Genomic DNA, 68,318 nt, shown 5'->3' with positions numbered 1-68,318 from the left:
CTCCCCCTCTCTGCCTCTTTCTTCAAGAGTCCATGAATATAACAATGTATTTATATATTATATTAGATTGTATACATATCTATACATGTATATACACGTAGAGATAAACGTAGTGATATTATATGTTCGATGAAGTTTATTTTCTCGAAGTAACTTCGCATTCTAAGGCGCGAAGGAATTCAATAATTAATTACTGTAATTAATTACTATCGGCGTAGAACCTCCTCCTTCGCTGAAATTAAACGTATATCGCCCACGCCACGTGGCCTGATCCTTCCGCCCATCAGGGTACCACTTTCCGTGCGTTCCCAGCGCGCGGCGAGGAAAAACGCTCGGTTCCGCAATGATAATATCGTGGCCCCGCACGCGCGCACGCGGTCTATCGCGCGGAATATCAGCCGATAGCATCGGGACAAGTGCTCGCACACCCCCATGAACGTGAAGGCGCACACCTTGCGCGTCTGCCCGGACGATACACGAGGAGGATTTACCCTCAGTCCCCCCTTTCCCCTTCCGTCGTCGCACGAATATTCGCACGAACACGTACGTGTGTGCATGTGCATGCGAACCACCGCGACCGGTGCATCTCGAGCGCTTCTTATGGGCCGTGCTGGCATTGCACCATAATATTATTAGATAAACGGCGCGCCGCTAGATAGTGCGCGCTTCTATATGGTTTACATAAGCGACTGTGACCCCTCGCCTCGCGAGGGCCACTTCTTCTTCCTCTTCTTCTTCTTCTTCGTCTTCGTCTTCTCCTTCTCTTCTTTTTCTTCTTCATGCTTTTCCACCTTCTCCTACTCCGCCTCCCTTCTGTTTCACGGTGAAACATCGTGCCGCGCCGCGTTGCATAGAGGAGACCCGATATTCTCGCAACGTGCAACACTGGCGTGGCAAGCGACAAGTGCGATCCACCGCGTTCTCCTCCCGCACGATTCTCCTTATCCTCCTCTGAAATCCTCGCGCCGCCTCCTTCCACTTCCCCGTCGTTCATCTACAAAGGGTTAATGGGGTTTCACGGAAATTGCTTCGCGCCTAGCGACGGATAGAAACCGCACGCGAAATTCGCCGCGAAACGAGGTTCTCATCAGGAACAATGTGATGAGTTGCGGGAAGAGAGTTTAAGGAGAGGAGAGAGGAGCCGTTATAATACTGAAACGTGAAGTTCGTCAATCTAAATTTTTCCTTTCATATATTAATAGCATCGATTAGGAGTACAGTAAGCTATACTTGTGAGTATCTATCTTACAATTCTTTTCTTATTTTTAATTCCCATCAACAACCTTTACACATATATAGAATTGCATTTGATTCTTTTTTTATGGGAAAGTTTTCCATATTGTATGTACACGAGTTTGCGACCATTCCATATACGTGTAGGTATGAAGACACGTAACAGACCTAGTCGAGAAAGGAACGCACGGAGTATGTACACGAGCGGAATTGGATAATAGCAAACGTTTGAACTGGAACCACGCGCGTGCACTTCATACAATCCTGGGAATCGTTGAAATTCTACTTTTCATGACCCTGCTTGTACTTATGTCCCTGAGATGAATTGCCCAATGACAATTAGTCATTATTACATCATACAAATGCTTCTATTTGAGTAACTCGCACGTTAGGATATCAATCTAATTTTTAAAATTATTTAACAATATAAATACTTTCGTGACTTTTTATTCTTTTTATGTAATATATTTTCATGATCTCCTAACTTTCTTTTGATGAATAAGAAAATGATACTATAACAGTACACTTTTAGAAAAGAATCCTGTTTTTAAGAGTAATATATCGTAATTTTTATAATTGAAAAATAAATTAAAAGATTGTTTTTTTTAAATATTTACATAGTTAATTACTGTATTAAAGAATTAATATAGTTTATGAAAAGATCTGTTCTTAAGATCTTGGAGGCATAGAAAGTTACTGTCGACTTCGATCGAAGTGCGAGACCGGCGAGGAAGAAAGCTATCGACGGCGCTGTACAGATTTCCGCCAGATCGAACGTGATCGAAAAGCTAATATCGATACACTTGTTCGGCCACGAGGGAGAAACGAGTTCGATCCGCTTAATGAACCGATCACTGCATCGATTAACGCTGGTTAAGACCGATTGGTTGCGTCGTCTCAAATTTGTCAACGGGTGCGAACCGACCACCGACATAACGATGTTACACTCAAGTAGTTATTTTACGAAACTCTGTACTTGCAGTATCGAGAATATGAAGATAGGAAAGAAAGATTGAAAAAAAAAAGATACACCGGGGGAAGCTAAAAAAGATTGTAAAGTGGTGATTACTGTTATAAATTATTATGTTAGTAATATAAGCGAAAGGTTGATATGAATAAAAAATGCTTGATAAAAAGTGTGATTGAATGGTAACGCAGCTTTAATGATTATGTTGTGTCTGCAGTCAAACAATTTTCGCGCTGAAAAAAGACATAATAAGTGGCGCTTTGTTATCGGAATCAGCTAATTTGCTCACACACTTTGATCATGTCTTTTTTATTTTCATATCATATATTCTGATAAACAATGATTCTGAATCATTGTTTATCAGAATCTAACAACTAGTTCATAATCTTCTTTTTTTTATTTATGAAACGTTTGTTGTGAGATTTAGTATAATAACGTTTTCATGTAATTAATTAAATAAATTATGATTCAAGATTAGATAAACTCACCGCGAATGATAAAATTAATATAATAAACTATTAAACAAATCAGGAGCACGCAGGTACGGGAAATAGAATTCAGGGAGTTTTACGTTTTCCTTATCATGCTCTACTTGTCTACTCCTACGTACGTACATATGTATGTTCATCAATTCCGGCCGCAGGATTTCAGTACCGCTTTGACGTGCATGCTGGCCGATCAGCAATTTACGATCATCGAAGGGCGCTAAAAGCATCCAGGTTGAGTCTCTTAAATGCGAACCGCTACAGCGTTGCTCCTCGGGACGTCTCTCTTGCTCTTTCACCTTCTCTCTCTCTCCCCCTCTCCCTGCCTTTCACGTTCCTTCTCTTGTACTTGTCGTTCGTACGTGCATTGCACATACACACCTATAAATCGCGCAAGTGCACGCGTACATGTGCGTACACGAGGCGTCTTAATACATACGAAAGACTCACGAGGATCGAGCGCTCGACGCGGCCCAATTACTTTAAATTGAGTTATAACCGGATCAAATTGCCGATAATTGGCGATTGCATAGCTTAATCGGGTGCCAGCCCTCCTCTCGTCTTTCCCTTCCTCGATTTCACCGAGCCAGCACCGTCAACGAATGAGCCGTGCAGCCCTTACCTCTCATCCCCTCGTCCCGACGTCGCTCGCCTTGTGTGTATGAAGTTATTTTACAAAGTGGCTTTAAAAGAAAGGGTGGGCGTGCAGAAGAGAACAATGAACGAGAAAGACAGAACAAGTGTGCGGGGACAGGGCAGGATAGAGAGAGTCTTCTTTTCGCGAGCGAACAAGCGCGCGCGCGCCCTTATCCTTCGACAATACAAATTGCTGATTATGCGCCCGGCTTTTATGTGCCTTCTAATTGGGCCGCCTCGGCTCTTGGGAAAGATCGACCGATCGCACGATCGGCCCTCGTTAACCCCTAACGCTCTCCGTGCACGCCAGGGATCCATATAAGCCGTATACTTCACGGCGAGGTTTATCGGTACTGACGATAGCCCTCGCGCGTTGCGCTCAACAACGCGATCTTTCCTCGATTTGTCTACGACTGATTCATCGTGAATTAAATCACGCCAGTAATTTGCGATCTTAAATCAATAATTACTTTTTCATCACTTTCTTATTACATTTGTACTTTTTGGTTTGATTATTGTATTTAGATATTACTGTTTAATAACGACGATAGAAATATGAAACACGAAAAAAGATGATAAAAAATTTGTTTATTTTAATTAAATTCTTTCTGGATTTATCAGAAAAAAAATGTTGAAAAATTATTAAATTCGAAGGTTTTATGAAACATTGCATATGAAATATATTTATGCATTCATATGATCGATGCATGCTGCCGCGTTTGTTTTAAAAGTAATCGAGTACAGTTTATTATTATATATAGTTGCGAATAATTTAGCTATTATTTTTTTGTAGCCATGATAAAACATATCTCGATGATTTCGTAGTTAAATCAAAACGTATGTAAAATAAATATATTATTGTTACGCTAAGCATTATATATTATTACTATAATAAAAATATCGTGAAAAAAGGTTGATGAAATGCATTGACGTTAGCGGCAGGATTATGTAATTTGATGATTCTACATGAGATCTATTTTTTACCACGCGCACGATGCAATGTCAGCGCGACCGACCCGTCCGTCGATTGTAACACGGTTTTTACAAACAAAATAAATAGTCTTACTTTGTAAAACCGTCAACGGCTCTAGGAATTAATAATTACGCGGATACACGGCTCATTACTCACGGTTGCGCCGCCAGCAGTGGTTTTACGCGAACACCGCATTTCACGCAATTAATTAGGCGTCATTACGATTGGGTCTTTGAATTATCAATTTGCTTGATCAGGAGGAAAATAGACAAGCGAAGGAAAAATGAGAAAACGAATAGCGCTCAGAATAGCGCAGCTAAACCGCACATAGATTGTAAAAAAAAAACACTCACAATGGTTTTTTATCTGCGCGGTTTGAAACGTAAAGGAGTAGCCAGCGCTTGAGCCGACTCTCGCATTTATTGTCGATAACTTGTCAATCGTATCCCAAGAGAACCGTTGACATGCTGCGCATTATGCTCTGATAGTCTGCACATTGTACGTTCCTCTCTTGTTGTCGCCGCTTCGGCTGAACGCATCTTCTGCAAGTAACTTCGAAGAGAAAGCGACTAACGTTTCCACTAAAGTCCAAATGAACCACTGCGGTTCGTTTCCAGGTCCGATATAAATCTTTTTATTGATAGTTATACGATCTGTTTGTTCACGAGAATGATTGATCCCATATTAATGAATATATTTTTAAAGATAGTTGGCACCAGGTGTATGTTAACTGTTGTATGATTGAGCGTGATGCAATTATTAATGATTAGTTGCATGGCTGTTGAAATTTGAATTTTATAGAATCGGGACAGAATCTTGATAAATAGCTTAGGGACGTTTTTTGTATAACATTTCATTTATTACAATATGATAAGTCTGATGACAGAGAAATTCGTAGTTTCAAACTAATTTTGACACGATTTTCTTTTCGATGAATCTTTCGATGAAACGTCGTGATAATTTTTCTCGATTACGTTTTAAGCTGTATTTTAAAAGGATATGAAGATAAAAATGATGGATGAAGATAGATTAAGATTGATATTACATTAAAGAGCTAATTTAGAAATTAACTTGAATTCTATATAATATCACATCCAAAATGATTAAATATAATGAATTATATTTACATTGAACTAAATAAATATTTTCTATTCATTGTATAAATAACAATCACGTTGAACGAATTTCCGTGTTACAAACAGAACAAAAGCAGTGGCAATAGTCAATCACTTTTTAACGTTTATATATTCCATTTCTAGAGACGCTTGTATATAAAGTCCATCCGGGACCGATCATTGCTGTTCTCGTGGAAATTCGCTTTTGCGCGTTGTAACGCCAGACGAGCGATCGTGTCGCAGACTCGTAAACCGGCTCGTCTATCGATATTTCACTCGTGCCGAACGGGAGTCGCGTTCACGGTTAAAATCGTCCTGTTGCCGCAGCAGTGTTGCCCAACTCTCATGCATAGAGTCATGATGGGTTTAAGCGATTGCTTATTGCTTGGCTGGTATAACCAGTCGTCATGGACTGACGCACTGCTTCTCGCTCGTTTGTTATCTGCATTAATACGTGCGTACATACACGCACGGCTGTATACGCATGTATACACGCTATTATAGGAACTGTGTGTCTTGAATCGTGTACTGGAGTATCATGGACTCTGATACCGTAGTATACATCGGTCTCGATCATCGTTATTGAATTTTAACTATCTGTCCCATGACAGATATACCAAACTCGGCTTGGTTAATTTTTTTCGAGCTTATATCTGACAGATTATTTGAGATTTTTTGCTGTAAGATTGATCGCGAACCGTCTGATTTTTTCGGAAAACCTAGCTTTTTTACGTTCTCTTATGAATAAATCAAGATAGCATGTTTCTTTTTCCAAAATACTACATTATATTAGAAGGCTAATGCAGTTGTAAAGCGAACATACGTGATCATTCAATGCTCTATTTATATACTAAGAAAAAAATTTTCTTAATTCCAAAAAATATTTAGTTCGATTACGAGCAACTAAATATTTTAAGTAGTTTAACTAAACATTAGTTAAATTAATTAATTCTTGATTAAAAAATTTTAAAGGTCGACATGAATGCATTATACCTTTTTTAGTGCAACTTAATAATTGTTGAAACAACTAAGGTTTAGTTAACTAACTAACATGTTTAGTTGCTCGTATCGGACTAAATATTTTTTGGGATTAACAAATTTTTTTTCTCCGTATATCATTTACGAAAGGGTCAAAAACATTTTGAGAGTCATACATTCAATGCAATTCTTTTAAAATATCTGCACTTATAATAACGTAACGTCATAATCAATAAAGAAATTATTAATATATTAAGAACTACATTGATGTATAGTACTATAAATTTTTGAATGGCTAGGGTAATATCAAAGAAGATATTAAATATCAATCCGGATATAAAAACAATGATTGATCTGTCAAGGTTATTTGCGTGAGCTGGTATTCATAATTTGATGATTTTGCAACGCTCATATTTTTTTGCAATTGATTAATGTAAATTGAATAATGCAATGCACTTGTAGAGTCGACATGTTGTATTATATAATATACAAAATAAAAAAATATATAATTTAGCTATAATTATAAACCGGTTGTTGATTATTCAAGCTTACACATCCGTAACATCGAATATATATCGAATAACATCGAAAATACTCGCAATTCGTAACACGAGCATTTAGGCAAGTCGAATGGGCATAGGCCTGAGGCACACAAATTTGAAGAGTACATTTTCGAAGTGAATGTCGATATGCTCGCTTTCGCGTTAAGAAATAAGATTGATCCATTATGTTATTAAATACTACTTAAATTTTCCCTGTCGTAATCCGTCTTAGTTGACAAAATATTTGGTTTATTGTAATAAAAGTCCATACTGATTTTCCCTTGGTTCGGTTTTTTTTAAATAAAAATTTATTTATACAACTTGTTTTTTTCTAAATTTAGATACAAATTTACATATTTGCAATATCTTTAACAAAGAATTATACAACTAATATACTATCATCATTGTGCTAATTAATGTCGTAGACATTAAAAATGATAAATAGTAATCACAACATTGAAATATTCCAGACTAGTAAAAAAGAGAAACAAAATAATTAAGTATAGTTAGAGTTGTGAAAACTGCAGAATCGGCCTTTACGTATTTACACGAGATTTTAAGTATATCTAAAAAAATAAAAATGTTAATGCTCATGCTACTTTCTTGTTTTCTCTTGATTGTGTGAGTTCTTAAAGACTTTTTCTAAAAAATCTTTCTGAAAAAGATAAATCCAGAAAAAAATTCAATTTTGCAATATGTAAATCTATATATGTGATATTTATTTTACAAAATATAAATCAGTAAATCAAAGAAACTTAACGTTTTTCTTTTGTTAAGACCGATTCACGAAATGTAACATCGTATTATGCTATGAGTTTTGAATAGAGAAGTTAACATTATCTATAATAATAATTCCGGGCAAAAATATTAAACAGAGACAATAGTTGCAGGAGATTTGCTTATTATGTCACAATGTACAACGGAATTGTACAAACGGTATAATATTGCGAGAATGTTCAAATATGAAAACTTAGACATATTGTCATATGCAATCTCTGAATAATTTTTCTTGCTCCGAGCAAGAAAATTAGTTTTTTTACGTTTGTTTATAAATGCAATATACATGTATATTGTACATGTATATATCACATAGAGATTATTTATCCTGTATACATTTATTTTTGTACGCATTATTAGTATTGCTTTTTAGAGGATTTTTTCCCGGAACATTTGATAAATAATATTTAATAATAATAATGATGATATTTTTTAATAATGATAATAACGATAAATATCGTGTAATAACAATAATACTAATGGTAATTAATAATTGTATTAATATCTTTTTACACGTCTTCCCGTACCATCAATAGTAATGAAAATATTTCAAATCATATTAGGTGAAATATGTACATATACTTCTGGGTATGTGTGCGTGTTTGTGTGTGTATCTGTATGTCTTGACTGTATGATATATTGATATAAATATACTAAAGCTTTTAATTACTGGCCAATATATCTCACTCTGACTTACTACATGTAAAATATAATCTTTATTTTTATCTTGTCAACAGAAATGTAGCGTTCCTTATTAATTTCTCAGTTATTTGTACTAACAATGAAACTAAATATAAATATTTGTCTATTTGTTTGAAACGACATCAATTGAGAATGACTGAATCTGCCTACAATTTTTGAATGGATATCTTTTTGTAGCTACACCAGTGATAATATTTTCGAAATATTAATTAATTAATTTGATTTTTTCTGTATTAAAAGAACGACATCTATTGAAAACGGCCGTCCAATATGTACCTATATGTACATATATTGTATATATCAGTTAGTCTAAAATAAATTAAACCAATATAAATTGCGTCCATTTAATCCGAGTACTATTACATATATGTACAAAATGAACACATTTCCATGATGGTACTACCTATGACCGGTGGTCAAAATGACCAGCATTTTCTTTCTCTTCGTCAACATCACTGTTGTATTTCCATCGCGAAAAGAGTTCTATATACATCACGTCTACGGTACGTTATTCATTTCTATTCACTTTATCAGTGGAATTGTAACTATTATGAATATATTGTCCATCGTTTCTCTCGAAATTTTTTCGAGTTCGTTTCTCTAGAAACCACGCAGAGCATTTTCGCGTGTTTCTTTGGAGACAAAATTCCGAAAATTGAAATCGGTCCAATCGACTCATGAGCCTCAAAAACAATTCGCCGTCAGAGAGGTACCCGCGGGAAGCGTCAAATCGAGCGGATATGCCGTGTTTTCTTCCTTGGGTGATCTGTCGTTCTTTTCGTCCTGTTCTTCCTCTTTCTCTTCTTTTTCCGGCGATTCTCTGGATCGCGACGGACTGCTACTTGCTCGCATGCTGAGGTCGATTGGTTCATCGCCGGCAGGATTACTACGATTAGAATCAACCAGAAGTAGATTGTTGTAGTTCCATGGAGATGACAACGAGTGTGCTCCCGACGCGAACATCCCTGATACTCCCCCTGGGAGTAACAGAGAATTTTGACCTGTGAGCATGAGCATGCCATTGATCGATACTCTGGGTTTGGACGATTCTTGCTCGTTTGTTCTCGTGGGAGTGAATGGCGATCGACTTGAACTGCTCCTGGACTGTACATCACGACGATGGTCATCGTCATTGGACTCGCTTTCGGATCCATCGACATTTCTTGTGTTTCTCGATATTGATTCCGCCGGCATAGGTGATCGATAAGAATCCGACGAGTAAAGCGATGTCCCCTGTGTGAATATCGTGGGAGTTTCCGCGGATGGGCTCTGTTGCCGTGGTGAACGATTGTCGAGCGGCGATGATGAGACTTCCCTCGATATGGGCGGGGGTGTTGTCATGGATGACAATTGTGGCTGATGTTCCCTCATATACAAATTCTGCAGATAGAGTTGTTGGTATAAAGACACCTCGTCCGGATGAGGCGATCCATTCGATCTCACCATCATTGCGGGTGGAGGTCCAGTATGGAACGGATACTGGATCATCGGATTTTCCTGACTGGTCGACGCGCCATTGTCTGTCTCGTTGCTGCCGTCACTTTGCGGTGGATAACTTAAACGGAAGGACGTAGCGATATTGGAAGGACGGAACGACGCTATCTCGTTCGTACTTTGATTACATCGCCTCATCTGCTCCGAAAAATACGTGATCTTGAACCAATTTGAACGCCGTCCGTAGCGTGAGCACGACTTGGACATACCGACGTCTAGGCACTTCTTTAATCGGCAAGCTTTGCAAGCCGTCCGATTCCTCTTGTTAATTATGCAATTGCCGCCGTTCTTACACGCTGTCACGTTAGTGGGGTTGTTATACGTGCGACCGAAGAATGACTGTAACAGAAGATTATAGTAATTCTATTAATATTATTCGGATTATAACATATTTAGATAATATCAGAGCTGCGTTTCTATTTTAAAAATTTGAAACTAATATCCCGAAAAATTTTGCAAAAAGAAATTACAAATTTAGTGCTTCAATAGCGTTATTATCGACTTCATAACCATTCAAGGCGCTTTGGCACTTGATACTTCCAGATTTATGCCACTTAAAATCACAGGTGAGATTAAGGAACAGAACATTTCGCTGACGCATTGGTAGAAATTAATGCGTGTTGCTCGTTAAATTGATCTACAAATGTACTTATCGCCGCACCGGATACTTAACAACTTTGCGGTTACGGCCGTTGGACGATCATGAATTTTCGCGCGATGGCTCTCGACCCAACCTTTCGACCCTCGACATGTCCAGAGAATGGCGGAGAACCGCGGTGCGGCGCGCGGCTCATCTATATAAATTAATCGGATTATCGAGACAAACGAAGCATTATCGCGATAGAAGCCCGCGCCGTACTTTCGTACCGGATATTACCAGATACGTCCACGAGAGAGAAACCTCCATACGACCGAACCATATAAAGGGTCGATGGTCGGTGCCCGTGTGTAAGCCACGCGCGTTTCTACCGGATTAAACGTCAGGGTTTAATGTTACGCGCGTCACGTGAATTAGCATGCCTGTACCTAGAAGAGAGGCGCGCGCGAGAAAGAAAGAGAAGGGCAGAGTGACGAAGAGCACGCAAGAGAACGAGCAAAGGGTGAAGGGAGCGGAAGGAGATGGAGAAAGAAAGCGAAAAGACGAGGAGGAGAAGGAGGAGGAGGAGGAGGAGGAGATAGAGTATATACGTGGCGGGGCCGCTCGTAAAGTTAAACGCCTGTCGGCCGACGATAAAACTGCCTCAAGAAGACCCGTTGCTTCGAAAGGTGCGCGCGGTCTCGCTCGCACGGTCATCGAGTACTAATTTACGACGCAGCTTTGCAGTCTTTTGCCGCTCGCACCCTCCGGAAATTTCGAGAGATGCCACAATGCGAGCGCGCAACGTCCGCGGTCGATACGTCGGTTGTATATCGTTCGATTAGGCTTCCGTATTCAGGGGAATTTTCTGATCGATCTAAGAATATACCGTTCTCAAGATATACTTTGTTTCTAAAAAAAAAAGAAAGCAAATAAAACAATGAATTACATTAATTAATTTAGTAAAAATTTGCGTTCACGAAATGAGTCGTATTGCAAATTAAGTTAATATCAATATTAAATTCGAAAAAATACATTTACCTGCCCAATTTACTTGATCGAAATAATTATATATATTTATAATATATTTTACCAAAGTCAATGATGTCCCAACATATATAAATAGATTTAGTTTTTAGCCATTAGTATCAAACTGATTCTTCTTTAAGATTGAGCACGATCGTGCCTTGTTAAAGTGTAGTTATCGCATATGTTACGAGATCACAGGAGGCAATCTCGCGTATCTATCCGCGTTCCCACGCTTCTCCCGTTATTACGATATTGCGTCACGATCGATTTAGCGCATAACGCACGCGTGTTACGGAACAAGATGCGGAAGGTAAAATGTAAAAAAATTTCGTGTCGTATCGTCGTAGAGGCTGCCGAAGGACACGGATTCTGCGCTCCACCTGACTGAAGAGCCACGTGGGCGGGCTGGTAACGGGCCGAAATCTTGAAAGTTCGCGCGTAGCGGTACACATCTCGTTCGGGAGTAACGAATCGTTCGCTAAAGTGGTCACAGTGGCCAAATTCACGGCCCACGACTCGGTCGAGTTCGGTAGTACTTGATGACTCGCTGGACTTCCGGATGATCATCGCAACGATGTCATCGTTGTGAGTCATCCAGAGTAACATGACGATTACTCGAGTGCAGAAACTTGTAGAGAAACTTGTTCATTATATATACGAAGTATCAATAATTCCAAGGATTAATGGATCACACGTTTTTTCGCTCGGTTACACTCAGAAATCACCATATAAATGTCATAATTATCGGCATCGTGTAAATCAATGAGTCCAAGCCCGTGATTGCGATCATTCTTTCAGAAAGCCGTATTTACCGATTTCGAATTTTAAATCAAATCACATTGTTTTCTAGAGTAACTATAGCAATTACATAGTTAAATCCATTGATTATGCTACATCAGGGAAAGATCGTGATTCGATGGATAGAAATCGTAGATCGACAAACGACAGGTGACGGCTCATAATAAGCCCCGCGAAACGCGCATACGTCCGAAATGCGCATTGAACGAGGCGTTAAACGATAATCTTCTGCCGGCAATCTTGAATTGTGACGATCCGAATGTGTTGGAAATAGCACTCCACGTACACCAGATGATCTTTAGTCGTCGCCACGACTGAAAGAGATTACGATGCCGTTCTGTGCGCAGAACTCCAATATATGTGTATGTGCGCCATCAGTACCGACGCCAAATGGCGCTTCCGTTTCTCAGACGATTTATCGGTCATATAGGAACATATCCTTCGCATATATTTAATTCTTTCCGGCCATTAGAATCGCGCAATGTGCCGAGTGCAAATTTAAACATTCCAAAATTAGATCAACCTTCTGCGTATGTTTCTTTTCCATTTATGATAATGGTATGATGAGCAAAATACATCTTCCTCATATATATTATTTATTGCAGTAAGATTTGTCGCATTCGCGACTGAATAGATTTGATAATTTTTAATTCCAAGGTATAGTTCGCCTTAAAAAAAAGTTCACACTCGATCGGGCCTAAACGTGATAAAAATCGCACGCGAGAGACGTGTACGTTTCGCAACGTGACGGTATTCGGTATGATTTACGTATCGATTTACGTGTATCACGGACATTGCATGTTCGATCGAATCGCTCAAAGTCGTCCATGCGATGTAATTGATCCGGTGTCGCGCTTCTGCCATATCGGGTTACGGATTGCCTCGGGACTGGGAAAAGTGGCGACGTTCTTAAAGCGCCGCGGATGACTTTGTCTTTCGCGGATAGCGATTGCGTCGCCGGATCCTGGTCCAGTCGTCCATGTGTTCACTCGGTCAGCTGCGTACGGAGAGTCGGACAATTCTCGATGAAGGGGGACAACGGGATATTCGCAGGATTGCGTAACGCCGTGCATGCGAGCGCGTGTTCACTCGGTTTTTCAAGTTTTTGCACAATTCTTCGCCCGGTCATTGGACGTGCACGCATACGGGGCCCGACACCAGGAACAGCGGGCGACGACGAGCCGTAATACGACGGCAACAGCAACAACGGCGGCAGCGGTAAAACCAGCTCTCGTCCGCGTGTAGAACGCATAGCGGCTGAAACACGCGCCATTTACGGGCGCGTGCGACAAATCCGTCAAGAGAAGCTAGGATTATCTCAAATCAGCCGGTATGCCCGGAATCTTGGATCGATTTGTAACGCCATAAAGCGACGTGGAGAAATCAGCATCGTCCGTGATCGTGAAAAGAAATGTAAAATGGCTTGTAGAAAGCAAAGGCATCTTTGAATCCAAATCGACCCGATCGATATTTTAGTAGTAAATTATTTTTGTAAATAGTTGTTTATATAAAAGTAACAAGTACGCGATGCCAAAAATTACATTGTAATAAATATTAGAAACGGTTAAGAGAGCAATCTTGTTAGCGTTCGTAAAACGGAGAGAATTGAAATGCGTAAAGCACAGGGAGGCAGAAATGTTGTTTTCTCGGCGCAGTGATAAAAATGTCATCGGTATGACATTCGGCAAGTCGATCAGCGGCGTGATGTTAATTTATCTCAAGGGAGAACCGCGATAGTTTCTCGTGCGTGAGGAGAATCGATCGAAACTTCGAATTTTTTATTACCAAATGGGGAACGCGAATGGCCCGAATCGGCGCGATTTGAACGGATCGACGTTCCAGAGATTCGGTTTTCCACAAAATCGACCCAGAAAGTCGATCTTGTGGGTCTTCATCGCGATTCTATCATCTTGCCAATTCTGCAAATGACTTACGTGCGTGTTTAGCACAACCATTATTCACACGACATCATGGATTTCTTCGCGACGAGCTAAGTAAGACGTCAAATATATAATTTTCGCTTTAACAACGCGACGAGTTGTAGATCGATACATTGTCGCAATTGACAACGAGGAAATATACTTACTCCAAGCTGCATTAATTTTCATTGAACTATTCGCGACCTACTAAGAAATTTATTTGCTGTCGTATCTAAAGAGCTTTGACAGTTTTGTTTTTATGTTTGCTTGAGTTATATATTGTACAATTCGGTAACAATTAAAATTATTAATTTTAATTTTACTTACATTATCGTAATTTCGAAGAAAGTAATAGAATATCGCTATTTTATGATTTTATGAAAACATCAAGATTTCACATTATTAAAGTTTCATATTCGTATACATGGTATATAGAGGATCAATATTCTGTGTTGATGTCGAATATCGTGTATGTCAGCATTCAGCAAGACATTGAATATCTCTGATGAATATCGTTAGATTAAGGATTTTATGACTTCAATAATATTTGAGCAATTTCAGTTTTACTATGGCAATTTTATAAAATGTGTATTAGTTTCTCTTGTCATATAAAATATCGTCAAACAAACATTTAGTCCCACGCTATGCTGCGTGAAAACGTAACGTGACGCCGAGCGCGGCAATAGTCACGCTATTTCCTAAAGGGACGATTATTCTCCTATGAACGTGAACGACCCGCGGGAGAAAAAGACGAAAATTACTTTTGGAGAAAGAAATGAAGGCTTATGGCGTTATTGAATTTCTCATAAACGTTTTACGAGAAAGTCCGTGGCACATATCGCACGGGTTTCGGCGTGCAGCATCCGTCGTGCACGAATCTGAGGTCACAGCACGAACGCGCGATATGGGGAGGAAGGGGGGGGAAGGTTAGATGCGTGGTTATATGCGCGGCGATGGGGGACAGAGAGGGAGGATGTGCGGAGAGGAATCAGAGAGTCGAGACAGTCGACACGGCCACACCGCGACTCCAATAGCATCGCTGGCATAGCTGGACAGGCCATTTCACATTCCCACGTCCTTAATATAGATTGTTGATAGGCGCGAGCGAACAAGCGAGACGGGACGAGCGGGAATATACATAATGGCACCGGGGGGGAGACGACGACGGCGGCGGCGGCGGCGGCGGAGGTGACGGGCGAGGGAGAAGGACAGGCACACGTTCGCAGGGTCACTGCGCGGAGCGCGGCGAGAAGCGTGCGGCCGGGAAGAAATGGACCGAAAGAGACTTAGATGCGCCGCGTCGGAGCGACGAGGATAAGACGTTGCGTTACGTTGCCGCTGGTGCGACGGAGAAAGGCGCGGTGGTGGAGTGCCTCACGGCACAGGTGCTTCACCGTGTGCCGTGTGCCGGAGCGGGTCGCGCCGACACGGACGAGGAAGTGAGACGGAGCAGGAGGAGAGAGAAAAGTTCGCGAAGTCGTGGTAGACTAGGGACACGGCTGCCAGCCTCGGCGGTGGTCGCGTCGTGCGATTACGCTAGCTGCGAGCCAACTGTGCGCGCGGCGTACAGTTACGCTGTAATCGCGAGTGTCGCCGGCTACTCCGGCGATCGATGGAGCGAATCAGCCGAGACGCGATCGACAGATCCTCGACGGAGTTGATCGCTCCGTCTTGACAAATTGGAGTATTCATTGTCACATATATGTATAGTCATATGTATTAATATTATTATATTTTATCAAATAGTTAGAGCGCGCTGTGGGCCTATTTTGTAATAACTCTTAACGACAGTTTTGTTATCGTTATACTGCGCAACGACAATATAACGATAATGAAACTGTCGTTAAGAGTTACAGAATACACTGGTTTCAACCGCATCGTTAATGTAACGAAATAATATCCAATTTCGATTAATTAATTTAAATATATGTATGAATTCGATATGCGAAACTTAAATCCTATTAATGAATTCCAACAGTTTTTCTCTCAAAATTTGAGAATTATGCAAGCAGCAATCACGAAAGAAAATGCATAATCGATCGCCAATGTACGAACAGTCATCGTCAATTTCGCCGCGGTGACTCGAAATAACTCGTTAACATCTCGAATGAACACGATATTAACACATGAATGTGCGTATCGGCGAGTGACCCTGATACACGCTGGCGCGATGCCTGTGTCGCGGACGAGCGCGCAAACCGTATTCGCGCGTCATCCTCCTTATTCTTCGCATCCGGTCATCCTTTGCCCGCGTTTCTTCGCTCGCGCTGGCTTTCTCAGATGAGGATGACGTGGTGCCGTAATCCGCAACGATCTGGATTTCGCGTCCTGGCACTACGTGGCACTACGCACCAACTGGCCGCGCTAATAATAATCGATTACATAGTCACGACGGTGTTTCCGCTGTGACGTGCTATAATGGGACTCTAATGATTTTTCTCCTATTCCTAAATTATTCTGCAATTTGTTTCGCCACGGATTCCGGATAGAGCTCGTGTGAGTCGAGGAAAGAGCGTTGGCAGTTAAGCGTTCCGCGTAAAATAAAAACGTAACTGGATCCGTCTAGCTATTTTTAATCGTTCGTTGTTCATGGCAGATCCGCATTCATTACGGAGTAATTGTGTATTCTCGCGATTATGTCGAGGCGCACCGCGTCAAACATGTACGTAAATCACGATTTGCTTCATTAAACATCGCGGAATCCCATCCGATGCTTTTGAGATAAGTCCAATTTGCTCGTATCCGCTAATGTAATGCACCTGCAAAGCGTAACGCAACGTAAGGAAATTCAAACACTTCATAATATGACGTTTGTTTTACCTGGAACACTGTAATAATCGGGAATAACCATTTTTCTTACCGGATTAAAACTCGAAAACAGATATCGCCTAGAGGCATCGTTACTCATTTCTCAAGTCGTTGAAGTGCACGTTTATTTAAATTTAAATGTTTTGTTATATAGCAATAAATATAATTAATAAAGGCGGTAGCGAAAACAATTATCATTCTTTCTGTATTTCCTGTAGTATATAGAAATATGATAAATCAAATGCATTTATATGAATTTCTGTGATTGCTACGAAGTTCGAAAACGGCGGTCATTCGGTGTTCTTTGGCGCGACACCAAGAAATCTGACGAAACGAGATCGTGGAAACGAATAAGACGAAGATGGACGGAGACAGACTGACGTCACTCGGTGGCATGGACCTTGAGCCTCGTGTGCTCCGCATACTTATTCCAAGCGTAGAGCACTCTCGTTTTCGTTTCGAGTGATTTCTAATCGAGAGACCAGTCTTAGCGTGCGTCGCTATTGATAAATGGTCGATGGTTGGTTTAATGAGGCACTGATATTTCCGCGAATCAAAATCAACGATGCAAATGCGCATTGATGAGTATCCTGTCTTTGGTCGATTGAAAAACATGATTCGCGCGATCATTGGCGTCTTGACACAGGAATGTTAAGGTGAAAGATATCTTGGTCAATTAGTAACGTCAAAGCTTCTATTTTCTGCGTCATCCGATTTAAACATCCGCGTCTTTTTTATTCGTGTAACGTGTATAATGTACGATACGCGTGATATGGTGAAATATATGAAAAAAATAGACAGTCAAGAAACTGCCCAGTTAAAATTGTAGCAAATTATTACCGGCGCGCTATTCCAGCGGGTTGTGTTTCGTAATCGCGATTATCTTAGAAATCACGTTTCGGACGTATTACACATTCTCGGGGCAGTTCAGTTTATCACGTGCGACACAGAACGCTTCCACGTCCTACGGTATTGCACCGATTGAATTGCAGATAGGTACGCAACGACAGTTCCTAACTACAGAAACAATGGGCGCCGGTTATTGTATGCTGATTTTCTCTCGCGGATTTTGAAAGTCTGTTTCTCCGAAGAGTAAGCACGCGCCGCGATAAAATTTAATAAACCGGTACTCTCTCGGGAGACCGAAAGTATATTCCGTAGCACTGCACGTTTCACCGCTGACGCGCAACGCTATTAGCGGTACATTTCGTTGCGTTTGACATATCTAATAATTTATATGATATTTGGTGAATATTTTGTTACCAAACTTACTCTCAAACGATATATATACTATATATAGGTATATGTTTCTTTCTTTGTTATAAAATTCAGTCTCTCTTGTTAGCCCTACGAAACAGAACAGCTAGCGAAGAAATGGAATTTCATGGAACGTATAAACATAGAAGAACAAAATTATTTTAATTTATAGTAACGACAAATAAAGCAAGTTGAAATAAAGCTTTGAACGTCGTAAAATAACACTCCGGAACAATCAAAATGCTTAAAAACTGACTCATGGTACGATGTTAGCCCAGAGAGAATTGTGTGTTCACGGCGCGGCGGGTCGTTCTGTATTCGCTTTACCTACGCTTTACGGTCAGTGTTGAGAACGGCAAGATCGTATGTTAGAAATTTTTACGGCGCGCCGATATGGTCGCGGGGATTTGTCCTCGGAAGCTATTTGCTTACATTAGAATCCGCCTCAATTCAAGAGAAGAGGAAGCGCTCGAGCACACTCGGTCTCTACTCGGGATAGACGAGTACGGATTGATGCACGAGAACGATTCGCGTTTGCCTTCGAGAGAGAAAAAAGAACGACGCGAGATGCGTGTGCGGCTATACTCGACCAGATCCGCTTCCCAGGAGAAGAGATAAGACTTCTCTCGGGGAAGAACGCGCGAGAAGAGGTACGACTCGCGGAGACAGCTGGAAACTCTGCGAAACGGATCGCCGCAAACTCAAGAATTATTTCTTCGGTCTATTATGCATCTCAGGCGAAGATATTCTACCTAGTTACTAATGTAATTCTATTCCTTGCGGATTATCTTGCGAATTAAAGCACGCTATCACTCATTTAAACGACGTTTTACTTCAATGTTGGTGCCAATTTTCTTTCTACTAATATTAATAGAATTAATTCAAGTACGAAAACAATTAGTTTAATTGTGTGTGTATTTAAAAATTTTTTGCTAACATATTTTGGACATGTTTATTGAAAAAATATAGTAAGCCAGAATCTTGCTAGATGATGCAAGTGTCTGACATTCCATTTTAGCGAAGAAAAAAACTGGAGAAAGCTAGAAAAATAACGTATATACATAATCATATTTTCAATCCCGCCTCTATTAATATACTTTCATTATTGGAATCGCAATTCGCGTCTGCTCTAGCATAAAACGCGATCATTGTTTAATATCGGCAATACCTAAAGGCGATACTACGTGGCATTAGATGGAAACGGTAGTCTTCTAACGTGAAAGTAATAGAATATGTACTGTTAAGTTTCGAGCAAACGATGCTATAATAGTTTCCGTTTGCGATGAAGTAGAGTGACAGGCGCTTTTAGTGAACGATAGAAAATGTTCTTATTTACTACCATCCCGAATATCTCGCACATGTATTAATAATATGCAAAGAACGACAAGTATTAAACAAGCTCGATTAATGACAGCGATAAAAATCAGTGACAAGTAAAAAAAAACAGAAGCGTTCGATTAAGTTTACTATGTTTCTATATGATTCCGTGACAGCTAAGAGACGAAACATCTGCGGAACGTCCGACACTTGCGATGGGCTCTCGTTAATCCTCATTGACCCGCGCGGTAACGGTAGCCGGCTGCAACCCTTTCGTCCGCGTTTCTAAAGACAGCATAGGTAAATTACATATGTATTCATATAGGACAACACGTGCGTCCTCTCGCACGTCGCACTTGGCTGCGTTTCCTCTGCTCATCGCGGTTAGTCAGTCGCAACGGGTAACTCTCTTCTCTTCGACGAATTCGTGAGGATTGCACCAATCGGTCTCTTTCCGTTTGCGTAACGCGATCGTTCTGAAAAGATCGACCGCGTTCGTAGACATGAGGTCGGCGTCGCGGTTGGACATCGGTTGCGCAGGACCGACGACAACGACGACCGCGAAGACGACTCACGAAGTCGCGCGTCCGCTGAATGCTAACTATCGCTCCCAAGGGCGCGCCGTCTGTGTAGTAACAGCGCGATGCGATCGCTCGGGCGTGAACTGGGCCACATGCGAGAACGGTTGGCTGCTCGTGCCACTCATGGGACTTCGCTATTTAGTTCACGCGATCGTATCAACCCTTTGCACGATGCCGATACCGTCCGTACGTTGTCGCAGCATTACCATTCGAATCTTAAACGTTTCAATTACCGCTCTCGAGCATCTTGCGTCTCAATACGATATTTTGTTTAAAAACTTGCAGTTTGTTTGAAACAAAGAGACAAATAAGTAACAAAAGTGTATTAATTTTATTATAGTTTAAAAGACATTAGCTACATTGCTCCAGCTCCATATTTTCTTTATTTTGCAGTAGCAAAAAAATTACTACTTCTTACGAGCAAAGATTTAATTTACAGCGGACAAGGATGACATTCTGGAAATCGCGAATTTAGCAATAATTCGAAGCGCCGGTTGTCGACAAAGCGGCGGCGTAGAACGTTGTCGGATCGACAGATCCTTTCATAGATCGCGATTTATTGGCTCGTAAACCGGGCGTAAAACCCGACGGTCGCCGCGCGGTTTGGCCCACATACATACGCAGTTCTTCCCTTCTATCGTGCCTGCCCATACCGATCGTAAATCGCCGCTTTATACGATCGGCCGATCGCCGCGGTGTGCTGAAGCGCGGTTCGCGGTTTCCTTCCTGAACCATGTTTCAGCGTTGCGTCGACCAGCGCCGGATGGGTGCCACGTTGACGCAAGAAAAATAAGTCGCGGTTTTTTTCGCAGATATGACTGATCCGTCATTTGGACTTAGCAAACCCACGAACCCGAACTTAATACATTCAGTCATTTGCACATCATACACACTCGTTACAAATACAAACATTTTTGTGACTGATAGCGCAATGAATATTTAAAAAAAGCAAGCTATACAACTTAATTTAAGAATAATGAAAAGGATAGAATAAGATCCATATACGTATTTGATAAGTGGAGCAACACAGTGAAAATTAAAGCTTATTTTTTAATTTATATTAATTTAAAAAAAATCGTGGTTTTTTAGTGGATATGCGATTGCGAAATGATCGTCCAATTGGTTCGATGATTTTTTTATAATCTCGTTTCAATCACGTGGCTAAAGTAATTCAATGCGACATATTAATATGCGATCTGGAATATAGGATTTATAGATCAGACTTTTAGTATCACGGCTAAAATTCGCTTGTCAGTGTAATCTGCCGCGTCTATAATTGTTGAGTGTTACGATTGCGCTCGAGTGCCGTCGTCGATTCACAGGCCGGCGCTAAGCTCCTTGAATCTCGCGCTCTTTACTCGCGGTCTCCCGGTATCGTGGTATCTGTTTCGCAGCGGTACTTAAATGGCCGGCAATTAGAAGATGTAATAGCCGCAGTTAAAAAGCGCTTCCACGAAGTCGGCGACTGATCCGCCTCGCGCGTACACGTACGACGACGCGCGGCGAGTTAGGAAGGTAGGCGCGAGGGGAAACTGCGAACTACTCGCGGATTCTTGCCGTATGTTAACACGCGCCACCTTATGCCCATCTTAATGTCGCTTTACGAGAGAGCTAATTGTACCAGGAGAGATATCGCCAAGAGATTGGGTCCATAATCGGCTTTACGGCACTCTTAATACGAATGTATATTCCCTGAATGCGTTCCTCTCTGCCGTTCTTATCACGATGCCTATTCTTTCATTCTGCTTCACTCTTTCCTTTCACTTTCTCTCTTTTTTTCTCTCTTTTCGTATTATATGTTTTATTTCTTTATACTTAATTGCCTAGTAATAATAGCTAGTATAGTTAATAATAGCCATAATAACAAGAATGTAGGTTTAAGACTCAGTCCTTTTCTAATTTTGCGCGATTCACGAGGCGAATCTATTGCGACAACAGCAGAACGGATCGCTGTTCTCGACAGTGACACACGAGACGCAGACCTACCTGGTGGCGGTGTCTAAAGGGCGTCGCGAGCAGATATATATCGTCGCACGAGAGGCGGACAGGTATACTCGGAGCTAGCACGAAAAAGGGAAAATCTAAACTGGTCGCTTAATCTGTCGTTCGTGACAGGACTCCGACAATCTACCGCGGCCGAGAAATCGCCGCGGCGCTCGAGGAAATCGAACGGCCGGACAATTTTTACCGTGCTATTCTCAGAGTGTTATCTCCTTCGCCGGACTGCCACTTTCGTTCCGTTCGCCGTCGTCAAAGACGTGCTCCTTGATTTTCCTTAAGTGTTGCGCTTAATCGCTGGCCATCTGTTCACGGTTTAATCTTTTGGCGACTGCACCGGCAATATCTTTTTTACATTCGCTTAATCTCTCAAGCATTTTATATTATCTTTACGTGTGTTATTTTATCTCATCAAATCGTTTCACTGATTTAGCAGAAGCTGAAGTATAATCGTTAGATATCAACACGATTCGTTGTGATACGCAGTACATAGTTAAACATTCGAAGGACAATTTTTATGCACCGTACGTGCATCGTTGACTCTTTGAAGCGTTTCATCCTCTTTCGCCGTCCGATCGTGTACCGCTCGCCGGAAATCATTGTTACTCGCTTAAGTGTCTTTTCGAATTCTCGTCGTCACCGGAAGCTCGGCGGATTCCCGGCCGAGATCGTAAAAAATCGAAGTTTAATGTGGTGACTCTGGTCGCATGGAAAGTAGTACAGACTATTTCGGTTAGGAATGACGCTTTTGTGCCGGCTGTGTCCTCAATCGTCGTTGTCGTGGTTTCGACTTTTCGGGCGAGTCCTCATTGTCGAGCGATGAATAAACCCGTCCCCTGAATCACGCGCCATTTTCTCGATCGAGAAGAGGGAGAGGAGCAAGGCGAGAAACGTTGACAAATTTTGCGATGTCGGTCGTGCATAATACGCAGACGGTTGAGGCCCCGAAAAACAATGACATTTGCATCATAAATAAGTGCGACGTCTGACTTGAAGAATCTCGGTCGCCTTCCGGCGCACGATTCTCTTAATAAGCGAGCGAGATTTTGCAAATTAGTGCATTGGGGCTATTCGAATAACGAAGCCGAATGGGAGGAAGAAACGAGGGAGGAAGAGACTGAGTCAGGTCGCTCGCATTCATATGCGACGCGTCACAACGAATTGCTGTCTTTCGGCGATTCTGCCCGCGGCTCTGTTTCACGCTCGGCCTTCAAGCGACCTGGCTCTCCTTTATTTGAACGCGTTCAGGACGACGAATGTGGAATTTGGACGACACCCGAGAAACCAAAGGCACATGAAACAGGGACGCACATTATGGTGCAATTATTATAGCCGCGGTACTCTCTTAGAAGAAGTAAAGACTTTCTACGCTGATATTTGAATTTCATTTATTATTTATCGATTGTAGAATTTCATTTTCTTCATATTTATTTCGCACAAATAAATCGACGAAAGGATTTTTTATTCTTACGATTGTAAGCGATATTGAACATCATCGCGCGATAATCGATCCGTTCCTGAATATGTGTAACATTATATTTTCAATCTTTCGTAAGTTCGCAAAACATGCGCGCAAACATCCTCGCGGTACCAAAAATGGAAGAAAGCCGTTGGGAAAGATCCGGAGCAAAAGGGGCCACAGTTATCGTCGTCGTCGTCGTCGTTGTCCTCGCTGTCGTCGTCGTGTGCGAAGAAAACAGGAGGGAGCAGGAGAGATCGCCCTCTTCTCAATGTTACGCAGAGAATTCGAGGCAGTCGTTAGTATGCTAATGAGTGTCCCTCGTTCTTCGTCCGTGACCGCGGTGCGCAACCGCTAAATTATTTCAAATATTTCCAAATGTTTGTCGCGCGTGGAGACTAGATCGACTTCGAGTTAGGAGTTGGGGATCGTAGAGCTTAGAGCTTAGTGTGCACCTGCGTGGTGCTTGGTACGTGTTAATGTGCATACGTATAATTTCCGCCGCTATATTTTTGTGTCCCTCTTCCTTGTCATCCTTCGTCTGTCCTCTCAGGATCAATGGCGCCGTTATATTTCTCGCGATAACATCGAAACTGTGAGAGCATCCACGTAGCGTTTTTTTCCCGCTGGTATATAATTATACAATCAAAATGACGTACGCGATATTAATTTCTTGGACGGGATTGCATTTCCTTATACGATTATATCGGATGATTCGCGATCGTTAATTAAACACACGAGGCACAATTAATTTCACTTATACATGAGTGATAATAACTATATCACGAATCGATGACCAACGGTCGTAAATATATAACGGAAAGAAGGCAGAACTGCTTTCCGAAGGGTCATGATTAATTCTGTGTAATAAAACCTTTCTTAAACCTTTATGATAAAAATCCAGGTTAATTTCGATACCGTTATTTAAAAATGACAAATTCGATTAAGAGATACGTAACCGCCCTTTTTATTCCAGAATATATCACCTGACGCGTAACGATATATTCTCCTTTCTAAAGGGAATCTCCCGGATCATTTTCGTTCACGAGAGGAGAGTCTAATTGACCTGAAAGGCGTTATCTGCTACTTCGTCTCCGGGAAACCGAACGCGCGAGTAAGGGTAACCATTATCTGTTGTTGCCTTAATGAGATCCAATTACTATCGGATGGGTCACTTAGTATGCGGTACCGATATTCTACGGTGTATAGCACACATTAGTGGGACAAAAGGACAAGAGCCAAGGGTCAACACCCTTTGAAGATCTAAGCACGGCCTAACGAGACTCGATCGTCGTCGTCGTCGTCGTTTGTCGGGACGATATGCGTGTTTGCGCACTATACGCGTACGCATTCCGGTGCACGTGCGCAACCCGGAATCCACCTGTTGAATATTACTCCCTACTGTGTCGACCCTCGCGTCCGACACGCGGAAGCGAACCGCTATCGAGACAAGATCCTTCCTTTCGTAGCTTTCCGTTCCTGCGCATATCCCATATTTGTCCCGAGGAAACAGACATATCTGTTCCTTCGAGACGATTTTCCGGAGAATTTGTTTCGCAGCGTTGTCGCAAAATCTTTGAACTACAAATTGTCACTTCGGAGTAATGAGACATCAGAATAAAAGGCTAAGAAGAAATCAAATCCTTTACTGTACAATTATTGTGGTGGAAGTAATAGCGCGCACACGTTTCGAGACATGTTATACGTTATTATTTCCAGAACACTCATCGCGATTCACCGCAACGCAAAGCTTCGTCGAACGGGGACGATCCAAGATAATCGATTAGTCGCACTCGAGTCTCTCGTCCACTTACGGATTCGAACCGGGCAGAAGATTTTTTTCTCAGTTACTTCTCGCACGCTCGCCTTTTCCGCATATCGGACTTTCTCACCTCTTTTCGTTGGCCGTGATTACTTCGCGAATCCCTACCATTGCAATCTTTTCGTTTTCGCATCCGTCACGGCTTATTAAGTTGTCTCTTCTTTAAACTAGAGTGCGAAACGCATCACATACGTCAACTCATCGCCGGCGTATCGACTTTTACGACTTCACGAAGTCCTCGCAGCAGGTTAAAACCGCGTAGAAACTACTTCCGTCCGCTTTTTGCCGACGATTGTCTTTCCGAAGAGACGAATCGATAATAAATCACTGCTGCACTTTGTTATATTTCCTCACAAAATTACACGTTTTAGAAATCTATATTTCTCCCTTGCTGAATTTTGTGTAATGTGTTACTTTTTTTCGCTAATAATAGAAATTAAGTACTGCCGAGAAAAACTAAATAATGCATTAATTTATTTCAATCTTTAATTTATAGTTTAAAGCATTCAAATTTCATATAAAGCGTCATATACACGCGATAAGCATATAGTTTATTAGGTTTATTATGTAAAACCTAGTAGTTTTTTAAGTTACAGAATTAATGTTATCGTTTTGTTTTTTCTGCTCTGTTCTTTTTCTTTCTGTTTGGTTAAACTTTTATTGCATTTATTTATCTGCATTTGAGTTATTATTATCGCGCACAAATGATTGGAAGAATATTGTTTAGGCCTAAATAACTTAATATTTTTGGAGTAATTGTTTAGAAAGTGGGAAAGCCTTGTCTAATATTTTTCAGAAGCTTTTATATATCTAAATATTGTATTTTTGACATATTTTTTTATCTTTTTATTCACTCATTTAACCCTGTACCAATTTTCTCTCAACCATGCATTGCGAAGTTCAAGTTATAATTTTGCGAAATGTGAAGATAGAATTACTTACTTATTACTTGAAAATACAGCGGAACTGCCACGCTCGACTTTGTAATTACGCTTGCGTTACTCTTTAAAGTGTGTAGAATTTGCATCACAAATGTTACATAACGTGCGACTCGACAATGAACGGCGTGTACGACGAGACGTCGCCGTGTGAATTCTCGGCGTCACATCACAAAGTCCGCATACGCGAAATGTAACCCGGATTTATCCGGCAGTTTCATTACTTACAAAACTTGGTTGTCATCTGATTCTTCTTACCTTGCAACCCTCGCACGTAAACGCCCCGAAATGAAACCCCGCTGCGGGTTCGTCGCATACCCTGCACTGTTGGTTCATCTGCAATTATAGAAATTATAGAAGTTATTCGAAGGAGATACGTCAGAGTCAGTTACTTCGGCTCATCCTTGGAAGAATAAAGTGCGGTGTTACAGCATGGTGGGGCAGCGAACCGGTTTTCTACGTTTGCTTCGATTTTTATTCCTCCCACGATATCTTACGGATGTTCGAACAGGATTTGGAGTACGAGAAAAGTATAAATTGGAAATATGTTGGGGCTTCGAAGCGAATATGCTAATGATAATAGTATAGAGAAATTATTCCGAGTGTAACATCTGTCAATGTTGATTGTTTTATTTGTTGATAAAGTCGCCTATGTATTAACAGATTACACTATATAACGCGTTACGTAAATTCGCAGTGATATATCACGTTCGTACGAACGACAGTATTTTGTGTGTATCTTTCGGTAGAGATTCGGTATTTTTTTAGTCGATTATATCTTCGCCCATGGGCATGAAATGGATATCTGAAGAATCATTAGGTTCCCTTTTTTCCTGAATCTACGTTTCCCCACCCTGTTGTAACACTCGAATCGAAACCCGTTTTAACCCACTGGCATGTCATAAATCAGCGCTATCTCGGCAAACGGTGCCATCTGCCTTGACTGTGTGTCGGAGCGAGGAACCTATTTTTCGAATAAACTGGAATAAAATTAGACCATTGATGATCCGATAAGGATATGTTACGGTCGGCGTTCCTCATCGTGCGAGTATTTCGATCATCGCGGTATAAAAATCCCCGATCCTAAAATGATAGAAACCGGAGGAACCAGCTCTCAAAAGTTTACGAATCGTATCTTTATAAAGTTGTATTCTTTATTCTGTTGCTTTTGTGGCGCAGTTATAATAAAAAGATCGAGTTATAGTTCAAGTCGCAATGCGTCTCTTTCTTTCAGATAACAAATGCAAAACACACTCATAGAGAGAAAAAAAGAGAGGTGAAGAGATCTTGTCCAAAGTAGCCACCATGAAATGCATAATACGTTTCTTTATTCGTATCTGTCGCAAATGATACTATATTGTGACAAGCTGCGCACGTCGAATGATACGTTAAGAGTGCGTGCAAAAAAATTAACTGCGTTTACCCGTCGCGAATACTCGTGAGCCGTTTCGGGACGGGGACCACCTGCGGATTCGTTGATTTAAAAATATAACCACGACCGGTAGTCGTGCGGGTTGACGTACTCAGCCTGAGAGACGAAGTTCCTCGAAGGGACGCTCTTTTTTTTATGCAAGATGAGAAGAAGAGCACTTTAACGAGAATTTAGAGTGACGGTAATTAGAGCTCCAATACGACACGATCTCGCGCGCGCTGCGTCTAGTCAAGTCTTTGTAATTGCACCTCCGAAGAAAATGGGCTGCCGCTCGTATTTGTCGACGAAGACGGACGGTAAAACGAAAAGAAAACAAACTAGAGAGAAAGAGTCGGTCCACAGGTTCGTTAAGGTTTCAAGTTTTTTCGCGGCGCGGTTGCTTAACACCCGCTAACCCTCCTCCTTCACTCGCTGCACATTCGTTGATGATGGAGCGAAAAACTCTTTCTTTCTCTCCTATGCGATCTGCTTGACCGGATCAAATGTTTATTCGATCGAATTTCACGATTTTCGTTCATGATAATCATTAGGACGATCAATTATAATCAGCTAATGATTATAATTCGCGTTATAGTCCGCGTGTCTGTACCAATTTTGATGCTAATTGCAATGCCATTTTTCAAAGAAGATTTCAGAAGAATACGCGTTTTGACTCGTGTTCTCTGCGAATATTATATAGATTTAAATTATAAAAAACTTGTAACAGAATTACATTACAGTAAATAACGGTTGTCATTTACATTAACCGTTATTTACATTAATATAATTCTGTTACAAGTTTTTTATAATTTAAATAGACTCTAAAGTATATTGTTTATTTAAATTATGGGATTTGAATAATAATGCGCTCTCACATATGTACATTTCTTGCTCTCAGTTAATTAAAATTTATTCTATGTATTTTCTAACGTTGCATTATAACGTGTGTTATCTTTGTAATATGTCTTTAAAATATTCGTGCTCGAAACACTCAGCGTCAATATGGATCTCGGCCGACTATTTCTTGACATTTCTAACGCATTTAAATTAGAGACTCGGCCTAAGTGGGCTTAAAAGTCCGAGCAACGAAACCTAATACAAAACTAAATAAAGCAGAGTATATGTATAACGGAGCCACCGGAATCGTACGTGCTCTCGGGCTAACAGATGCTGGAACGGCGCGGAATGTACATCGGGGAATATGAATACGAATAAGAAAACAATAAGCGCGAAAGGTCGAGACGCGAGAGGTAAAGGCCGAGATGCGAGCGTCGGAGGTGGAGCAATCGCGAGCGTGGCGTAAAAAAATTCCATCGCCCTAATAACCAAAGGAGAACAGAACGCCTTCGAGGAGCGGTGTATGCGCCGTGATTTGCAATAAATCACAGAGATCACATAAGTCAGGCCTTCGCGGTGGACGGTGCGTCGCGCCGTAATCGGTAAACCGTACACTATTTACGCGGCTGATTCTGTTGATTTTACAAAAGATCACGCTAGAATTGTTATATCGACGGCAGTCCAATGGAGATCAATGTGGGCCAAGGTTAATCTATATCGTCGCGACGGATCGATTTCTTTGTACGCGTTGTGTCGACTTCGAAATATCTGCTCGACCCTGCCGATTCGTTTCGCATACAAATTCGTATAGAATATCGGAGAACACTTTAATCAATGCGTGCATCGATGCGATGGTCGCGTAAAAAGAAAAAAAAATATACACGTGACTTCTTTCAATTTGGTCACCGATGTCGTTGACTTCGGTGGATCGTAGTTCGTGGTGCAGTGCACGCGGAACAGGTGAAACGGGAGAAGAGTCAAGAAGAAAAGGGGGTCACACGGGGGAACCAACAGTGTAAACACGTGGTACCTCGTACCCCAGTTTCTGTAGATAGAGTCAATATTTGCCCGACATCGGTGCGTTAATGAAGTCGATCGACTTGCCATACCTGCTCCAAATATCAACTTACGGGCCACGACGATAACGACGAAGATGACGACGAGACCAGAATGGTCACGTGTGATTCTTTTGCTAGCTTCCCGTGTACGTGCTCACACGCGTCTATGCGGTCCGTATATACCTGCAGATGGGGGCACTCCGTAGTTTACGCGCCATTAAACACGAGTCCCGTGTGACGTTTATCCCTTTATGAGGCGTTTTTTGACCTGAGCTTCGGGAGCGCTTTCTTTGTCGTTCTTACCCCTCGCTACCGTTACAACCCTTTCTCCGTGCCGACTTTGCGTGCCGCTTGATCATCATCTTTGTAATCATTTCGGTAATCAACGACCGAATTCTTTCTTTGTATTTTCTACGATGGAAATGAACGAAAACGTTCACGCACATTCATCGGAAAAAAAAGTAAGAAATATATTACGTTACAGTTGAGACTTTTCTCTCCGCTGAAAGCGCCAAGTCACTATCTCCCTGAGGACAATATGTAAATGAAGCTAATTACGTAATGTGTTTTCTATATTGTAACAAATAATTTTCTTGAACCTCGAACTAGTTCACGTCAGTTCGAAGTTCTCGTATCAGAGTGAATAATGACTAATAATAAAAAGCGCACGTGATTCATGTGGGTCACGAGTGTGAGGCATAAGCTGCATAAAAAGAAGTGAAAAGATTACGAAAACATCTCGATTGCTTGCGACAGTTGCCAGAGAAAGAAAACGTGTCGTTCGTTGAAGAGACACATAGAATTAGATAAAATTAGTGACTTCTCAGCATGTTTGTATAGCATCGTCGTCGAAACAACAGTCTACATAATATTTCTCCGTATTCGACTCTTGTAATGTTTATAGTTTAAAGAAGGTGGACGACTCTTGGGACACTCTACCCACACATATTCGTCTATGAAGATAGATAAATGGTGATCGCTTGCGTTTGAAGGTGCTAATTCGAAATACTCGATATTACGTGAGGGTCATCCGTTACGAGGAATCTTGTTTTACGAGACACTTTGCGCAAACAGGGTATAATCATTTTTCTGTGACTCGCAAGCTTGTCCGCCGTTATAATTCTTCGCGGCAACGAGAGTACACATTAGAAGCGCAGTTTGCGCGATATAATTAATCGGCGGTATATTAATTCACATATTTATTACACACTGCGTTAAGAATGAGCACTTGATTACTGTCCAGGCCGTGATATACGGCCGGTGATTTTTCTCAGTGCGTTAATGAGTCAATGAATCTACTCGAAAGAAGGAGTCGATATATCACCCGGGATACGCGTTCGAGTACGCTCGCGCGCACGTTTGCGCACGAAAATTCCTCGTCTCGATGTTATCGGCGCTTAATTATGCGCGGAAGGATTACGCTCAAATAAATGCATACGCCGTATATAATCGACTATTACCGGATTACATAAAATAAACAGGATCTTGCGCGTACACACACGAGTGTGAAGAGTCTTCGGCAAAGCGGGAGGCGAACGATGGAAAAAGACTTCGGGAAACTGGTTCTCTCACCGAGCATGAACGATAACATTAGTTGAGGACAGAAAGTTTTTAACGATCTTTTAGATAGTCTAGACGAAACTTTGTAAATAGTCTGTGATCAATAAAATACTCTTTTTTTGTATAAATAATCATGATGTCAATTTACATTAAAGCACAATAAAATCTGGTTTTTAATGACTAACTTGGAAAAAGATAATCTTGGAAAAACGTTTCAGTGATTTTAAATAAATCTCTTTTTTAAGTAAACTAGTCTCTTTTTTAGATATGGATTAACGTGCACGCGTTGATTTTATATTGAATGCAATTTTATGTGTAATATCACGTAAATATAATCGATTAATTATCATTATTTATGGTAAATAAAAAAATAGTGTCACTTTTTTTTACAAGTAAAATGTGTCACCTATGCTACTCATACGTATTATATATATATGATCAAAACGAGAGAATGCAGTTTGCCGTATTGTAAAATCTAAATCGAAAATCCTGGAAAAACCCCAGAAAAGCAGAACGCAACACGCGGCCGGTGCAATTTGTATTGGCGTCGATGCGTTTTTAACGATCCCTTTGATGGATGGTAGCTGCTCATTCACAGACGCGTCGATCGAATCCCTGAAAAATGATCTTGCACATCGGCTCGCACATTCTCAACGGGACTATATAGATGTAACGATACGCCACTATATAGGGTGTATAAAAAGCGGTTCACTTTTACAGAAATATAATTATGCAAAATTAGAGAATGGTAAACGTCGTAATGTGACAGTATAAGAACATATAATTTCAAATTAGGAATAAATTAAATTAAAAATGGAAAACATTTTTAGCCAATTAAAGTTTACAGACAGCAAATGAAAACTCAATAACAATTCTAGTAAGCTTTATTTGCAAAAGATTTAAATCGCGCTTTAAATATTAACTTTGATGCCAAAATGCCGAATTTCGTTGAAAAAGCGAAAAAAGAAAATATGCAACGAAATCTTTTGCTGATAAGTCGATTTTAAATTTTCCAAATTTTCTTCCGTTGATATAGTGGGTGATTTTTCATCACACCCTATATACATACGCTCGCTCATCCGCGAGCATATGGCAAGGTAGGCAGCGGAGTTCCTTTTCGGTTAATATGTTTTCGCGATCCACAATACGCTCGGTCGGGAGCCAAAGACAATTAATAACCTTCCGGAGTATCATTTATTGCGACAGTTTAGCCTCATGTTAGAGCGAACTCGTCCCGTCGAGGAGCGCGAAGCGCATAAACGCCGTGGCGCAGGTAGCCACGTCGTAGATGACATTGTCTGCCTCCTCGAGCCGTGACCGATCCGATTTTTAACAGCGATTTTGCGTCCGCCACTCGAGAGTCAATCGAGAACGGTCGCCGTGCACGACCCTCTCGCACTTGTGGGAATCGCGATGGGTGCTCCTCTCGGAAGTACCGTGATTCGTTATGCCCGCGTTATGCCCTCGTGCATGTGACTGCACATGTACCACGTTGCGCCGGAGTTCTAGCCAAGAGCAGCTGCTTCCAGAGAAGATACGACGCGTTTCGCGAGTGGCACGTTCCGAAGCGCCAAATGAATACATAACGTTGCGAGATGCGAGCTGTCGAGCAACTCGGAGGGAAAAAAATCCGTAGCCGATTTCAGCAAGAAAACCAATCGTCGCGTCATCGTATTTCGAATTGCACGCCGTACGCCTGAGGGAAATGATAGGCGAATGATGTAGAAATTAATGCGGAAGAATTTAGCGATAAATATATATTTTCGTGATATATACAAGAGAAGTTAACGCTTAAACGCGCGGATCCAGATTCTACACGCGTATTTTATGTATATTCAGAGAAGCATATTGCACGCGACTTGTGACTAAAGCATAGTGATTTACATCCGCATTGCGTTTTGCCAGACAATCTTGCGTGATTGACGAGATCGTGCATGGTCATCTAGATCGTGATACTACATGTGATAATTTACTTATTCAGGACATTTTTAGAACCTAAAAACATGTTACATTGTAGTAGCCGAGTATCTAGGCGAAAGAAGCGTATCACGATATTAAATAAGTTATTTGAACGAAAACGTATACAGCGAAACAGATGTTTCCTTTCTTATAAGAATCTTTGGTAACAAATGTTTTATTGCACGTTAAATATTCAATCATCAAATCTCATAAGGACTATCCGAATAAATATATAATTTCTCTTGAAATAAGAATGAACAATCGCGGAGTCGGAACTTGTTAAATAATCGCGTATTATAATGGAGGGTCCTTTCGAATATAAAGCTCCGGGTTTTATATCTGTCTTCTGCTTACTCCAAGACGCACGAGACCGGTATGCCTCGCTGGCGCAATTTAATCTCCCTTTATTTGGCGATTAAGCGCGCCACCATTGATTTATAATCTCATAAAAGGCCGAAGGCACGGTCCTGTAACGACGCCGGCAATATCGCAAACCGAAAGAGCATCGAGAAGGTTTAGCTCACGTGTTTGTGTGTGTATGTGTGTGTGTGTGTGTGTGTGTGTGTGTGTGTGTGTGTGTACTCGCGTAGCCGCGCGTAAGCCGCAATACAAGTGCGATTTCCACGAAAGCGACATTTAAAATTTTATACGCGATCTCGTTGACGAAATCTTCGAAGTTCTCGATATTAACTTAATAGAAATGCACAATTTAAACGATAACGCTCAGAGTAATCCGTTTAGATTTCATTGTCAAAATTTTACAGAACGAAACTTTTATTAAAAATCATGTAAACATTAATTACTTTGTTATTAAAACAATTATATTGCCAAATATCAACAAATATCGACGTTATATTATTGTAACTTTTTATTTAACATCTGCAGAAATAACTATTCGCGAAACGATGTTCTGACTGTAAGTCTGACGAATCCGGGCACTGCTTCGCCAGTTCAAGACGTAAGCAAAAGCATAGTACTCGAGAATATGTACTCGCGATTATCTTTTGCTCTCGTCCCGGAACGAGTTTCACGGTGTACGCGATAAGGCGATTGGATCATCCACTCAACGCGGTCGCCTTCCGTAGGCACGTTGTCATTCTAACGGAAGCGGGACCAAGTGTAGATCAGTGTAATTCGCGAGTTATCGCCAAGTGAACAAAGAGCATCGATTTAGATTAGAAAAGTAACGGGTAATTTGCGTGCGCGCCGTTAAACGCGCCTTTTAAACGATCTAGATAAGATAAAGAGAGAGACATTTCCACGTATTCGCACGTTTCGCTTAGCTCCTGCTCGACCGCAGTGTTTCACCATGTCTGTTCTAAGAAAATATTCCAGCATATTCTGTTCCAAGACTCGGTTATTTTTGTTTTTACCTAAGATCTAATTTATTTAGAAAACAATAATATTTTCTAAAAATTGCTAAGTCGCAAAGATAATAATTCAGTTTCGCACTAAGAAAATTTAGTGCGCAGGTGTTTTCTTAACAGATTAATACGACGTGACTGTCATGTGAGAGAGTTGGATTTAAGAATGCAGAATTCTTAATCGAATTTTTCATTTACACTTTGCCGCCATGGTTAGGTCAGGATCTTAGGCTCCATTCGGAATCGAACAAAAAAAGATAATACGCGTATTTGTCACGACTCTCGGTACTTCCCGCATGACTTGTAAAGGGTGGCAGTGTAGTGGCGGCAAAAAGGCGTTAAGTCAGATCACGACCCTGTGACGACGACGAGCCACGCCGGAAGGGGTTAATATGCAAATGAGGCGCGACACGACGCTTAGGTCGGTATGCATAAAAGATTTGCCAGTTGCACTCATGCAAATCTAATTTTTGCGTATTACTAGATCAGAGATGACACAATGGGATATTTCAGCAATAATGCATATTTGTTATGTAACTACAAAAAATACAAATAAGTCAACATAAAAAGAAATATGTAAATGCAGGTAACCCTCGAATAACACGATTAATTGGTTCCGTGTTACTAAAAACCGTGTTATTCGAGATATAAGGATTCATACAATTTTGGAGATCGCGTTCCGTGCTATTGAAATTCGTTCAATTAAAAACATCCAGATCCATATAAAATTGGTTCTAAAGGATTATTTTTTAAAAATATTTTTAAAGTTGTCACAATTTTTTACCGTGTTATTTGAGACTCCATGTAATTCAAATAACATGTTATTCAAAGATCATATATATATATATATATTTTTCCTATGTTTTAAGAAATTTGTCAGTTTTGTGTTCAATTGAGCTTTATGTTCTACATGAAGATGAAAGATTTTGTTAACGTTATTAAAAATGAAAACGTTAAAATTACTAAAAATTTAGTTCTTGCTTAAAAATTTATGACCAAAAATCGTGAAATTTGAAACAATAATTAACATTTTTTAATTCGATGGTGGAATAGAAGTTTTGTGGTAAATAAGGTGATTAAACTATGGATTGAAAAATCTGTAGTTTAACTTATGTTAAATATCTTATTGTGAATCCGTTTACGCCATTATCTTACTTCATGCGAGAACATCTCAATGTTCTCTTTAACTCTCGTATTTAACTTACCGAAATAAAGATGCGTCCCTGAGCATCACGCAACTCGTCGCGCCAGTGTACGCGTGCACGTGCATGAGCGATGAATCGGAGCGGGAGAAAGATTGGAGACGACGGAGAGAGAGAGGAAGAAGAAAGAGAAAGAGAAGATGCGCGATTCTCTTCTCGGACCTCTTTCGAGCATAGAGCTCGCTCCGGATATACAAGTGGGTAATAACCGTATGAAAGGGTAACAAAGGTGGCTGACACACCGCGGTCGACGTAAAGAGCAGGGGGCAAGGGTATGGGCGCGGGCAAGGGAATAGCAATAAATATATTTTGACATGGGAGAGCCACGCCGACGGTCTTATGCATAATAATTGTAACGGCCATCTCTCTCTCGCGCTTGCACGGCACGACACGTACGCACAACGTACGCACGCGGGCAAGACGTCGTCGCTCTTAGGCCCCTTTTGTGTTGCCGAATTACGGTACTGGCTAGCAGTAAGCAAATATTATAGCAACAGGCGGAGACGAGGGGTAACGATAATGTTTTCATTTGATGACGACTAACCTCGACTAACCGCACGTGAGATCGCATGTTGGGGAGAGGGTCCCCCCCTATCTGCCCCCTCCTCGGGCGATCGCGAAAGCGCGTAAGTCATAGGAGTTTACGAATGCGCATTTTAAATAGGCTAGTATTATGTATGAATAATCAATTACCATAAATTTAAGAATTTATATATAAGAAATAGAGCAAAAACGCAATGTGAATCCTAAGTCTTTACGTATTTGTAATACTTTGGAGAATTATTTCTTCCGCAATAGAATAACGATTTGATATAACCCAATTCTATCACGGAAATAATAAATAAATGATGTATTGAAGAAGAAAAGAAAATTATCAAGAGGTCTGTTGTAACGCTATTTCCGCGTGATTTCATAATGAATATCTACAGAATCAGGAGCCGGAGACTTTAATGCTCGACGTGATGTACACTGACAGAGATTTAAATGTAAGCTCATTGGTACTGTCCATGTCGCGTATTGTGCGTAACGAGGTTTATCGATATCTTTGTTATCTTATCTTGTAAAAGACATTGCGTAAATAACTAAAACGGCATCATAACCGTTCGTGACAATAATATTGATCAGTATAGTGATAGAATATCACTAATACACATCATTAATTATAAATGGATTAAAACGTTATTAATACAATCTCTGTAAACTATCGAAATGTAAAATGTAAAATGTAAAATAAGATGACTCACCTCACTCAAATAAATTGGAAATCCACGCAAATGTCAGTCCCGTTTTTGGATCACTAAGTTAACAAATAAGTATAGTGTTCTCGCCGAAGCAACTGTTCCGATTCGCTTATTTACACATCTCTCGTTCCCAGGAAACGTTCTGTTTGCTCTTACTATGCCGATTATGCCTCTCTTCGATCACATTGCTCCAATTATTTGACGCTTAAATTCGAAGAAAGTCGTTTCTTCCGTGTAACAGCCGGTGATTTTCTTGAAAGCTTCGCTGTACTCAATCAATTTTGTTCTGCATAGACTGTCACCGGCGTTGTCATGTCGGTCGTTTCGATTCCACCGACTGAACTATACAATTTCGATCGATCGTATAATTCACACACTTCCTCGTCCGATATTTATTCTATTATTTTACTCTCTCTCTCTCTCTCTCTCTCTCTCTCTTTCCTCTTCTTCTTTTCTACTTCCCCCGCTGTTTTCTCGCGATTTTTTCCTTCACCTCTTTTCCTCCTCGGTCGCTGCTCGTGGTCGTCTTTGTATACTCTCGATCTCTTTCTCTCTCTCTCTTTTTCTCTCCCCCCCTCTCCTTCTGTCTCTCTTGTGTGTGCACGTGTGACGGTGCGACTACGACGATGGACGAGAAAGGACTGGTGCTGTACGATCGCTCAGACCTGTTTGACTGCATCGGAGCGCCTGAGGAGAACCGTGCCGTACCGAAGGAACGATTTTCCTCCGTATAAGAGCCATCTGGGGAGCTGTTCTTATCCATCGGTTCACGCCTGTGCCTGGGCCCGCCAACGGCTCCGGTCCGGGCCCGATCGGTCGACCAATCGGTGTGCGCCGGTTCCCGGTACCTAGGCTGTCTAAGTGCCACCCATTCGTCCCCACTTGTAACCGGCTCCACCACTCTTGAAAGATCCCAACTACCGGCCCTCACCAACCGCAAATACCGCCACTCTGCTAACTCGTTCGTTGACTACGAGTTGAATTTTATATATGTTTAATATATTATGTATATATAATACAATATGTGAGCAAAGAGGAGGATAAGAGAAAAAGAGGCATAGTAAGTTGTTATTTTGCACTTCTTGTAGAGGAAAGTCCCTTATTATGAGATAGGCTCCTAATATGCGACAGCTAGGTTTCTGCTAAACTAATAGGCCCTATCTGTTGGTTCCACCATGAACTTATTGTCTTTGGGGTAAAACCTATTTAGTGAAAAATTCATTGTTTGATCGTGCGTGTAGTCGTTGCAGAGAAAGAAATTGTGAAATTGGATGTTGTCAAGTGTCATGGATATGGGTCTTTAAACCTTGTTTATTATATAATTAATAAATATTTGGCAATAAGTTCTGCATGCAGCGATAGAGTAAGGTCGTATTAATAGGAAAATACGGGATATGTTGAGTTGCTTAATTGTAGAGATTAGATTTGGTGATCGTGAAACCGCAAGGCGTGGTGCTCGTAACATGAGATACTCAGGGTACTCCTGGGTTGCTGGCGTATGAAAGTTATTGTATAGTAATAAAAGAAGAGAAAATACTATATTAACGTTAAGGGAAGGTTTATACGAATTTATAAGACGTGCTGACCTTGATTTGAGAAGGAAGGGTGGAGGGGGAAGATAAGGTACAATATTGAGTATAAGTGGGTTTACGATTGTTGCAAATATGCTTCTGCATCACATGTGTATTTGAGAAACATTAAATAAAGGTTTTTAATAGTAATACTGATGTATTTTGCACTTTATTAGCGATTTTCCGGGGTCTCTCATATTAGGAGCACACTTTTGCGATTTTGCCGAAAGATCATTTTTCACATTTTTCTAATTTTCAGCAAAATTAATATTTAAATTAAATTTTACATTTTAGCATCTTAAAGCTTATTAAATTCCCTTCAAAATGACCTACTATATTTTTCAATTCTGCCCATAGACTTACAGCAATCACACAAAATAGATATGGTATCTTAAAATCGGGTACTTTCCTCTACTATCTTTCTGTTTTCCTCTTTTCCTTTTATTGTTGTTAAATACATCAGGATTAAAAATTATTTTAATCATGCATTAATTAAAGTAAAGCGTTTAAATTTAAATGTTTTTTTTTTTTATTTATATATATATTCGTGGATAAAATTACAAAATCTATCACATCATGTTATTAATAAATAATAAAAGCAATAGTAAACATTTTGTTCTAATTATCTGAATAGTTCAATATGCGGAAATTGTTATAATTTTTATAAAGATATATATAATATTTATAATAATATATCTTTCTTTATTTTACCTTTTTTTCTTATAAGTGAATAAGTATAATTTTTCTGTTATTATTACGTCACAGACATCCAAACAATCACGCCAATGGATTTTCCACGTAATACGTTTTTTCCTGGTTGAAGTAATAGGTATTTTCAGTTTTCTCCAGTGTGGCGAATATTATGGCGGTTTCTCAAGCGCAGACGTTTCCTCGTAATTATTCGGAAAAAAATGCTCTTACGGTGCTCCAGAATCCGGCTGCGGGAAGACGAGTCTTTTTGCGACGCTCGCGGTTTGAGCAAAGGCCCCTTACGTCGCCGATACGGGCTTTATTTGCGTATGCTAAATGGTGCACGCACGTGGTTTCCACATTCTCCCGACGGCTAATCACACCGCAAATAATCGTGAGCACGCGGCGTGAATCCTTTAGTTTCCAGACGTACTTTACGACATGGCTTTGCCATTCGGAGCGGCTATATTTTTTTTCTATTGTACCATGCAGTAGTTTGTAAAGACAGTTTAGACAAAAGCTTTTTCGTGGAATTCACAAACTCTTAGTTGGGACCTTGTCTCCTAGGCATGATTTGAAATTAAACGCAGCATTTTGACAGTGATTGTTGCTACATTGATTCAGGCGATCGGCTTTTTATAATCCTTTATTTATGTTATTTTCACATTGTCCTTATATTGTGTTGCCTATCACAAAATCTTAATCCAGTATTATTAAAGCGGGACCCTAAATATTATAAGCTGTTATTTTTGGTGTTATTTTTACAACTGCTCTGTATTTGTTATTGTAATAAAAAATTTCAAAATAATTGAAATTTTGACAACTTTATCGCGATGAGTAAATAAGTCAAAACTGCCTGCAACCGAGCGTCGAAGCGATCGTCATTAGGGAGATACATTCTCTTTCTTTCGAAACGTCGGGATCTCTCGACGATGCGACGCGACCGTATTAAAGATCCAGCGGGTCACAAAGCGGCTGGTCGATCCAATAAAATGTCATGAGACGCACGAGGGCGAGGTCGGGCCGCAGTAGTGTGAGACAGGGTATACCGGCGCGGCGCTATAAATTAAGAAGATGTGTCCACTCGTGGAAATTAAACCATAGAAACTGGTTTTGAACGTAAAACACATCTCCTCTTTTACTGCACGTAACTCTTTTTTTCTCCATTTCATCTTCTTTCTGTTTTATTTCTTCTCTTTTCTCATCTTGCTATCGTTTTCTCTCCTTCTTTCTTACCTATTCATTCATATATCCTTGTACCTACGCTCCTTTTTATAATCATTTTTTGTATTTTTCTCGTCTTCTATTCACGCGTGATCTTCATTCTTCTTTCACATTCATACTCATCGATATATGAGTCCTGTATTATTCATTTCGCTTCCTCGATTAACAACTGATTTCGTTTGCCAGAGAAGATAATAAACGAACATCTATAAAATCTCATTGTAAAGATGAATACGATGCGAACAAACAGCGAATGTGAATTTCTGTTATTAAAATTAGGGGAGATGTGTACGCCGTAACGAATGAGAATTTACATCAATGTTCAATTCGCGTTCAGATTGATTTGTTCGTTAGGCGATACATCAAATAAAATTAATGTATAATATTTAAGAAACATATTTTTACATACACAGTTAATAATTTAATTATTTTATCTTGTGCAATAACAGAAAAAATAGAAGAATCAAATGAAGTTTTTTTTGCAAATATGGGCGTGCCGGATGGCCATTAGTATTCTCAATTGTGCAAGTAACGAATGTAAAAAAAGTATTAGAGGATTATAATTACGTAAAGCTTGACGATTATTGCACGGTAGACTTGAAAAATAAATTTTTTGCAGAAAATCGTATTCTTATTTCATTATTGATCGTGATGCGTTGATGATCGTACAGTGATATTTCTTATAAAAAAAAAACTGTTGTAAATCCGTCGATGTATGGCAACAAGAGAGGCACTGCAGACAACGTCAGATTCGTGATCAATTGGCCGCATATAATCCGGATGTATCTACGCGTTCGACCGTCCATTCTCTTTTTTGTCTGTCGCAGTCGCGTCCTAGTATGAATGCTCGCTCATGCAGAAGCCTTTCTGGAGAAGGCAGATGGGACTAATATAGACTCCATTCTGCCCCGAAGATATGAACTCATTCTTTCGATGGTGTCGGAGCTGCCCATCGACACGGAAACAAATAAGATTTATCGTTCCGTGTATGTCTCTGATCGCCCCTTGCCGCTGGAAAACGGTTGTGATAGTTTTCGTCTCGTATGGTTGTACGGAGATACTCACGCGTAAAAAACGAGGAAAAATAACGAGGAAAACGTTGCGTTAGTCTATATGGTAGGCGTTAGATTTCGAGTATCGATTTGTAATTAAAATACGAAATGATGAAATATTGATGAGATTATCCATTTAATTTAATTGTTTTACAGATAAATTTAATTAGAAAACAGGAACAAAAATGTGTACATTTGTATGCGATAAAATATATTTTTTTGTTTAATATTTTGTTCATTTTTTTATTTTTTTATGACACATTTAAATACAACTAAATCTAAAGAGGGAATTTTGACCAATCTAAAATACTTATATTTATTTTTAATTTGTATGTATTTATTAACGAGTGGTGAAATTCTCTAAGAATGTTATTTATATTATTAATATTATTCACTGTCAGTAAAGAATAAAGTTGTATGTTAAAAAAAGATAAACTTTGTAGATTCAAAACCAAAGAATTGGCTATTCAGAAAAGTGTTCCACGTCTTATAGGTATACCTTTCTTTTTAGTTACTCTTTAATCTTTACTTTTCTTCTTAAATAGATCTTTTGTTTTTTCAACTGATAATTTGTAAAATTTTTAGGATTAGAATTAGAATACCTACACATCGATTTTCAACCGATTTGAATAGATTATCTTCTCACAGAGTAGATTGTGGTCATATAGATGAAAAAAGAAACGGAAAAGGATTAAATTTAAACGTATTAAATTTTGAGAAAAAATGTCAAATGTAACGGATCTTTTTTGAAATCATCGGTATAAAACAAAGTTTTAGTTACTGGATTAATAAACTAGAAATGTTATATGTGTTAAAATAAATTGTATAAATTAGAAAACCTAGGTATGGAAATCGAAGAGACTTTGAAAATACTTGAAATCAAGAGTAACTCTTTAGCATGTGATCAACAATTTAAATAATAGCGATTTAGAGTTAAATAATAGCTCATGTTTTTGCAAGATATATAACAGTATATGCTTATTCTAAATTTAAAAAAAAATGGTGAGGCTAAGAGATATTTAAAATAAAATGAAAATTAGTGAGACAGATTACAACATTTAGATCTATATACCATTACTATTACATAAACATATACTATTACATACAAATATACATATATTCTACATATATTCTCAGTTTTATACAGTTTTTCAAGATCGCGAGAAGTAATAACGCGGCGGCTTAAAGAATGATTCGCTACTTCATTCGCGCTCTAAAATGCGGGCCCATTATTTCTGGAGCTACGTACATGCATTGCAGCTCATAAATCGCGGAGTGGTATATGCACTCGTAAACATAAAGTGCAAACGTATGTTTTTCACGATCGAGAGCCCACTAAAATCCCGGTGACAGTGATATCGGCTATCGCAGGACTCGGACAACGGGAACACTCGTAAACCTTTCTGCGCGCGGCGCACGAAATTCGCGTCACGATCGTATTTCCTGACTGGAATCGGCCGCCGTGTAAAAATACGATCCGCGATCAGACGTAAACGCGAATACCTGGAAATAAATTAGAGTAGAGAACTTACGGTCGCAATCCCGTAATAATTCTCGCGCAACGACCCAATTAAAAGAAAGAGAACAGTCGTATGTTCAAATCATTTCACGTAAATTCCAGATTTTGCAAATTCTTATATATTGGCAATCTCTTGTTCGAAATTAATCGCGTTTTATTCGATCGGAATTAGTGCCGTTAAGCATAGCGTAATCATTCAAATATGCTAATTTGTTTTTTTTTTAATTTGATTATAATTTTTGCTTTTTGTTTTTAATAGGTTTTTTATACTTAGTTCGATTATTTTTTACATCCACGAGTTAATCTGATGACTAATGTCGTTAATAAAAAATTACATATGTAAATTCTGACTATCTGATATCTTTATTTATTTTATTTTATTTTTTTAAACGGAGAAGTATTACCGCCAAATAAGGCAGGTTCACGGAGAAGGATGAAGTTAACGGTTTTACGAAAGCGCGATCATACAACGCAGAATTTCTCGAGATAAGATGTATGATCGCTTCTAGCGGAGAGAGGCGCAACACAGGCTCTAATGTCCTTTCGTATTTGAGTCTGGACCCTAGGATGATGCACTCAAGGAGACGCAGAGAGTGCTACGAAAGTCACGCTGCCTGAGAAATTGAGCTATGACATCGCTTGGCATGCGGCGCGGCGAAAAAATGGCGCGGCATTCGCGAGATTTCAGGAACGCGACGGCGATGCGGCGTGCTGAAAAGCGCCGTTTGCTATAGCAACGCTTGGTCTCATTAATCGAAAACACGCGGAATGTCGTAAGAGCGAACGAGCGAGCCAGGCCGTTTCTACGTCGCAGTCGGCCGAGCAAACGGGCGAGCGACGCGACGGCGTGCGAATCGTCGTCGCGTTGCTATAATCGATTACCGCGAGATTATTAAACGTAGTTGGCCTCGTCGAGCGAAGAAATCTCATCTTACGGCGCGAGGTCAAAGGGACACAGCCGAGACGACCGTGCGCCCCGTGAAAACTTGCAAAGCTGCATCTCCGAGTAGGTAGAAGAAATACACCGTCGAGGGACAAATAGCGAAATAGAGACCATAAGTCCTATAATACCTTTCAGAGATTCTTAAAATTTCTTAGTCCTTTTAATATATGTATATGATCTTTGTGTAATTAATTTAGTAATCCCACTCAATCGGCTTGACAAATTCTACATTCTATTTGTATCGCCTAAATGTATTAATCGAAAATTCAAGATTTTTACCAGAATTCTATTTTTAGGAATTTAAATCGGAAATAGCTTTATTGTGAATTTTACTAATTAACTATGTCATACTATTTATCTATATACCTATTTAATTATTTATCTTAACTTTTTTGGCAACATTATAAGATCTCTTTGTCACAAACGTATATACATATTCATAAAAAAAATATCTTAGTTTCTCAACTGCGGTGCTACATATTTTTTTGCACCTGGCAATTCCACGCACGGTAAATTACGCCGATAATCCGTAATTAGAAAAATCCGGTTCTCATAACGATGGAATGATCACAGTTGGTAATACTCGCAGAATAATTTCAACAATAGCGTAAAGACAACCGAGTTAGTCACGATTCATTTCGCACTGTGAGATCAATAATGTAAGATTGCGGAGTAATAGTGTTTCGCGGAAATTCTGAAGATATAGCGAGCGATTAGATTAACGATTGACGGCTAGCTTATACTTGAATGATTATTAATTTTTATGAGACTTTAGAAGTGTGGAATAACGACATGCATGAAGATTAGCATTTTGATATAAGTATCTAGTTATAAACTATACATATCTATGCATCACAGATCAAGATATCACTAACAAAAATCTCGCTATTTTATCCTCCACCTGCCATTTGATAATAATCACGACTATATATAGATACTATAATATTAGTGTATTTATATAGTATATAAAATATATTGATATACTAATAATAAGATATCCTAACAGTATTATTAAATATAATATCGTTCAAAATGTATTTATTGCATTTTCGCTCAATGTCTGAAATTAATTTGTAAAATTCAAAAAGCCATTATTGAAAATATTTTATGTACCCTTTCGAAGTAGATAACGCTAAAAAAAAGCAACCGTCAGATTGCGCACGGTGGCATATCGATTTCGCGCGGGTCGAGGTCGAGGGATTATTTCGAGCGGGAGAGCCGCGAGAGAGGAAACAGGATCTCGCGTACGCGCGTCCTTCGGCGAGGATTCTTCCGCGGGAAGGGCGTAGGCGAATCTTCGATCTTGAGAGCCGTTGGAAGTCAACCTCTCTCGGCATACGAGCTCACGGGAACTGGGAGCATGACCGCGTATCTCGAATCTACTTTGTGTCCTTTCACAAAGCGAGGAAAGGTACAGGTACAGATACGCCTGCCTATCCGCAGGATGTACTTCTCAGTGATCTACAGTGCAACCGAGTCGAGAGAGAATCGCGATCTTTGGCAAATTCATGCGAGATTTTGCGGGCTCGCAAAACGTGTCTCACGGTATCGTTCACGAGATTTTACCGGCCAAATTTAAACTCTAGCGAAAAAGTCCTACGATAAAGAAAAGATATTGTTTTTAATCACGTGACTGTTCTAACTATTATTGTGAGACATTTTCATGAAGAAATGAAAATTTAAAAAATAGTAAAAAATAAAAATATTGAAGTTTATTAAATGTAGATTTTTAAAAAAAGTAAGAGGTATAACATTTTTAAAAAATTCGTTGCGTGAAAGCTTAGAATAATTATGGCTGTCTGTCAAGGATAGAAAAAAAAAGAAGATTCAGAACATCTCTTTATACCATAATTTTTCATAACGCAAACACAATAAAGATTCGTATAGATCCTATATGCTCCCCACTGTTACTTACAAGCCTCAACTAACGAGTGCATATCGATCGGGTCTGAAGGAAAAAAAATCGTCAGGGTAGTCTCGGATATCGACGGGTGACGACCGGATGACGAATCAACAATCCGATCAGAGTCAGCCGATTAATGTCCACCGAGTGTCTGAAGTGCCGGTGTTATAAGGTACCATGGGTAACCTAACTAGACTTCGACATCTGCCCGATTTGTCACGGGACGCTTTCCCTTGCGATATTTCAAGCAAGCCCAACGATAGCAACAGCAGCCACGGACTCGGGCGCGCTGTGAATAATTTCTGAATACCGCTAACGAGAGTCTAGTGGTGGATTCGGTCGAAGCCGCACTCTCGTAGACCGCGTCCAATCGCGCTGCCGCATCACGTCGCGACGATGGAAAACACTTCCGCGACGGTGAAAATCAAGCGGCTGCGGTACCCGCCGCGAATGTATCTCCCGCACCGTTTCGTGACAAACCTGGGAACGGTTTATTTTGCGTCCTTGAGGATCTCTATACGTCTCCGACCGAAAATTTTTATACGTCTTTTTATTCGATTCTCAGATAATTCACTGACAGCGGTTTACGCGGCGCGCATTTTCTTTCGCTCAGGAATCAGCTGAGTGAAAGTCCGGTCGTACTCCTTGCAAGAGATTTCCGCGATCGTTCTACTCGACGTTCGAAGTCTCGATAAAAAAGTCGATCAAGGTATGACGACGCGTTACTCTGAATACCTTCCAATACTCTTCCCGATTCCAACACGGGAAACTTCGGCTTCGCGAATTTTTTAAACGTGTTCTAGTGATTGATCTTGCTACAATATCGAAAGTCAAAGTTTATCCCGAACAAGAACAAGATTTTCTTGTGGATGTGGCATCGGGCTTGAAACGTAACATATTAGTACCTAGTAACTATACCAGGTTCCTCCTATCTGAAATTTAATATTGTTTCTCTAATGGTTTTCACGACTGCTCATCGCCTATCACCCACTCGCAAACCCGGCCATATTTAATTACAGAAAATCATTCGACCTTTGAGCAAACCTTTCCACGCATTTGAGGACTTTACCCTCGCGAGTGTAAAATAGAATAAAAATTTCTTTATACGAGCAAGAACGCCAAATGAATATCGAATGACGATAATAGTCGCCGACTTCTTGCCAATGTCGACGACAAGAAGCAACAATCCATCTCGTCGGTGACGTGGTACCCCGCTGTCTAAATACGCTTAATGGATGACAACTATAAACTACCGCAGCAGCACATAACACGGAACCACGGAACGAATATCGTTCCGCACGATTAAACGCGCCCCTTTCTCCTCGCACGACACTCGATCTCTCGCTGGAGCACTAGAACCCTCGTTGGTCGTTATCGTCGCGTCCGGTATCTGGATGTACCTACTCCGTAGATTCATCCTGCGTGATCGCTGATGGCGAGAGCTTGCGCTTGCATAAGTGATTGAAGTACGAACGTATCTTCTATAAATCTTTAAGAATATTCAAAGTCGTACATCCATATAAAGCGATGAGATAAAAAGGAATAAAAATTGATGATAAAAACGATAAAAATATTTATTACAAACTATATAAGTTTAATATAAGACTAATACGAACATATAACGGCACAAATTTACATGCAATAAAAATTTTTTAATATTTATTTTTATTTAACAATTCGTGCTTGCAATAGACTTTTTCATCTGGTGTGTCGATACCGGTTTTAACTTCCACCAAAGTGCTCATTAGTCGGTGGTCTTGATTGAACTGAACGGAAAAAAGTTTTTCTCAGTCTAGTAGAGGTTGAAAGTAATATCGCAACGTCAGATAAAAAACCGTTTATATATTTTTCAGTTATTCTTATAATCACATGTACAGCAATAATTGCGTGAAATATATGTATATGTATATATGTGTACTTATCTTCTTTTTACTTAACCAAAAATACAAAAGCAGAAGATAATTTATTAACGAGGTATTACTACATCTTTTGGTCGTACTATAAATGTATCAACATAATTTCTTATCTGAGCAATGACGAGATTTTGTCGATGAAGTTAGGCAATTCGCGATTGCGTTCCAAACATAATGGTAGCTAAACGTAGAGTTCGTTGCAATTGGCCTGCCCTTTTGCGAGGTCCCTTTTATCCCGCAGGACAAAACCACAAGAGCCACAAATTTAACCGCACGGACGCGCGGCGTTGAACCGGCGACACATCGCTCGATAAATCTGCTTGGCGCGCTAACATTGAAAGTTGAATGAATGGCGTTACGGGCTGGCGAGCATGCTGAATGCGGGACGAGACCGGCTCGTTGACACGGTAGTCAAAATATTGGGGGAGTGCCGAATCGAATCTCCACCGTCGCGTTTTTCTTTTTATTTTCTAGCTGAATTATCGGACACATGTGAGCGGTGACGGGGAGTAGCGTTTACGAACTTGAGTACCCTCAGGAATTCAGATTCGTAGAATCGACATATCATCTGCGACAAAAGCAATACTATACGAACATTTGCCGTTTGATAGCTCAAATAGAACTGATATATTACGCAATTCGCGTAGATTTTATTTAACAAAGACCTTGTATCATCGCTCGTATCTAGATAACTTACATCTAGATAATTTTCTGAAATTATCAAAAGCTAAAATAAACTTGATATAGTTACATTTAATATTTTATCTTCATCTTTTCTAAGAAGAACCTAGATACATTTAATATTACATTAATTGTTTTGAACATGGAGAATTATCATATAATGTGTTAACGAACCGTGCGGTGTGTTGACTCTGATGCAAATCTGATTCAAATCTGGCGGAAAGTCGTGTCGTGGTTGGCTAATGGTCGGCGGTATGACGCACCACGAATACGTGAGACAATGTAAAGAGAGAGAGAGGTGAAACTTTCTCGATGCTGCTTTGTTCCGTGATGCGTAGATTAGCATTTAAATTGCCGGAGCTATCGCCGACCCGACAAACTTTAGATAGGACTTTTTACCGGCAAATTAACTTTCCGCCTTTGCAATGCGTACCGGCCAACTTAAGAATTCCGTGCGGCAAAATAATCCTCATCCTTCGTCGCATTCCACAATACCGAATCATGCTCTTCTTATCGCGTTTCAAAAATGTCATACTGCATTAATTAATCGAATAATTCGCTAAAGCTATATTCATTGCTTTAGGATCTAAAACAGTTCTTTGATACAGCGTGTGCGACAGTGATGAGAACACATTCGTTTCCGGTCGAGCGAGTTGTAATATCCGGCGACATAAAAAATGCCTTCATCGATGACAAGAATCGTTTTGAACACGCATAATCCCGCAAAGCTGCATCGTTAACTCGTGGATACACGACTGCGATTCTCGAATGCAGAGCGAATGAATTCCGACGAATTCGCGCGGGAGGAAGAGCGTAACTGATGCGAGAATACGAGAAGGCGAAAAAGAGAAGAAAAAGGTAGAAAAAATATGTGCCTCTTATCTATCGCAAGAGGACGTCTCGGCGCTTACGCGAGGTCGTAAAAGAGGTGCGGCAATTTACAAGGCGCGCTGCCATAGAAATTGGGCCAGCTTGCGACAGACCGAAGAAGAGTACGACACGTGGGATAGGAGGTTGACATGATCTGAAAAGAGGATTCAGTTAAGGAGAGGAGCGCTCTTTTTTAACGATTGCGTTTGTATGTGAACGAATCGCCGTGATACTCTGACTCTGGATCGTTAAGTAACTTTGTATTTCCGACATGAGATTCTAGCACTAAACTCAAGATTATATCAATGTTGCTTAAAGAGTAGGATCGCAATTAAAATGAAGTGTCGCAATTATAACTTTTTATATGTATCTGATATTTCTAGCATAGAGCGGTATTCATAGTCGGATCCTATATAACATCATCTTAAGTACAATCTTAAGATGTTATAAACAAATTACAGGACCATTTATTAGTATCTTAAGACATTATTGAAGACGGTCTTGAAATAAGAACAGATTTATGAATACGGAGTATAGTCTCAGGTAACAAGTTGACATTATTTATTATCATTTTGACGTTTTGACGTTGAAATGATGGCAAATAACATCAGTTTTCTACCTGAGACGAATTTTATTCCACAGATGGCAATAAGCCGGCAGAAAATGCATTTCGGTTAACTGTGGTCACGAATAATTTCTGAAAGCATGTTAGGTTAGGTTTGATCTTTGCGAGTCATGGATGTTCGGCATCTTATGTTTGCGAAAAGACAAAATTACACAGAATTAACAAACGTAGTAGTTTATTCTTATATAAAAAATTGAATTAATTTATAATATAATATAAATTGAATTAATTATAATATAGTTCATAATAATATACGATTATATCAAATTCTTTAATATAAGTTTTTATGTATAATATGTTCATGCTTCTTTCGCATGATCGTTTTAATTACATATCGTAGTATCAATGTAAAAGGGTTTCATAAATCTAATTATTTCTCTTCCTCATGCTATTCTTTTTCCTCCACACTTGAGATTTTCTTTATTTAGTAATTTAGAACAAACGCTGCTTAAAGAAAATTGCTTTGTATTTGTTCTTTAAATAATAAATACGTTTTTATTTGCCTGAGCACGCGTTACATTGTTCACTGGTTTTGTACGTTTTCGTATTATCTGCATATTTATTAAGGAAACTTTACTTTTTCTCACTATATCTAACTTTTAACTTTTTTTAATACAAGATTTGCCTTTTAGAATTTTTAGATAGAGATTTTTTTCTAATAATTTGAGAAAATGACCTCAAGCTAACTATAACTAGAAAATCTAAGAGAGTGGCATGTCATTATATTAACGATTGTCATAATTAATAGCGTGCCGCTAGAGGAAACTGTCAGAAAATTTGATGATTTATAGATTTTTATTATAATTTTCCGCCTAGTGAAAGGCAATTACTCATTTTATCTATACAGGAAAGGATAGCTAGATTTTCTTCTCTTCATGGGGTAAAGGGTTAAACACAAGAATCGACTTTCAAAAGTTATTAGGTGTAGAAATTATAAATCTTCAATGTATTGAAATTGGAAGCATATATATTAAAACTTTAGTTCTAAACAGTTTTTTGTATTTTGAGTTCAGCAATCGTCAACCACGACGATCGAACAATAGCAGCGTCGGCCTGTTTTGCTTCAAAAACTAAGGAACTTTTATCGCTCGTAGATACATCGCCACCGCATAACGCGACCGCAGCCGCTCGTAAAAGTGTTATGCACGATTCGTACACATTCATCAGTTCAGGGTTCAGGGAAATAGACGCGTTAAAATTTTATTTAGAAAGATCGGAATTCTCTGAAAGGTCAGAGTTCACGGGTTTATGGAAGAATCGGCAAAAGGGAGTACAATATAATTAATATTTAAAATTATTTATGTGTAACATATTTGTTAAAATTCTTAAAGAGAATAACTTATGTCGCGATGCAAGTGAAAAGCTTCTCGGAAAAAGATCTAAATATTAGCAAGAGCCAACCGATCAGTAGCTTGCGTATATCGGGTTAGTTTCCCGCGTGACGATTGCAATATCAGGACTTACACGATTCTTTACTCGGTTGGCCCTTTTGTTCAACTATCTTCGGCTGTTTCGCAATTACAGCTTTCCGCTGGCTCTTCTATCGCTACCGTTAAAACATTTCCGTTTCGGATCGTGACGATGCATGAACACGTGGCGAGTGTTACTGATCTGTGCCAATGTAATTCTTAATGAGCACGACGAATTCTAATGTACTACGTAATTCATGTCAGAGTCTAATGTAAAAATTGCTTCTTTTACATTGCACAACGAATGCACAACATTAATATCACGTACTTTCGGACTTTTTGGTTATTATGATTGCCGATCTTATTTGTAAAAAATATTGAAAGATATTAGAGATGCGTTGTCAGAAATGTATCGAGTCACAGGGAATTTCGTCGTTGTTTACTCACTTTGATTTCTTAGGATGAACTCTAAACACTGAGACTGTTTTATAAATTAGTAGTCAATAACGATTTCTTAACCCTTACCTTACGTTTTTACACCCCGATATTACCTCACCAGGGTCTGAGAGACCCCTGTCGTTTTCTCTAGCTTGTATTTTTAAGACAAATGCATCAATTTAAAGTCTATTTGTTCTAAATGAGAACATAGAATGTAAATAAACTTAAAAGAGACTTTTAAAGTTTTACACTTTTACTTTTAACCCTTTCGATACAAACTTGTTACTCTTTATTCTACTTTTGAACCGTAACATTTAAATTTCTAACGCTTATTCTAGAATACATTGTTAGAATTACACGTTTCGAAAAGAAATACATTAATTTTAGTTTAAAGCTCTTTTACAAACAGAAAAATGAAACAGTTATTTATTTTCTATTTTCTATAATTAGAAAAATTGTGTTAGCACAACAATACTCTCTAATAATTTTTCTTTGTTTTATTATGTGTGTGATGTTACCAACATCATTATGGCCACTATGATATTGTGTTACAGATTTATTTTCTAATTATAGATTTGCTTAGAATAGCTTGGGTTAGATAAATTGCTTTTGATTATTTTGTTGTCAGTTGATAAAAAGGAAGAATAAAAGCCTTTTTTGTTTTTATAATATAAAGAGATATTATTCTTCCTTTTCAAGTCTTTTCAAGCCTTCTGTTTCTTTGCCTGTTTGTTTATATAAATCTATGACTCATAATAAATAATAGATAATCTCAGAGTTTTAAAGTCATATTATTTAGCATGTCTCTTTTAACTCGAATAAATAAATGAAAACTCGACAAAATGATTGACAGTCAGGTACGAACAATTTTCTTCGATCTCTTTGAACTGTATATTTTTCTTGAAGAATGAAGAGAAAATTAATAAGCATAAATCATTTTTAGGTGTAGGGTAATATAATCTGTTTCAAACAACTTTTAAAATACTCCTTACTCATCTCAGTCTTTGAACTGTATATTTTTCTTGAAGAATGAAGAGATAATTAATTAGCATAAATCACTTTTAGGTGTAGGGTAACATAATCTGTTTCAAACAACTTTTAAAATACTGCTTACTCATCTCAGTCTTTTTGAATTTGATCCCAGCCTGTATTTCGCTTTTTTCCATTTGTTTCAGGTTAGTTTCTGAAAATGGTAATCCTTTGCTTGTTCTATTTATCTCATGTGTTATTTTAACTGTTATTCGATTTTATTTGATTTACGCGTTTTCCACATTTGTAAAATACAATAAGGAAAAAAAATGAATAAATATTGCTCCTGAAATTTTCATATTTTGCCGCTTTTACTAATCTATCGATTTTAAATAAGTTTTTATAGAATTAATAAACGCAATGTTAAAATAGCTATTTGAATTCAAATATAGATAAATTTAAATCAATACCTTGCTTTGGATGGACTTTGGATGGACTTTCGCACAATGCAATACAATTCAACGTAATACCGTGTTTAATCTTACTCATTTAAACACAATTATCTTATATTATCTTATATACATTATTTACGTGGTCTTACGGCCTATGGCCTACTATGGTCTTCTAAGTCTTCTTAACTTTCCCTATCCAAGTTCTTACATTAACTTATCACCTTAATAATTAACATTTTCACACAAAACAAAACTTGAAATTTGACATTTAACATAGAATTTAAATATATTAAACAAATATGTATAAAAGTAGCAGAATTATACTATTGCAAAGTATACCTTTTTTTATATGTAGCATAATTCAGCAGTAAATAATCGTTCAAGAATCGTGATATCATTTTCTATCGTTGAAAAGACACCAAGTACGACACCAATATGAATAAACGAGCATATTAGTTTTGATCACATATTCATTTTTTTATGGATACTAATTACAACTTTGTTTCTTGCTGAATTTGACTCGTACTTCGACTTGCCAAGTACACTCGGTTTCAAGAAAGACGATTAACTGCTTGCTAGTCGTGTCGCATGCCCGACACCACGTTCCTAACATTAACGTTTTTGTGGCGCGGTTCTCCGCGCGGTACGACTTTCCCCGGCGCACAAAGTTCCGCGTCCAACAATTAGACGATCATTTCAGAATTTCACTCTAATGAATAATAATCGATCCAGGGGAGAGGCGCGTGACCGGCGCATGTTCCATTAGGCGCACAATGTCTCGAGTATGCTATCGCGCTTACAAATTGATTTCGCTTTCCTTAAACGAATCGCTGATGTATTTAATGATGAGAGTATAGTGTTTTTGGGCAAGGTAAAGTCGTTGGTCCTGCTCTCGAGTTGTTTTAGTCGGAGAGCTGACGACGAATTTAGGGAATGTATTTTAGACAAGTTAAAATAACAAAAAAATAATATTTTATTAATTAGTGAATCTAAAATCCTGAGTCAGGCAGAGGGTTTGCGGTTATTTCGCTACTGCGCAACCTATGACATTTGCAAAAAAATAAATAAAAAAAATATCTTTTAGGCAACTTGAAATTTGTTTAATCTTTAATTTTAGCATCTATTTAACTCAGAAATAAAAATTCCAGACTATTTTTTGGGTTTTAAAGTATAACCTGACCTTCCCGAATATATTTAATAATTATACCTCAAAAATATACTTTAGGCATTCTGAAATTTTTATAGCATGTTTATTAAATAATATTAAAAATACGTGTAAATCGCCAGACGAATGGTTTTTAATTGGTCCGCCCGTATTGCAAAAAAAAATCCGCACCTATTAAAAAATTTAGTGCTATTTATGTGCTAATTTGTTGCTCTAGTTTGGATCTATTTACTCTAATCCGGGTCTTTTTGTTATTTAAATATTCTATAGACCGTGTCCTACCAGAATATGCATCGTATGATATTGTTGCTCGTCTTTAACTGCAAATAAACAAATTATTTATCTTCGCGTCGACCGTTATCTACGACTTCGATGGCTACAAACTAAGTAAAAGTTTCTTTTACTTTATAGTTTTTAGCCATCGAAGTCGTAGATAACGATCGACGAGGAGATAAATAATTTGTTATTTGCAGTTAGGGGCGAGCAACAAAATCGTAAGTTGCATATTCTGGTAAGGCACGGTCCACAGAATATTTAAATAACAAAAAGACCCGAGCAACAAATTCTTTTAGTTAGTTTTTAGCGATCGAAGTCGTAGGTAACGGTCGACGCGGAGATAAATAATTTGTTTATTTGCAGTTAGGGACGAGCAACAAAATCATACGTTGCATATTCTGGTAGAGGACACGGTTTATAGAATATTTAAATAACAAAAAGACCCGGATTAGAGCAAATAGATCCAAACTAGAGCAACAAATTAGCACATAAATAGCACTAAATTTTTTAATAGGTGCGGATTTTTTTTGCGATGGTGGGGGGGCTAACTTAATAGAGGTAGTTTAATCACAGTTAATCGATATATATTCAAATTTGAATCTAGTGAATTCTGGTCAACACTTCTGTACCTTTATTTTTTTAGTTAAGTTACTATTAGAGGTATTGCTTGTGTTGTATCTCAAGAGATACTTTTAGTTTATTTTATGTTCTTCATTTCATTAATTAAATTTTATAACAATTATAACTCAAGTTAGAAAACTGTTCCATGCATATTTCATACTTAAATTTAATTTTTTTTATTTAATAAACTGCCTCTATAGATGGATTATTGTATCTGTATTTTGATTTCTTATTTCCCTTGACTCTCAGTGTACTCATTAAACTCCATCTCTACTGCTAGACAGTGGTTTGTCCCAAAGCAATAATGGTATTTAAAGTACATACTAAGAAACAAGATCGTACACACTAAAATTCAGCTTATTTTAGACCGTACAATTTTGGATAATTTCAATAAAATTTCACGCATAATCAGGCATTTTTAAATGCATAAATCTTAGGTCCTTAACTATCTCTCTCGCACTTATGACTACGCATAAGACTTTTTTGTCGCATTCATTTTAAATCTTTATTCGCGTCAGGGAATTATTAAAAACCGTTTAATTCGTCTGGCGATTTACACGTATTTTTAATATTATTTAATAAACATGCTATAAAAATTTCAGAATGCCTAAAGTATATTTTTGAGGTATAATTATTAAATATATTCGGGGAGGTCAAGTTATACTTTAAAACCCAAAAAATAGTCTGCGATTTTTATTTCTGGGTTAAATAGATGCTAAAATTAAAGATTAAACAAATTTCAAGTTGCCTAAAAGATATTTTTTTGATTTATTTTTTTGCAAATGTCATAGGTTGCGCAGTAGCGAAATAACCGCAAACCCTCTGCCTGACTCAGGATTCTAGATTTATTAATTAATAAAATATTATTTTTTTGTTATTTTAACTTGCCTAAAATACATTCCCTAAATTCGTCGTCAGCTCTTGGACTATTTCGGGCACATCCTTTGATCTCATTTCATTTAATTGGATTAAATTTGCTTTTTGTTACATTTGGAATGAAAAATACTTCAGAAACAGACGAAGATTATAAGATACCGACAAGTAAAGATAACTATGCTTCTAGTATACGCCTATGACATAAGAAGAGAAGACGCGATCTTGTAGTTTAATTCGAGAGTCGACTTTTATATAATCGTCGCGATACACATCACGAGTTTAAAGTTCTGTGAAACTACTGCCAGAGGATTGATGACGATGATGGATACATATTGTTTGTGACGCCATATGGTGTAGATACATTGCTTTCGTTCCTGGCGTTCCGTATTTAGCGCGGCTGCTTTTTCGTTTGCGAATGATATAAGGACAAAATAGGTTTGGTGATATCGCCAGTCTTCATTCGCGCTGTTAGTTAGATACCGTCATTCATTATTAATGGCACGCACGACATTTGTAATTTTACCTAGCGGAAAAACTGGCCGACAGCGAAACGTGTCCGCGGCCGAAGAAGCTTGCCTGGATATGACAATAATCGCGCTGACAGGTGCATGAGAGATAACTCCTCTGGAAGCTGGGAGACCTGGCGAAGCGGAATCGCGTTGATCAAGCCACCGATCTGGTCGGCGGCGACTAATCTCGCGACAAAACACTTCGATGGTAATGACCGACCCTGATCTTCAACTTCGTCGAGTGGTACCGTATATCTCGGCGCTAAGTAGCCATTAATACGACGTCGCTCGCGTGTCACTCCCAGCGACGCTGAAAAAGACGAATGGCCATCGGTGCCCATGTACGTTACTCCTCTCGCGTGGATCGTTACGGCTCCACCTATATAGCGTTGCAGTTAGCTTGCCATGACACTGTGGTGATTTCCGACGGGCTTTTAAACTCAAAACCGCCGATTCCCGCCGCGTTGATTCAAAGCGCTCGAAGATAGATGACGGTTGATGGACAATCCATTAAGATCGATACGCTGTCGCCCGTTTCTCTCGTTCGTTGTTCATGTCGCCGGTGTGTTTGCTTCGCGGATCTTGTCTTATGCGCTGTGCCGATCGATTGTCGAATGATCGAGCACAATAAGAGCTTTAAAAGAATTGATTTAGGTCGCTTACCGTGGCTACCGTGGATTCTAGCCCCGCGAGTGCCGGATAATCTACGATTGTTCGAAAAGTTTAAATTTATCGCGTGAGACATCGTAAAATTGTTTTATCAATGATGATGGAACGGTGCGATTACGTAATCAATTACTTGGGCAACGAAAACTTACTTTTTACGATCTGTTTAAAACTGCTATAAAAAAAACGAGAGGTTTCCAAACGCGTGGTTATAAAGCAGAACATCGCTCGAAACAATAAGCGCTTGGTGACATAGCGGACACGAAACCGCTCGTACGCGGTATCTATTCGGCCATCACGATCCTGTGAATCGTGTAACCGCAAATCGTCGCGCGCGGGAAGGACGTGACCTCGAGAAAATATAGTGGCCGGAAAGGAAAAAGGAGAAAGACCAAGGGCTACGTTAAAGGGCCTCGAAGATTAACGTAACTTGACCTTTAGTCAACCATCTTCGTAGAGATTTCCCCTCCTATTGCTATCGTTCGTTCAGTCAATTTCATTTCATTGCCGCAGGCCCGCTGACAATAGCAGTGTCGAAAAAGAGGAAAGATACATGGTTTTCTGTGTTCCATTAATAGAAAAGATCTTATAATCTTATAAGAATAAAGAAAAACATGAAAGGTATAAGCAAGTACCAGAAATAAATGGCTATTTCTAAACTATTTTTCTCATCTGTATCTTAAATATGAAGGATGTTTCATTTTTTTTCTTTTCTTGTTATATATATACACACACACACACACACACACACACACATATATATATATATATATATATATATATGTAAGATTTCGAAATCAATACATGTTTTGTACGTAATATATATAATAATTAGAATGTAATAATTATCAGCATTAGGCAATTACTGACCATGTGACTTTACAAACTTTTAACTAGAATTATTATGTCGAGCTGTCTATAAATAAAAAATAATTATATAATTGTAAAATATAACGATAAAAAGGAAAGTCTCTTGTGTTTCCTATAGAATTTTCTATCGTCCATTGCAAAGAAAGACGGGGAGAGAAGAAAGGCGCGAGAAGAAAGAGGCAATATCTCCTTGGTATCGCTTCTCGATCTTAAACGTTTTCCGAGTCGTTGTTACTGCTGCTCCGCGATCCTGTCCGGTCGTGGAAGTCCGCGCTCCGCGGTTCAACCGTTTGCTTTACTACCGTCACGTATAAGCCGAGCGCGGACGTGGAACATGGACGGAAAAGAACGATCGCGTCTGTGAGCATAGAGGAGCTCTACCGAGGGCGCGTCTGCTACCGGCTAGTTAAGATAGCGATCTGAGCGCGCGGCATCGAACAATGCCGTAAAGTAGCATGAATCAAGCTTTATGACGAAAACGTGAACGATCGATAGCGCCGATCTGTGTTAACACATAGATCCGTACGCGACACATCGGACTTCGAAGCTACGGCCGCGTTGTTGCTCCGCTGGATCTTCCGCGTCTGGGTCGTTCGCCGGCCTCCGTGGAACACGGACGCGTGTCCGCGCGGCATAATTGCGCAATCGGCCGTGCGTTTTAATAAATCGCGTTTTCTTCTCGGTGGTCGCGATTACTTCACCGATCGTGGACAAACGTGTACCGGGCGCCTGCTGTAAAACGCCGTGTCGTGATTATCGCCGGCCACCAACGACGCGCGGCGCATGCATCGCGTTGCCGATGACCTCGCGGCTATAATCCATGGATATCTCTCGATAACGGAATCGAATTTAAAGTGACGTTTAACATTTTAAGAACCGTTTAAGAGAGATTTATGTGATGAGACTTCCAGACAGAGAAGATCCGTATTATTGTTTTTGAATACTTTGTTTTGTTAGGATAGAATCTTTTATTTTGTTTTGACAACTGCCAGCAGGACAATCTTTAGCATCGTGTAAAATATTTTTTTAAATCGTTTTCTAAGAACGCTCACACAAAATAGTCTGAAAAATGTCGTAGATCGTTACGATCACGCGGAACGATTTGTATTCTTAGGAATACAACGATGAATCGGCGTAAATGCGCGCGATTATCATCGGCGGTCCGGAAGTAAAACGCGCACGGGGAAGAGTAGGAAGGTGGTTTAGTAACGGGGGCAAAAAAAAGGGCGCAGCGAGGTACTCGAAGGGCCGCAAAAGTCGAAAGGACAATCGCTCGTCAAAAGCGGCCGTCAAAACATCCCCAAGGATCCATGGCGAATCGAATTCTCACAGTAGACTGGCGACGAGCTGGCTGGCAAGCCCAGCGGCGGAGGTTCCACGATAAATGAAGAAGAAGGTTCGCGAAGAAGTTAGCCATGCCCTCTTCTGCATCACGACAATATGTGACCGCAAACAAACGAGTGGCAGCGATAGGGGGCGCCAATGCGCATTCAAGACCGGACAGACTGTCATTTGTCACGTCTTTCACGGTCTCTAATGACACGAACTGCTTTTGGATGCCTTCTTCTTATGTCAAGCGGGCACCTGGCACTGACTCGCTTTATTATTCTCCTTTCCTACTTCGGACCCCCTCCGCCTTTCGTCTGCTCTTTCGCCCCATTCTCTCCTCCTGTTTCTATCTCCGTAACGATCGCGCGATCTATCTCTTCGTCTTTCCGCCGCGGTCTTTCTGGCTCTCGTACGTGGCGTTGCGACGGTTAAATTCGATTTGTTAGGATTAAGGACGACATCGCGACGGAAATGTCCTGCGCGATTCAGCGAGCACTTATTGAAAGCCGAGAGATAAAAAAAAAATGAGTATTCGAAAGTTCTACTGTGTATTAAGGAGAGCATATTTCCGATAGGGAAGCACTGGCCTTTTAAACGTTCCGCTTAGTAATTCTTATCATCTTCTCCGTTTTAATTTACGTCATAATTTCCGCGACGCGTGAGGTCACTAGAAAGACCGGTCACTAGTTCTTCGAAATGCCATGAAATAAATTCACAACTTCCCTTTGTGCTTCCAAACCGATCTTTGTGTTTCTCTTCTCAACTATTTAGTTGTGTGGAGCGAATTCCGCTCCGGTAACGCGTCTCGTCGGCAGTCGGCATGATTTAAACTCATTAGGTGCCACATTCGCGCGCGCGTTTAGCTCCGACGCGCGCGTTCACGCATACGCGGGACGAAAAGCATAAGCGAACGGTTGCTCGTGTTCGCGGTAGTTGGTGATCGCGTTCGATCGTCATATAATCTGCTTTGTAGGTCTGTGCAATCGTCCATTCGTTCTTGCCGAGAGTTGCCTTGATCTTGCTAAAAGCAATCCAATCAAATGTTGATAAAAATCGCGTGACATTATTTCCGTTTTTTCCAAATAAAATAGGATAATATTTATTATTAATAATAGATATTTTATTGTAAGATGCATATTCCTTATTCAGAAATTGTACTGTCACACATTTGCGCTGCGTAAGAAATTTATTTCACCCAAGAATTTTATTACATGTTCAAGAATGTTAAGCGAATTCATTTATTCAATCAGGATGTTAGGATGTAACTTGCCATAATTCGAAGACGCTTCGTTTCTCAGACGTATTAACAGATAGCTCACTCGCGACGTTACTCATGAATCGCTAAAGAGTGATTCGATATTTCTTCGCCGGAAGGAATGAGAAATGGGATAATACGAAAAAGGCTCGAAGGCCTCGATACTCTCGTGACGTGTGCTCTCGAGTAGTCGTACGACAAACGATCATCGTTCATCATCAAACAACGCCTAGAATGAGATGGCATAGTAGAACTCCGGTACATGGCACTCTCCGCTCGTACCGCACGCCGGACCAATACATCTACCGAATGGCACAAACGGACATCCTCGCTGTTCTAGCTTCCATTCCGTAATGTTTTACATGACTTCTGATACAGGCATGACTTTTGGCTCGTCGATCAAAATTCCCATAATTCAATAAGTTTGTAGTAATCTAATGTTCGTACATTTTAAAGATAAAAAATTTCAATTTTTCGCATTGCATTTTTTCTTATATTATTTTGGCATAAATGTAATTATCGAAATCGCAAAGCTTGATTGTATAGAGTCAGTGAGGAACTCTCAATTATTTGGTTTTTCAAGACTAAATGTTATTAAGAAGAAGACATATTTTACTATTATATTTTTATTTTACTATTGGCGATTATATATAATATAATTTAATTAGTAAATTAATTCCGCTCTCAACCAAAAATTGAAAATTATTTACGGCTATGAATACCTACTGGTCTGAATTTTGGGTACGGAATCGAGAAGGTGACATATAAACGGGCAGATAGATATTATCGTGCCGCTATTTATGCTCCTGGTTCAGGATCCAAAAAAAAGACTGGGAGATCAAGAAGATTCGCGGGAGAAATCGCGCGGCGAGGATCTCCGTTCGCAAAACAGCCCGTCGGATCGTTTGCCGATTATCCGCGCGTAACCGATCGGACGGCCTGCGGACAAAGCAAACAAGTTGTTTCGCTACACTTTGCGCGAAGCGGAGCGGAGAAAAGAGGATACGAGAGAGAGAGATAGTGGCCGTGGGCCATCGCGCGCCGTTTCGGTCATAAAACCAGGAGTTATGGTTATTTAAAAACTTATTGGCCCGCCCATGCGGGTGCGGGGAACGGGCCGCGGGGGCGGGGGCGGGGGCGATGGCAAATGTAGGGAGAGGAAGAACGCCGTGACCCAGCCGAGATAAATCAAAGGATATTAAGATCGTTCCTCCCCCTTCGCGATACTCTCTCGCTCTCGCTCGCGGTCGGAGGGGGAGTTCTTAGCCGAATGCATTACGGGGAGGCAGAAGGCCGCCATAAAACTATCTGTAGTACCGTGCGCAGGCTATATATGTACCCGCGTGTACCTGCCTACTTCACGTTCCGATCGGCGACAAGAGACCGGGAGCAATTCACCGGATCCAAGGAGCAAAGTGGATTCGTGATAAACGGATATTGAGTTTCGCGGGAATCCCTCTGTTGCACAGTGCCGTTTCTAATCCCACGAATATCCTCTGCCAGAAACCGTCGTGTTGGTCCTTAGTCCTGGATTTAACACATGATACGCGTTCGCTTGCAGTGGCGAATGCGTAAGAATTGCAAGCTCATTCATATTAGGTTTCAGTATTTTCGAAGTATCAATTCTTGGCGATAATATATCAATCGGTAATATCGCGCAGCTTCTTTCATTTACAGTTTATTTCACTATTCTAAAAAATTGGTTATGATCGAATAGTATCTGTTCTGTGAATTTCGTTAAGACATCGGTTATTGTATTTTATCGAATTATTATTGAATGCACAAGTCATATATTTTGCATTATTTCTCGATTAAATATCTGTATATCATACGTAACACATATTCAAAAGACCCTTTTACACAGGTTTTCTCATCTTAATAAGAAAACGGCCTTCGGCAACCCGTAACAATTACACGCATCAGCGCGGGAGGAAGTAAGAGGGAGCGAGAGAGTAATCCAACGATCTATGAAGTTACACACGGCACGCACGGGACGTTCGTTTGTGCTCACGGTACGTCACGGCATTTAGACGCGAAGGCGAAAGCCGTGCTCGAGCGACCCTCGGCTCATGCGCGCGCGCGGGCACACACATAGCACAGGGATTATTAATGAGTGCATCTCAATCCGGCAATTTTTCCACGTCGCGCTGGGTAATGCACGAACCGCGGGGGGCGAGCAGGCTATATTGCCCGATCAATCAAAATGAGCCCGGCATGGCAACTGCCGTGCTCTCGGCGGCGCTTCGATCCGAAAGCCTTTTCCCAGCAACGGTGGAAGCAGCGCCCGTCTGAAAATCCTCGCCCGTGATCCGCGTCCTTTGCTTATCAAGGACGAAAAACGTGGAGAAATGACGCGGAGGCATGCAGAATTCCGGAGGAACCCCCGCATTCGCATGGAGGATATCGTTGAATCGCCCTTGCGGCGACAGGTATTTTATTACGACTTTTATTACGAGCTCTGCAGCGCACAGTTAATGGTTACCCTTGCGTTATTCCATATTTTTCAATCGCTAGCTATTATCATTCTGCATCATTCCGCGATATTGAAGTCGCGAGCAAATCGGAACTCATGAATGCAACTTTGTGTCGTAGTGAACAAGAAAAAAAATGTTTCTCTTCAAAACAATGTGAAGTTATTTTTTTCTAAATTGTAATCTGATGTGTTACGACCAATATATTAGAATATGTGTAGAACATTAGAATATCACAGCTATTATTGAATAAACTTATATAACTTTATTTTTTTCGATCATATAAAGCCGCGCAAACTTTAAGAAAATAAATCGCGAGAAAGAGGGAAGAATATATCACAAAGATCGCAAGCTTGTCCGCATTATCTCCGTGTGCATTTCAATCGAACATTTCGAATCATGCGTATGATGTAAACACCACGCGCGTATTATTAGCACGACATTAATTTCACTCGCGAGCATTTGCGTTTACGTACGTGTAAACGGCCGGTCGTGCTATTGCTAGAGGAGAAAGTTACCCCGACGCAGTTACGCGGTAATTATCCTTCCCCCACTTTTGGCTTCGTTTGACTTCCGCGACCTCACCGCGTAAATTATTTCACGCGCGAGAAATGGCAGAAACGTTGCTGCAGCTCGATCGGAAGGACAATCGTCGTAGAATTCACCAGAAACGCTCATTATCAATATAGATCCGAATGTTCGTCCGTCGTCGATGAAAGGATTTATCGTACCGCCCATTGAAACGCCGAAAGGCTACAAATTCTATTGAGATACATTCATTACACATATTTACATTAAGACAGTTTTTTACGGTTCGCCGAAATGAACTTTCTTTTTTATGATCTTTTTGTCGTAGAATTGACAGTAGATATTGATTTGAAAAAAGAAAACCGTTTGAGCTGCAATAAATAAAAAAATTTTACCGTTCCAAAGAAATGACTTGACTTTAGAAATAAAGGATGAAAAAAACCGCATCCAAAATCCGTCCAAATAGTTTCAGAGAAAATCGTGGACGTCCCCGCATACATACTCGCCGAATTGAGAACCTTCTTTTTGAAGTCGGTTAAAAATGGTCTTAGAAGCTGTTGCGAAAGAGGTCTTACTATTACATTTACCGTAATGACGGTCCTACCTAGTGACCGACAATAATTGTGAGTCTTCCAGTTAACCCTTGTCGGTCATTGGTGACCGTCATAAGGCGACAGTCAAATAAATATGTCACGTTGCGTTCTATATAATACTATAAATTTATTACTATAAATTAAATGTTTTATTGTTCTTTTTGGTATAAAATAATTTAATTGGCGTGAACGAAAAGTCACGTAGAATATGCTTGGCGGTGAATGTGTTAAAATTGTTTTGCAAAGGTAAGCCCATATAACGCCGTATGTTCAACGAAAAAGAGAGAAAGAGGCCGCAGCCACGTAGCTCCGTATAATTTCGGGTTCTGTTCGGATTGCGTTGGATTCTAAGGTTCTGGAATCTGTCTCTAATCTCGAACGCTCTCGTAAAATACGCTGGACCTATAAATATTTCCTCCTAATATAGGGTTATTTGACCGGGTTCTATCAGGTTGCGCCGCTTTCCAGCGGACGCTCTTGCGAGAACGTTTGCCGCGACGCTTCCTTTTTCAGTTTCTGACTTTGTATCAGACACTGTTGTTAGTTCGGAGCAAATTGAAGGTTCGTGAATTACATGAAGAAGACGGAAAAAATATTTCTTTGTAAAATAAAATAATGCACGTTTTACAATAGGAAGATGCTTATCAACACACATTATTCAATACAAAATTATTAATGAGAAATAAATATAACTATTTTATTAGATCATATATTTACATAAAATATCGTGGAAGACAGAAAACAATTAAAAATTACGTTGTTGATCGGGGAGTTATATATTTTAATGAAATTACTTAAATTATATAAATGAATTTAATTAAATTTATTTTATCCGACTAAATATTTATACATATATTATGAGTTGAATGTGATTATTAAAAATTTATATATATAATCTTTTTCGTGGGAATGAAAGAATTTTGATCTTAAATCTTGACAAGCTAAAGTAATTTTGATGATAAAAGACACGAATACATTTTTAATTAGTCTTTTGCTGATTTATCTAACACGCCGGTTAATTGTTTCAGATTATGTGATGATTAATTGCGAGTGATAAGTTTTAGAGCTCATATATAAGTTATCTCTAAATAAATAATATATTACAACCCATAGTACTTTTTATTAAAAATTATAACTTTTTATAAAGTTTAATTAATAGAATATTATAAAGTTTTATAAATTATAAACCTAGAAAATAACATAGACATATTTGCAGTTTATTACAAGTATCACAAAATTAATACCTTGCTTGGCAGAAATAATTTATACAAAAGAATATATCCCTCTCTTCGATACATTAATTAATTATTGTTTTTAATTATTCAAATTAATTAGAATATTTCTTTATGTAAATAAATTAATAAGTTCTTTATCAAACAAAAATGTTCAATATGATTGTATAACATATTGCTCGTATTAACATTCGCATTAACAGTAGATAATGCATAAATTACACGCAGCTGGTCAAGAGTCCGTTAAAAAAGACATTACGGTAGCAGGACGTTTTTGGATCATTACCGAAGCCGTTGTGGTAATGAGCGAATGATTGGACAGGATAGAACAGAGTGGTTCGTAGGCGTGTTCCCGTCTTCGTCATGGAGTGAGACACGCTGAAGTGTCAGGGGCGTGCGCGTGAAATCACGCGATTCCAATAATGGGTGGGCGAGCGGTATCGTCACGGAAGCAGAAAATGCTTGGACAGATGGACGTAATTGAACGTATCAGAGAATCCTGTCTAGGCGTTTCCGTTTGTCCGTGATACATTGAAGATTACTACGGAAGCAATAAAAATATTGAAAATCTTTTATTATCTATATAATGGTATTATATAGACTTGTTTAAAATAGTTTGTGTAATTTTTTTAGATGGATTTTCGTTACTTTTATTTAATTTACATTTAACAAAAAAATATCGAGTTTTACGTAATACTAATGTCCGTATATATATCTATATATGTATGCAATTTTAATTATGAAACTCAAACGTTTAGCCATTGGAGCGCGCGTTCAAAAAGTTCGCGGATTGATAGTCCGTAATTACAACTTATTCTAAGGCTTTATAAAAGGAACACCTTCGTTAAACGTTGAACTAGTCCCCGGGAGATCTTGCTAAAGCGGGAAACAAGTGAGTTCGTGCTCGCGAAAGGAATCTTTTAATAACGCGGAATAGCATTATATACACATATACGCGGTTTGATACGGCGTATTATCGATCAGGCACCGCCGCTGATACCTAAGTGAATTACTGCACACATGTATTTAAGCGCGCGCGATGGTCTATGGACTGCGGCCTGAAATCGATTCCGCGATTCGATTTGCGGTCACGGGGACTCGTGGTGGACCGAGCCATCAAGAAGCGGGGAGTCTCTCCGCGATCCGGAGAGGATAATAATTTCGAACTCATTTCGCGATCATTCCCTCTGATTGATCTGATTAGTCCGGCCTCGGAACAGGTCGATCGGTAAATGATCTCGAGCGATCTCAATCAGCTTCTGAAAAAAATAAAACGGCATCATCGATCGTCTCTCTCCCCCGCCCAAAGGGCTGTCCCCCTCGGCTCCTTCCTCTTATTTGCTCTTCGTATCCCTGCACTTTTGCCTCTCTTCTTCTTCTTCTGCCATTCCTTTCATCTCTCCACACGATAATGAGAGCCTCCCATGTGGAAAAGGGATTATTTGCGGCACGGGATCGAAAATGCCGTGCGAGCCTCATTATCGGATGCACGACTACCACGATTCTGGAGCGACTCTCGTTTCGACATCGTTCCTCCCGATCCCCTGGGCCCGCGGCAGGTAGAGAGACCCGCGCCGCGGACCTTTCTTCCTCCATCGTGCCGCTATCGGCGTGGAATTTCTGAAACCGTAAATCAACGGCAAGGCCGGGTTAGGGGTCGAGGAATTGGAGCGGCCTGCTCCTCCTTGCCTTTACGTCGCGGGCACGACGCAGTAGTTAACTGAAACGCGGTTGCTTCGAGAATACAGGTGTTGCTCGTTAGTCGATGCTAGGATACAAGGAAGATTTGGATAAACTTATTATTACCGGAAATCGGTGCGCGAATCGGCACTGGCAAACGATTTAATGAATATTTGTGAAATTGTAACTACACCACGACTATCGACTATCCACGATTATATTTTTCTTTTTAACGGAGAAAAGGTAGAAAGTCCAGAGTGACGATGGTATCGTTGGGAGTTCGATCAAAGAATCATAAAATTATCGTATTGCAATATTATTTGTATTATAGAGTACCGTAATATTATTATTGTATTTTTTTCCTCTTCTGCAAAAACCTGCAAACGGGTTTTACGATTTCTATATAATTTTTAAACAATTATACCAAAAGTATTTCCTTTGAAAGGTTGCGCGAAACTTCCTGCTTTACTACTATGCCTTCATGACGCACCGGGCGATGTTGTTGCATTTATCTTAACATTATCTGGATAATTATGAAACGCTTAAAAGGCCCCGGTCGCGACATCCCCAATAAACGTTTATCTATCCATCTCCGCACGATTTTACCTGTCCACGATTTAACGGTCGCCGGCGTCGACCGTTGGCCGCCGCATGCTCGTTTACGATTCTGTCCGCTTCTTCTCGCCGACGCACCTGCGCGCATAGTGCGTGCTCACGCGTCCGGGACGTCGAAACACTAGAAACGTCACGCATCGCGCCGAGATCCGCGCCGACTACGGCACGCCTTTAATGGCTTACGACGAAACGTTTAATCGCCGGCCATTCAGATTCTTTTCGCGGGCAGATCGGACAATCGCCGGGTAGAGTGTTTACGTGAATGTCAGCTCGAAAGCGACACCGTCCCGTTGCACGCTCCGGTACGCACGAGAGTGCCGCGCTTCCTAGTTGCGC

General features: G+C 39.7%; 1 protein-coding gene across 2 annotated transcripts; it reads right to left on the bottom strand.

The window, feature by feature from the left end:
* Positions 1–8,738: 8,738 nt before the first annotated feature.
* Positions 8,739–37,752, bottom strand: LOC112459176 (protein embryonic gonad-like). Of its 2 annotated transcripts, XM_025023177.1 has the most exons (3): positions 37,041–37,752; positions 26,664–26,741; positions 8,739–10,241 (listed from the first exon to the last, which is right to left on the bottom strand). In XM_025023177.1, the coding sequence occupies exons 2-3, from the start codon at positions 26,739–26,741 to the stop codon at positions 9,093–9,095; spliced, it is 1,227 nt and encodes a 408-aa protein (XP_024878945.1). In that variant the 5' UTR covers positions 37,041–37,752; the 3' UTR covers positions 8,739–9,092. The 2 variants fall into 2 exon arrangements, with proteins under 2 accessions (XP_024878945.1, XP_024878946.1); XM_025023178.1 differs by lacking the exon at positions 37,041–37,752 and having other exon boundaries at positions 26,634–26,721.
* Positions 37,753–68,318: the final 30,566 nt, after the last annotated feature.

This window comes from Temnothorax curvispinosus, unplaced genomic scaffold (assembly GCF_003070985.1).
Source record: "Temnothorax curvispinosus isolate PA1 unplaced genomic scaffold, ASM307098v1 QBEX01009580.1, whole genome shotgun sequence".
NCBI lineage: Eukaryota > Metazoa > Arthropoda > Insecta > Hymenoptera > Formicidae > Temnothorax > Temnothorax curvispinosus.
This window is presented reverse-complemented; position numbering and strand designations above follow the sequence as displayed.

Coding starts and splice junctions, on each gene's coding strand:
- LOC112459176 (XM_025023177.1), bottom strand. CDS start 26,741: ATGAACCAACAGTGCAGGGTATGCGACGAACCCGCAGCGGGGTTTCAT. Junction 10,242..26,663: donor TTACGTGCGAGGGTTGCAAG/GTAAGAAGAATC, acceptor CTTCTGTTACAG/TCATTCTTCGGTCGCACGTA.